Below are 72,089 nucleotides of genomic sequence, written 5' to 3'. Positions count from 1 at the left end.
GTAGTGATTAATTTTTATCTTTAGAACTCTCATAATTAAATATCTGCAGAGACCCGTATTTTTATTTCAATAAATTTGATGTTGTATAATTGCTTACGTAAAAAGAAATATGATGTGAATATGTGAATTGGGTTCAATGTGCTCGAATTTGGGAGTTTGGGGGTGTTAATGTGTTATGCCTATGTGTACATATATATAAGGGAGTGTATGAGTGTGGAGGATAAAATTTTCCCCAAAACACACCCACACAACTCACGCCTCTCTCTCTCTCTCTCTCTCTCTCGTCCGACTCTCTCTCTCTTGCTCTTTCACTCTCTCAAGCTCAATACTCCTCAAATCCATAGGGATCTATTCCTCATTCACCTAATAACCACGATCTTGAGTTTGTATCGGTGGACTGGAATTCGGAGGAGGTGTTCTCGGTGGATTTCAGATCTAGGATAGCTAGGGCTTGCTCGAAGTTCTTGAGTTCGGCTTTGATCTTTGAGGTAGGGATTTCTCACTTCTATTATGTGTTAATGTGATGATTTGGTGTTTGAATCATGCCTTAAATAGTTGATTTTGTTACTAGACTTGTTCACGCGAAATCTGAAATCGTGCGCTGAAAACCCAAGTCCTACCGGTAGGAGTTTTGGCCCTACCGGTAGAAAAGCTGTCCAGAAATGTCATTTTCGTGAAATTTTGGTCTCCTACCGGTAGGAGAATGTGTCCTACCGGTAGGAAATGAAAAATCAGCATTTTTGGAAAACTTCAAAAGGGCAGAACTTTTTCATTCGAACACCGTTTTGGGCAAATTTTATATCGAAATTCATGTATTGGAAATCTACTTTCCAATGGTGGCGGTCTCATCTCCTAATTCTTAACCGATAAGGTTTGGTAGCCAAAATAAGATAGATATGTTCATATACGTTGGGTAATCCTTCTTCCTTAGAATCGTGGAGTGAAACACGGATGTTCTTAGGTTCACCTAAGCACTTAATTGAGTGATTCGACGAGACTAGTGGTATACTAGGCTTTGTAGTGGTCGTTGGGTTCCATATGAGTCATTTGACACCGAAACGAGGGTTTAGAGAACAAAAGGAATACAGGTGGGCTAAGGTTGTATGTGTTAACATACGATATGAGAAACGAACATGTAGAACACTCCTTTAAGTTAAACAATGCTAGGCGCGGGTACATGATACATTTTTCTTATGTTTGATATGTGTTACATCTCTTGCGTAACTTGTATGGTTGCATGAGTTGTAAGGTAAAAGTCTATGATTTGTTGTGAAAGAATATCCCTTGAAATGTGAGTACTTGTATGGTGATGAGAAACTAATAACGTAATGATGGCGAGTTGATTGAGATGAGATTATCCGTACTACTTCTATGTGAATAACTAGTCGTTGTGAATTCATTATATGTGATTGAGATCAATGGTTGAGTTGTGAAGTGTATTGGAGGAATTGTGGTACGGTGACCTATATGTTGTGATGTGATTCAGTTCTTATAGTGAGGGAGGTACTTGTAAGGAGTAACGGGACTCCACAAACGGCTCGGGAAGAGTACTCGTTTATGACGTGTGACGTGGATTTTGTAATGGTGATTGATATAAGTAAATGTAAGGGTTTGTTTGATGAATATACAATAGAAGTGATTGATCGTCGAACACTACCATAGAGACATATATCGATAGGTTGTTTTCTTTAAACGTGTGTTGTTATGACTAAGGTGAAGTCGGGGAGCGGATGGAGTATTCGGAATAGGACATTGTGGTTAGTCTAGAACCTTGGTGTTGTATTATCATGAACGACGGTGAGATATCTATAATTTTCCATTCCGTTTTAAACTTGAGACATAGCATACTTATTTTGTTCATTCTGCCCGTCCTCCCATTTGCATATAATGATTGTGTAGATTTCTCTACTGGGCTAGTGTAGCTCAACCTATCATTTTTCAGGTGTGATCCCGGAGCAGTAGCATGGAGTGAAGTGTATGCATTCTAGTGCATATTTTCGGAAGAAGTGGTAAATGAGACTCATGGATATTTTGGCAAAACATATTTTGGGAATGTAATAGAATCTTAATTCTATTTCTTTTAATGATGTAATCTGTTCAAACTCTTAGAGTTGGATATGTAATTTAATGACTAGGACATGGTGGACTCTTTTGGGATAATATGTAAAAATAAAATAAAAATGTGAGGAGTTTTATTTATGAAAAGCTATATTTATTTATGTTGAAAATCGATGACGTGACAATATCTGCTATGTATTTGGGATCTAGTAGAATAGATACTTGATTATGAGAGTTCTAGAGACACTACAAGAAAAAGTATATTTGTTGACAAAAAAAATGGTGACAAAACTTAATTTTTACTATAGGTGACGAAACAACAAGATTTTCGTCACCAAAAGGTGCGTCACCCTATAGGTTGTCTTCGAAGGACCGAAAGTCACTTTTGGTGACGAAAATCTTGTTATTTCGTCAGCAAATATACTTTTTTCTTGTAATGTAACAAAAATAAGATCTTTGCACTAGTTCAAATGAATTGAAAATTGAAGCACCTAATTTTTTAAACTATTTATATATTAAAAAATTAAGTGCTCCAACCGGTGCAAAGATCTTATTTTTTTGATCGATTTATCGTAAAGGGTCATGATTAATTTTTATCTCTAAAACTCTCATAATCAAGTATCTACTCTATTGGATCCCAAATACAGCGCAAATACTTAATTATGAGAGTTCTAGAGACAAAAGTTAATCACGACTCTTTAAAAATGGAGTGCTTAATTTTTAATATATAAACAGTCTAAAAAATTAAACAGACAAAAAATAGATAATGTTGGTATAGTTGTGAAAGAAAAAGTTGATAGCTAAACTAAAAATATTCAATATTCATGAGATATTTTACCTATTTATTGGTGTACATGCTCTCTTAAATAAGGAGTTGTTAAAACATAAAAAGAGAAAGAAGAAACTTGAAGTAAATAAGAAATAATAAAGAAAATGGATTAAAGGTGTAATTCTTCGAAAGGTGCCGGATGTGCTGTCATTTCTGTCCCATGTGCCAGAGGAAAAGTTGGGAAATTGATTGCAAAACAGTACTTTAATCCAGTGCCATGTTGCACCTGTTAGCATTTCTTATTTACCCCAACTTTATCCCAACATACTGAAACCCCGATAATACTCACTGATATATATCGTCAGCAAAAACACAGAAAGTTGTTTTGGGCCCTTCTTGAGCTGACAATAGTGATCGGAATCGTACATTTTCTTGAGCTCGTCGAGTATGTCACCCATGCAAAAAAATAGCCCTGTTTCGTTCATGTATCTATCGATGTTCGATCAAACTAATTTTTTACATAAATGACATACTCAATGAGCTTTGAACAATTTCGATCATTGTTGTAGGCTTGGGAGGGATGGCACAAAACTGGACCAAACTAGACAAGAAAAATATGGATTGGAAACGCTCCCTACGTGGGGTTGTTTGGTTGAAAAATTATTTGGTGGTTTTGGGGTACCGCTACGTGATATCCCAACACATTTACCAATCATACATTTTTATATGACTCAATATTAAATGTAAGAATTCATGAAAATGTGCGATGTATAAGGACGCTGCAGCACTATGTGTCGATGACCCAAGACCTCTAAACAATCACTTTGTTTGGTAGGGATAGCTAGCTCAGCCCAACTCAGCTCTTAGGGCCTGTTTGGAACTTGAGGCTGACATAACACAATTTTTTTTAAACAGCAAAATAAAATTTTCATTTTTTGGATTGTACAAGCTCAACTCAGCTCTTAGGGCCTGTTTGGGACTTGAGGCCAAAGCTGACATAACACAATTTCTTTTTACAGAAAAATAATTTTTTCATTTTTGGATTGTATATATGTACAAAGAATAAAAATGATATGATAGCATGACAACAAGGAACAAGCATCCCACTTGAAATAACACAATCTCAAATTCTCTTCCCTGTTCAATTAAAACCTTTTCTAACAGAAGCAAGTTGGCTATGTGAGAAAAACTGAACTTCTCTGTAAATTAAAAGTGCTAACATTTCCTCATTTTCCCAAGAAGAAAATCTCTCACACCCAACGGCTGACTGTACATAATGGCCAATATAGTGGAGTATTGGCCATAAGAGAACCAAGATGGCGGGTTCGTTTTCAGCAGCGCGGCCACCGTCTTCTTCGCAAACTCTTCGGAAGGAGTTGATTTTGGGCCTTGCGAAAAGTAGGCTCGTGATCTGATTGCTTCTTCGAATTTCTTGTATAATGTCCATTCGGGCATTCCACTGTAGCTGTTTATAGCAGAGTTTCCTATGTTCGACTTTATGTCTCCGGGGGCGACATTGACACTACTACAATAAACCATAAAGATCACAGCTATTAGCCGTTTTCCTATGTTCGACTTTATGACTCCGGGGGCGACATTGATCATAACATCGATTCCAAATGGTTTAACTTCCAATCTGCATAGGGTTATGGATGAAATAAGATTTAGAACATAAATGGAAATTCCTACACGGAAGTATGACACAGAAAACTTAAATGCCAAAATCCCACAAGAAAGGTTATAGGAAAAAACATAATGCAATCGAGGTTTTTTTTAAACCAATTAACTAGGCAATTTTTTGTTTTTTGTTTTTTGGGGTAATTGCCAAGTCAAGTATGCAAATGACACAATAGCGCATAGAGAGTACTCCTAAAAATCCTCAAAATTTACTATTTATTATTTTTATTTATTATTATTATTATTGTTGTTATTTATTATTATTATTATTATTATTTTTTTATTTTGCAAGGGGGGTGGGGTGTTTGTTTTATGGGGGAAAGGGCAATATAGGAAAAAAAAATGAGGGGCACAAGATAATTTATATCTTGGTTTTGTCATTTCCTCTCCCTGTCCACAACTATAAGTTACACGTAAAAATAAACAAAAATGCTAATTTTCTTTAATATTTTACATTTTGTTTATTTCTTGTACCAGCTCAAAATTAACTAACACTAACAAGAAAAATATGAATATACATATATACTCATTTTCAATTTAAATAATAAAAATTGATGTGAGTTCGCGTACAACTTTCAAACGTATAGGGCTGGTTCTAAAAGAGTGACCCCTCTATTAAAAATTTCTAGACTCGCCACTCGTTGATGTGCGTGTAAGTTGGTCCGGACATGCCTGACCGTCAAACCAAAACAAAGAAATGTTTTCTACCTTTTATATACCTGCAAACAATGAACTCAGAATAATATAGAGTACAGACGTTAAGGAATCAGTGAGTGCATGTAGAGCAGCCTTTGATGCAGCATAAGAACCCTTCCCATGGTCCAGGGGCCAAAGCAGAAGAACCTCCCACATTCACAATCTTACCCTTCTTCCTAGAGGCCATGTGGGGGACCACAGCTTGTATCAATCTCATGCTACCTATATGCCAAATCATACATGGATTAATTTCAAGTACAAGAAGTAGTAGTTGGAGGATATGGATGAGGCTGATAAGGAATCAACCAACTAACCACAAATAGAAAATCAAAAGAAGCAAACAAAACCTTAAAATAGGGCTGATCGGATGTCATTTGACATGACTTTGGAACGCATTTTTTTTAGAACATAGCTACTACACTGAATCTGAATTCATTTAACTCATTCATTCCAAGACAAATGCATTTCATAATTATATCAATCGGCCAGTGTCCGTGTTGTGCCTCAATGATCAAAATCCCAAACGCGCACAAACACAAAGACAGATTTTTATGTGGTTTTCCAAAAATGTTACGTAAGCTCCCGGTTCCGCTAAGGGAGATAAGTATATTTTTTCAAATAAGTATTTATTTTTTGAATCGAACGTGATGTATTGTGAAAGAATGACTTGTTTCGTAAAGCAAAAAATAAATACTTAAAAAATAAGAACCTTAGCGGAACGGGTTATAGCTAGCCAAAAAAAAATGCTAAACTTGGTTTTTTTTTAGTAGGGGCTGTGGCAGCTCTTGCGTAAGAGCGTGCGTAATACGGTGTTCAAATTATTTACCCTTGTTGAGACCTTTCCTGGATAAGCTCGTTAATCAGTCCGTATCAAGCGAGTTTTATCATATCCCGGGTAGAAGAGCGAGGGATCACGTGATGATCGTTCAAGAAGTCGTGCATCATAGATTCAAATGCTATAAGGCCTTGCTTGGATGGAGTAAAAATTGGAGGGCAAAAATAAGAAGGGGTATATGGGGAGGGCCCCATCCCTTTCCCCCCGTTTGGCATCCCCTTGTTTCCCCCTGATTATTTTCCACCCCCTCATCGTTTTCCCCTGTTTTAGGGTTTCACTGGTGTTAAATTTGGGCTCCTCTGGAGGTCCCCAAAAATAATCCGGCTGTAGAGGGTTGATTTGTGGATGAATATACCCCTCCTTATCCCCTTTTCCCATCCCTAGGCCTCGTCCTTTACCATTTCAGTTGCCGCTCATTTCTTTCTGGTCTGTGGAAGATATAGGGTTTTGGTGGCGATTTTGTCAATTTCTAGTGTTGCGAACTCAGGTATGGCTTCCATTCGCGATGTTTAGGGTTTCTCACGCCCTCATCTTCATCACTCGATGTAGGGTTTTTCAGATTTGTTTTTCTGTGTGATTGTACGCGATTTGGTTTGCATGGCTGAAAAATCAAACGATCTCTGTGTGTGTGTGTGTGTGTGTTTCTATGTTTGATTAGTGGTTTGATCATGGGTTTCGTTGTGGGTTTCTGTACAGAGAAGGCTTCCCATTGTATAAAGCCTCAGTCTTTTGATCTGTGAGAAAGAAAAAAAAAACTATCTAAATCTGATCCGAATGACATTGATTTATCTAAGCCTTGCCCCCAGATTATCTCATCTGTTTAGGTTGTGGGGATTTGTGGGTTTCTCCTCTGTCAAACATAATCTGAATCATTTTTTCCTTAAAAAACAACAGAACGTTAGTCACACGAATTTTCAGCAATACATATGATTCAAAGTTCATTTATCTTATAAAAAAAATATAAGGTCAAGATAGAGAGGGCTTATGTACGAAATAAGCAAACGAGAGATTGGAGCAGAAAATTTCGTGGGTAGTGCATCCAAAAAAACACACGTAATATTCTAAAGTAGCAAAAAAACCAAAAAAGAAGAAACAAACTATATTAAAATTGTTAAAGAAATTGGCATTTTATCTTTTTTCTCGTAATCCCGATTCTTTTATAAAGAAGCAAAGGTATCGATGGATTTAAGGATGGAGAATATGTTTTTATAACTGAAATTGTGTTAGGCAAGGGTTTTCATTAATTGATTACCGAATTGTTATCATATGTTTTTATTGTTTGTCAATGTAACCTGAGTATGTAGTGTGTGTGAAAAGTGTTGGTTTTGGTTAAATTTGTACATGGAGGTTATGGTTTTGTATTGTGCCAAGTTTTGGCCTGTGTTGGGTTTATTTTGAACTGCCTTTTGTAATTGGTTTGTGGCTTCAAAGTGCAGGGTTTGGTTTTGTTGTATATGCAGGTTAGGGTCACTGTTTTTGGTTAGCGTAGTAGTACAGGTTTTGCTTATGTTTATACATGCACGTTATGGTATTTTTTTGGGGGCAAGTTGTGACCTCTGATGGTTGGGTTTAGAACAACATTTTCTAGTTTGTTTGTTGCTTGAAATGTGTAGGTTTTGGCCACTGGTTAAACATGCAGGTTATGATTCAGTTTTGTGCATAGATTATGGGCTGAGTTAGTGGGAAAAAAGTTTAGGATTTGGTTGTGTTTGTCAATGGTAAATAGGCTCGTCAATGGTAATGAAGTAGATTGCCACGAGCAATTGAGGGTAAATAGGTATACATTTTTTAGGTTGTGCTGTCTACTTCGAGGTGTTGGGTTAGGAGACTCGCGCAATGTTTGTCTTGAGGAGAGGGTAGCCATTTTTTTTGTTTATTCTCGGTCACCATACAAAACAGAGGCGTACGAAATTGCATTTTTGGAGATCGACTGAAACTGTGAGCAGACATTTCAATGTTGTACTCCAAGGTGTGTTGCGCCTTTTCGACATGCTCTTAGTAAGGCCCGAGCCCCTACCTCCTAACTACCACGACAGTAGATGGACTTGGTTTCAGGTAAATTTTTTTCCAATTGTTTGTACATCTTACACTTGATTTTCTCTACTCGACCATGTCGATGTAGTATTAATTTTGTTGTATAAATTTTGTCGTATTGATTTTGTCGTAGAATTGTCTTGGGGCATTGGACGGAACGTACGTGCCAGTTAATCCCCCGGCAGTTGACAGACCACGCTATAGGTCAAGGAAGGGTGAGATTGCCACAAACGTTTTAGGTGTATGTAGTCGAGACCTAAAGTTTGTCTTCGTCTTGTCTGGTTGGGAAGGGTCGGCCACTGACTCTAGGATCCTGGCGAATGCCATTTCAAGACCCGATGGTTTAAGAGTCCCCCGTGGCATGTGTCAATTCCTTAGTTCCCCTTCATTTCACTCTATTCCTAGTATGAACCCTTCCTTTAATGTCATAACTTCCATTTCGTACAGGACATTACTATCTTGTCGATGCAGGATACCAAAATTCCGAGGGTTTTCTAGCACCGTACCGCGGGCAACGATATCACATTAATATATGGAGGCAAGGTCACATGCCAACGACGAAAGAGGAGTACTTCAACATGAAGCACTCCACTGCTAGGAATGTGATTGAGAGAAGCTTTGGTGTGTTGAAGATGCGGTTTGCAATATTGAGGTCTCACTCATATTACCCTATTAGGACTCAAACACGTATCGTCACAGCATGTTGTCTTCTCCATAACCTCATCAAAAGAGAGATGCCCAACGATCCCATTGAGAACGAGTACACGGCATGGGAACGTGATCACATACACGATGTCGAGGGAGATGATCACATCACTACCATAGAGACTTCCAATCAATGGACCGGGGAGAGGGATGCGTTGGCTACAGCCATGTACAACCATTGGCTAGGAAATGGTGGGGGACAAGAGGTTTTTCCACCATGAGGAAGTTAATTTAGTGTATTTGTAATAAGTATTTGAAGAATTTTGATGATGTAAACATTCTAATTGCGGTTTCAATAACTTTGATGATGTAACCATTCTATTTGAAGAACATTGCAGTAAATTCATTGTAATTCAATTTCAGTTTGTAGTTTATAATAGACTTGTTAAATAATCCTTTATTGTTCATCTTAAAATCCATTTTCAGCAATGGATACCCAACAAGATGATGTGCCTACAACAAAAGTTGCAAAGACACGTAGGGTGTGGAGGAAATCCGAAGAGGATGCCCTCATAAAATGCATGGTTACGGAAATGTGTGACAAATGGAAGGCAGATAATGGGTTTAAACCCGGGTTCTTCACCCTCCTTGAGAAAGAGATGGAGAAGGTGATGCCGGAAAGCAAACTTAAGGCCTCCCCCCACATTGACTCCAAAGTCAAGTATTGGAGACAAACATATGCCAAATTAACCGACATTCTAAAACTTAGTGGCTTTGGGTGGGACCATGTCAACAAAAGGATTGACGTGGATAATGAGGTGTGGAAAATTTACGAACAGGTAACTTCCGATGCTTTAAATTGATATGTTAAGGCATTGGATCATGTACTAAACTTGTAATGTTCGTGTAGGCATACCCTAAGAAGGCAAAAGAGATTTGTGGGAAGCGTTTCCCTTACTTTGAAGATTGAGAATTCCTCTTCGGAAAGGATAGGGCAAACGGGGAAGGAGCGGAGGTTCCTTCAGAAATGGCACGACGGACACAAAATCAAGATGATGTCCTAAATGAATAAAGTGAGAAGAATGAGGATTGCTATTATCCATTCTTCGGTGAAGAATTTCATGGTAACCCCACAAGTGGTCTCACGGGGATGTCGAATGAAATTCCTTTGGGATCGACACCTCCACTCTCCACACCTCTGGCCTCCACATCTCCGGCCTCCACACCTCCGGTCTCCATGACTCCACACTCCGCATGTCGTGCGTCACTCCCGACGTCCAGTCCCCGGACCTCCACTCCTCTGGCAAACTCTGGAACTCAAAGGGGGAAGAAAAGGACACGGATGGGTGATGTGGGATCCCTTGCTGCAAGTAAGGAGGTATGGCTCGAAAAGAGTGATAGCCATATGGAGAAAATGACCGATGCGATGGGGTATTCGAACAAATTATCTGCTCGCCGCACGCAAGTGCCTCTTGAGCTTGAAAAGCTTGACCTTACCGATACCCAACGATTTAGGTTAGGTGCCATCATTTGTGCAACTGAAGACAGGTTGGACCTATTCTATGGCATCAAAGATCATCAAAAACAAGCGTGGGTTGAGGCCGTCCTGGATGGTCTCATCTTTGGACCCGTTTAGCTGTGAGGGGGAAGAAGTAGAAGTATTAGAATGAAGTTTTTTGTAGTGGCCTGATCTTTAAGTCTTATACTTATGGCCCATTTTTTGAAGTGGCCAATCTATAATTCCTATACATGTGGTTGCTTGTAATTTTAGGAGCCTTTTGGTCTACAAACAATGGTAGATAGCTCTTATAATGTAATGTACGTATGTTGTCCAAACATTGGTAAATAGCCTTTTGTACTACTAAAACAATGTCTGTACGTATTTTGATGTTGGTGTTAAACTTGTAATGCAGGTTTTATTGCTTAATCATGTTGCATTGTACTTATTGGCTTGGGTATCAACTCATTGGATGGTTAACATTGCAGTAAATGCTGCAGGTTCTTGGTGGCTATGATGAAACTTTTCTGAGCCAAATAGTTCAGTTTTGTGCCTGCATATTGGTTCATTTTTGTGCATGCATGTGTTGACTGTAATTTGTAGGCTCTGTTTGTGTGTTAAAGCTGCAGGTTTTGACCATTGTTGGTGGGTTAAAGCTACAAGTTTTGGCCACTGTTATTGGGTTAAAGCTGCAGGTTTTTGCCACTAATGTGTGTGTGTGTATATGTGTGTGTGTGGCCGTGATGAAAACTACAGGGGTTGGTTCAGTTTTGTGCCTATTTGTGTGGTTTAAAACTGCAGGTTATTGGCCTATGTTTATGTGTCAAAACTGCAGGTTTATGGCCTCTGTTAATCTGTTCAAATTGGAGGGGTTTGGTCCTGTTTTTTGCCTTTGGTTGTGAGTTTAAACTGTAGGTTTTGGTGAATGTGTTTGGGTGGAAAATTTTCTGAGCCAAAACCTCCTCCATAACCTCACCAAAGTGCAACCACAAACTGGAGCCAAAACCTGCAGTTTTAACTCACAATCAGAGGCCAAAACCTGTATATGGGTTTTTTTTGTGGCTGTGATGAAAATTTAACAAGACACAATGGGGACTTAGGCGGGGCAACATGAGAGGGTCAATTGGCAACTCATATTGCAGCCTAGTTCCCTGAAAAAGTTGTCAAATGTACTCTGAGCCAAATGCCTTAAATATGTTGATGTGTTAAAACTGCAACATTTTGGTTTTGTTTGTGGATGCTGTTGCAGGTGTTTGGTTCTGTTGGTGGGTTAGAACTGCTGATTTTGGCTTAAATCTGTGTTAGTGCTATAATCTGTGTTGGTGCTATAGCTGGTGCAGATTTTGGCCTCTGTTTCTGTCTAGATTTTGGTTCAGTTTCTGTGCAGATTTTGGTAAACTATGCAAGTTTTGGTTCAGTTTTGTGGTTCACTTTGTGCTTTAACACTACAGTGCTTGGTTCAGGTTTCTGCCTGCATTTGGGTTATGTTTCTGGTTTTTAAAAGTGCAAGTTTTTTGCCTATGTTTATGTGTAAACAGCAACATTTTGTGAATAACAAATGCAGGTTCCGATTCTGTGTATACAAGCAAGAATGAAATGCTGGTGTTGCAAGTGTTGGTTTTGCTTGTGCTTATGTGATGCAGGTTTTGCTTATGTTTCTGATGGTTCTGTTTTACTACAGTTTGTAGTTTGCTGGCTATGATGAAACCTCTCTGAGCCAAATGGATAGATGAGGTCAAACTGTGTCAATGGATACATGAGATAAGCCTGCTGCATTTTGGTTTAGTTTTGTGCCTCTGGTTGATTTGGTTACAAACTGTGTTGGTATTTCTATGTTCCCATTGAAAACTGCAGGTTATGCACTCCAATTGTGGGTTAAAGCTGCAGATTTTGGTCACTTTTGGTGTGTTAAAACTGCTGGTTTTGGCCACTGTTGGTTCAGTTTTGTGGAAAAATAATTGCATAAACAGGTTCAGCTTTTTCTGGTTGTTCAGTTTTGTGGCCTACGGTTATGATTTGTTTTCTGCCATGGTTTGGTTCAGTTTTCTGGCAGTAATTTGGTTCAGTTTTGTGCCCAAATAGGTGCATGATTTGGTTCAGCATTTCTGGTTATGATTTGGTGCAGTTGTGTGATTGAGTATGTGGAACTGCAGGTTTGGTTATGTTTTGTGGCTGCAGTTTTGGGCTGTTTTTTGCCATGGTTTTGGCCTCTGCTTCGTGTGGGTTAAAACTGCTGGTTTTGGTCAGGTTTTGGTTTTGTTTTATTTTGGAAGTGTGTCAACACTGGTGCAATTTTTGGCTGCCATTTGATTGAGTAAAACCTGCACTTTTCTGCCTGCATTTATGGGTTTGGTCAAGAGGTTTTGGTTTACACTTTCTGGCTCTGTTTATGAGTAAAACCTGCAGGTTTGTGGGCTCTGTGGATGTGTCAAAACTGTTGGGGTTTGTTTATGTTTTGCTGCTTGCATTTCTGAGTTATAACTGGGGGTTTTTTGTTTAGATCTTTGGGTGGCTATGATGAAAGTTTTCTGAGCCACCATCTGAACCAAAACCTGCATGTATATACTGAACCAAAATGAAGCCACAATCTGAACCAAAACCTGCAGTTTTAACCCACAAACAGAGGCCAAAACCTGTATGTGTGTGTGTGTGTGGCTGTGATGACAATTTAACAAGACACGTACGGGACTTAGCCGGGGCAACATGAGAGGGTCATTCGGCAACTCATGTTGCAGCCTAGTACCTTGAAAAATTTGTCTACTACTCTGAGCCAAATGCCTTAATTATGGTTTTGAACTCTTTATTAGCGATTGAGAGGCATGTGATGGCTTATTCATGTGATATTGGTAGGTAATCCTCCCGATCTTTTACGAATAAATCCTCATATGTCTCTCGATTCTTAACAGATAGTTAGAATATTTTATGAATAAGCCCTCATATGTTGGTGGCTATGATGAAACCTTTCTGAGCCAAATGGATATATGAGATAAAACTGTATCAATGTTTCTGGCCTATATTTATGTGTTAAAACTAAAGTATTTTGGTTCAGTTTTGTGCCTACATTGTGGTTCAATTTTGTGGGATAACCATAAGGTTTTGGTTCTAATTTTCTGAGTGAGTGTGTGTGTGTGTGGTGGTACAGGTTTTGGCTACCATTTTCTTGTGTTTGTGGATGAATTTGCAAGTGTTTGGTTCTGTTTTTAGATGCAGAGATTGGTTCAGTAGGATGCCCTCTATTTGTGGTATAAAACTGCAGGTTTTAAGCCAAATGTGTCAATTGGCGATGATGAAATTTAAGCCAAATGCGGTTTTTTTTTCCAACTATTTATTAGTGATTAAGAGGCATTTTGGTTCATGCGTTTGTGGTGACTTATAATGTTATTTTCGAATAGAATATTCAATGACAGGTGAAGAAAAAGACTATTATTGGGTGGTTTTCGTTGGGCGTAAGCCGGGCATCTATATAACTTGGGGAGAAGCTCAACTCCAAGTTAATGGATACTCAGGAAGCATGGCGAAAAGATACAAGACATTCGATGGAGCCGAAGAAGCATTGCTCAAGTTTCACGAGAAGAGATACAAGCTCACAAAGTTGGAAGCCAAAAGTTTCACATCTGCAAGTGCGGTGGGACTTCAACATGAAATCAATGGATGCTGGTCGTTTGTTCTATATTTTTTTTAAGGTTTCGTAGGTTGTATTTTGTTGGCACTTGTTCTTCATTCCGAATGAAGTTGGACGTTCCAATATTATGTAAAATTCACATGTTATGAACGGAGACAAGTTGTAATTTATTTTAAATGAAGACGTTTTAACATTATATTCGAACATCATGAACAGAGATAACAAATGACATAACATCCATGAATAATGCTATTTATTTTTCCGCGATCTTGACCTACTCCTCGGGCTCTTCGGGAGGAGGAATGAAGCAAACACGCCAATCTTCAAACAGTGGAAATTGAACATCTCTTGCCTCCCTAGCTTGTTTGTTAACCTAAGTCAAAATGAAAAAATTAAGAACAAAAAATATCTTGACATTTCACAAAAATTTATAACACTTTATTAAGTCTTACTTGGACGAATGCATCCCAAACGTCGTCTTCAGCCACCACCATGTTTTGACTTGCATCCCATTCAAACCCCGGACGATCAAGTAGGTTGACAATGATGAAGCAAGTACAGCGCCACTTCTTTATCTTCGCTTCAATATGCCATTCCTCAATTCTAGCATCGGGAAAATTATTGTTCATGAAACGTTTCAAATAGCTCATGTAACTTGGACGAAAGTGTCCACTGCTGGTGGTCCACAATCGGGACACCGCCATTGATTTCAGTTCCGAAATCAACAGCATCTCCTCAGCCTGGACCCAATTGTGACGAGGAGGCGGACGACCAGCCATACAACTAAAAAGAAATATGAAACAAGTTTTTGTAATTGAAATTATTGAATGAGTTTGAACCAAGTTTGCTTGCTATTTATAACCAAAAATTCAACAACTATTCAACTACATATCCACCATTCAATAATATATCCACCATTCACCATTCAACCAACTTTCACTTTCCATTCAATCTAAAATCATACATTCCATTCAAATCTATCCTAATTTATCTTTTCATTAAAACAAACAAAAATAATTTCCAAAAAAAAAAAAATCATACATAAATACGAACAATTTATATTAAAAATGTTTTTTAATATAAATTTTATAGAATATACGTTTTTTAATAAATTCATTTTCTAATAATTTCAATTGTGCAAAATTGCTTAAATATATTGATATTTAAATTTATATACTGGTTTTAATACATAATCAAATATAACTCTGCACATGGGCAAAATAGTAATTTGACATTTTTTCCCATCATCCACCCCTTCTTATCCCCCCATTCTATAAACCATCCAAACGAAGTTAAATTTTATCCCCCTTTTTAATACCCCATCCAAACCACGTATTATTTTATCCCCCCTTCATATACATCAACTCAATGTGGGCCAACCCATTAAAATTAATACCCCATATTATCTTATCCCACCTTCATATTTTTTACCCCCAATTTTTTTCCCGCTGTAGACACTCCAATTTGGGCTTCCAGATTAGTTTACTTACGGTATTTGATTCCCCAATGATGAAATGGATCAAGAATACCCTGGGAATGATAGCGTGTTTGAGCTTTGAGTGTTTGCAAAATCCTTGAACCTAACCTAGCCTAAGCCACTTCAAAAATCAAAAACCCTACTGGTCCTCGCCAGGGCGCAACCATCCCGCGCCCGGGCGCACCGTCGCGCGCCAGACTCACTTCATCGCGCGACAGAGCGCCAGGGCGCACCATCGCGTGCCAGACTGACTCCGTCGCCCGACGATCCAACCTACTATCAACCTTTCTGAAGGAGGACAGTTGGCCACCAATGCAACTTCAGCCAGGCCTCGTGGACTGGCTGAACTCCTATGTTTGCACCAACCAGATTCACCTCCATCATTCTCTATATATATCCCTCTTTGTTTCTCTTTCAAAGGGTTAAGATTTTCAAAAGAGTACACCTTGGGTCACCATCCTCCATTTTCACACTTCAACCATTCAAGAACAAAGCTTGTTCTTCCTCCTCCAATCATTCAACCACGCAAATAACCTCACTCGAAACTCAAGCACTCTTTCAAACTCAATTTAGGTATAGCTTACCTACTGTTTTCTGTTCTCATCCCTGAGGGGGGCTGGCAGGGCCAAGGCTGGTAATTAATACCAGTCCTGGTCCTAAAGCTGGCGAGGTTTCAAAACCCGTTGTGGTAGGAACCAGCGCGCGATGGAGCCACTCACGCGCGCGACTGTCCCAGTTTGCGCGTGACGGTCCTCGTGGGGATTGGTGTCTTGCTGTTTTTATATTTATTATGTTATAGATCACTGTTAAGCATGATAAAATCAGTTTACTGCTTTCCTTAGTAGAAACTGCTAGTTTGTAGTTAATTTTCATTTCTGCTATTTTGGTGTACCCCTGGGATCATTCTGGATCTGTCCCAGAGCCCAGAAATGTGTAAACCAAACACTGATCTGGTTGCACCAGGGCGCGGCCATCTCGCGCTAGGGCGCACCATTGCGCGCCGGACTGGCTCCATCGCGCGACACTGCGCCAGGGCGCACCATCGCGTGCCAGAGTGACTCCATCGTGCGACAGTATGCCTCAGACCAGTGAGTGGCCTTGCACGGGTAGCTTAGTTTTAGGTCATTATTTTGCCCCCACACTGTTTATGGGGTGTTTTATTAATTTGTAGGGCTTTACAACCTTTAAACTGTATATTATGCTGCCTATAAACTGCGTGGTTTGTCCTGGGTGTGCACTGGTCCTTCCAGAGCCCAGAGGGTTTGAGAATAAGAGCTGTGGGTTTGAGCTCACCGGCGCGCGCGTGTCTTGGAGTTGTGCGCGCAGGAGTAAAACAACATGCAGTGACTTGTTCAGTGCATGCTGGTTTCTTCCTGCGCATATCACTCCAAAACAGGGGCCTCCCAGTTTGTTTAAACTCCCACAACAGTCTGTTCTCATCCTATACTAACTACTCATCCATGCATGCTATCTATCACATCCTGCAAACATGTTACAGTATTAATCCCCGATTAACTGTTCCCCGCCCTAATTGGCTAAAAATTGATTAATCAAACAGAATCGCAAACAAATATTTTTGCAAATGCCTAAGTAGAGATCGATCTTCGGATCGGGCGAGAGGGGTGCCATAAAACCCTTCCCCTCTCGTAACCTGGCTCCCGAACCCAGATATGGTTATGACGGACTGGTTCCTTAACTTTTTCAAATCAATCAGCGTGGCAAGTGCTTCGAAATACGGTTCTTTGGGTGTCAGACCTTCAAACCCGAGTGGCGACTCTGTAGTTTGCGAGCGCTTGCTTCCCAGCTCGCGCTCCCTCGATCTGGGCCCTTGCATTTTGGAATCCGAAAATTCCAAGGGCACGCTGCCCACAGTGGCGACTCTGCTGGGGATCGAATCAATATTGGTGTATAAAAAATTGTTCAATAAAAAATTCCAAGGGCACGCTACCCGCTGAACTGTTCAATAAAAAATTGTTCAAATCAAGCCATTTTCGGTCATTTTTTTGCTGATTTCTCGCGGGTACTCTTAAAATCACGTTCTGAACACATTGAGCGGCTCGATCGGATCATCGAAATTTGATCAGAAAAGGGGAGGTGCGGACCAAAGCAAAATCTAGACGTCCTGACTTGAACCAAATCTGGATCTGTCCGCACCTCCTCTTTTCTGATCAAATTTTGATGATTGGAGCCGCTCAATGTGTGTTCAGAACGTGATTTTAAGGATACTAGCGAGATCGGGAAGGGTTTGATCCGAACAATTTTTTATTGAACTGTTCAGTAAAAAATAGTTCGAATGAAGCCCTACCTAGTCATTTTTTTTTCTCATTTCTCGCTACGACCTTTCAAAATCACGTTCTAAACACATTGAGCGGCTCAGATCATTAAAATTCGATCGGGACGCTATTTAACAGAGAATTTAATGAAATTCGTTAGTCAATCGGACAGAAATGGGCGTTTTGATTGACGAAAGATAACGTTCGGAGTAAAATTGATTTTTTTAAAAGGAGTCTAATTGAAATTTAGAGTAAAAGTTGGGGGGTATTTCAAAATTTTCCCTTCTACTAATTCATAAGTTGTAGATAGTATATGAACGAGTAAAAGGAAAAATACCAAGTACCTTATACTTATTTATCTTTGGTCAAGCACCATTTCCTTTGTATCAACTTCGTTAACCTTTAATGGAGTTCGATTAGTTCTTTTATCACTCTTGCTATTTCTCTTTTCTACACGGTTAGGAAATTTCCTAAGTACAATGCATTGTGGCAAACTACAAACCTCTTGTGTTGTCATTGTTAACACAAATATCATTGTGAAGCAACATCATCGGAAATAACCTAATCTATAGACAAAATATTCGTCCAAAAATGAAACTAACTACTCTCACAGTAACGAGATCGACGTATCTCTCACGGATCAAACGACTATTTTTGAAAAGTTTTTGATTTTTTGTCTCTAATTTTAGAGGAAAAGAGTGAATATTCAAGTTTTAAAGTGAGTTTTTGAAAAATAGAGGTAGAAAATAAAGTATTAAGTTGGAGTAAGCGTGAATAGAGAACTCCTTCATAATCACTTTTTGAATAAATTACATTAATTTGATACTCTCAAGTGGAATATTGGGTTGGAGTTGCTTGAAATCAAAATCTTGACTATGACCATGATATATTTGTTTTTACTTTTCACCTTATCAAGAAATATTTCACATTTCTCTGTTAACCCATCACATCCTCAAATAAAGTTTGAACTATATATACACCTGAGGGTTGGATGAATGCCTAGGTTTTAGAAGTACTTCTCAAGAGATTTGAAGTTCGATTTTTTATAGAATGAGTACCCTAAAGTAAGTTAGGGATCATGATTGATGTGACCGTGCTAGCAACTCTAGAGGTTTGGGTTAAGCAGTCAGGTCTATATAATGGCTTGGCTATAGAGATTGTTCCTCCGTCATAAGAAAAAATAAAGTTTGAATCATGATGTATTAGGCTCTGTTCTGCTAACTAAAATAAATATTTATTTTAAAAAAAAAATTCAAGTAAAATGTGATGTATTATAAGAGAATAACGTATCCCATAAAGGCAAACGAAAAATAAATACTTAAAAAAATAACTTTAGCGGAACGGGACCTCAGGGGTGTATTCACATCATTTAACTGAATAAAAATTCAATAATTTTCTAACCACACACATAATTACACAAATTCTTTCACATCAAACATGGGGCTCACACACCACATAATTACACAAACTCTTTCACATCAAACATGGGGCTCACACACCCTATAATTGTGTGTGTAAGTGTGAGGTAGTAGCATGTAAAAAAATTAATTTTAATTACTCATTAAATTTGGGTTTCCAAATGGAACACGTGTGTAACAGGAAGAAACAGACAACTGCGGCAAAAAACGTTAAAGGCAGGTTTTGGTTTATAATGCTACTCATGCATGACCACCGCACGTTTATTGAGGCCCATTTCGGCTTTTACAAAAATACAAAAAAATAGTCATAAATTTTAAAATAATTTTTTATCAGATCCTGTAAAAAATCATCTTCAGCAGATATTAGTTACTTTCACCCCTATAAATTTAGAAGAACATACGTACCAATATTCTTTTAATCTAATTTTTTATAAAGTCCCACAAAATATTATTTTAAAATTTAGACTTTTGTTTGGCTTAAGGGGAGATTTTGGTTTTGTGGACAGTGGACAAGCTGCCACCTCTTTGAGCTGCAGAAACGCTTGCAGCCCATGAGCTGATCGATGAGGAAAATTCGGCTAGCCGATACAAGATCGGGAAGCGGGGGAGCCGGTGGAATGCGCGGTGTGCTTATCGAAATTGGAGGACTGGAAAAAAATTAGGAACTTGAAATGTAATCACACTTTCCACAAGGTTTGTGTGGACATGTGGCTACAGCAAGATTCAGCGGTCACATGTCCGATATGCCGAACTGCAGTGTTGCCGGAGGAGATCATGGAGAAACTTTGTCCACGGCGGAACGACAATCAAGTGTATGACAATAAAGTTTGAACCATATGTATTAGGCCTCGTTCTGCTAATTAAAATTAGTAAGAGTATGTATTTTTCAAATAAGTATTTATTTTTTGAATTTTTTTTCAAGTATTTATTTTTTGAATTAAATATAATGTATTGTGATAGAATGACATGTCCCGTAAAGCTGTAAAATGAAAAATAAGTACTTAAACAATAACCTTAGTGGAACGGAGCCTTAAGGGTGTATTCACGTCGTTTAACTTAAGAAAAAAGTTTAATTTGAATTACTCATTAATTTTGTGTTTCCAAATGGAACACGTGTGTAACAGAAAAAAAAAAACAGACAACTGCGGCCAAAAACGTTAAATGCAGGTTTTGGTTTACAATAATGCTACGCACGGCAACCGCTCGCCTATTGGGCAGGGACGGAGCCAGAAATTTCACCACGCAGGGGTGACCGTATATGCGAGAAAAAAAATATAAATACACATGCATAATCATGTAAATACATTAAAACTCAAAATAACATAAATACATAAATTGGTTTAACTAATGGGATCGATCTTGATGTATGTGTCTTGTTTTTCTTTATTGTTCATATTTTTTTTTTCATTTATCACAACTGGACGAATTTGGTACATGGAGCTTTTATGTCACTTATTTTACCCGTCAAAAAGAAAGAATTAGGAGAAGTCTAAAACAACAATCGGGAAAAAACATACCTACAACTTAAATTTCACCAAAATTACTTAGGGTTTCCAAAATCTCTTCTCCTCTGTCTCTATTTTCTAGAAATTGCCTTTGAAATCTTAACAATTGGGAATGTTTGTGCAGAGAGAGAGAGAGAGAGAGAGAGAGAGAGAGAGAGAGAGAGAGAGAGAGAGAGAGAGAGGATTTGGTGTGGTATTGAGATTTTATGGCAAAAATAAATAAAATTGTAAAATACTAAACCTATCTAATAAAAAGGTGGAAGTTTATTACTTGAATATTCACAATATTAATCCTATAGTTTTATTTTTTGTTATATTTAATTAGCCTTTAGCCTTTAGTAATTAATGTTGGTATTCTTGTAGTTCAAAGGTTACAATAATATTTTTTTTTTTCAAAATTCTACACAGGGCGAGCATATATACTTGCATAGGATTTTATTTATTTTTTACATATAATAGTAATGTTTATTTTTCTTCTTGCAGGGGCGACCGCCCCTACTAGCCCCTCCCTGGCCCATCACTGCTATTGGGTATAGAAAAATATTCATAAATTTTAAAATAATATTTTATGAAGCCTTGTAAAAAATCAGTTTCAGCGGATATTAGTTTCGCAATTTTGCCTTTATGAATTCAAAAGAACATACCTACCGATATTTGTTAGAACTGATTTTTTATAGGATTCTATAAAATATTAATTTAAAATTTAGGCTTTTTGTTTGGCTTAAGGGAAGATTTTGGTTTTGTTGATGCCACCTCTCTGAACCGCAGAAGCGCTCGCAGCCCATGGATTACAGGAAAGACAAATCCTGATTACTCCTATTAAATTAACCAAATCACATTTCTATTTTTCATAAACACTCATTCAACCCTCTCAATCCACCCTCCTTCCACACCCCAAAAAAAAAAATGGCAAGCCTATCCCAATTCAAACAATTCTGTTACTTCCTATACGTCATGACTATAATCTTTGTCACCGGCTATGAAGCACAGATACGGATACGGCGATACGTCAACATCTAAAAAAATAGGATACGGATACTTCAGGGATACGGCTGTATAAATTATACATTTTTATAATTATTAGTCTCCTAAGCATAAAAGTGAAGTCATAAGAAATAAAAGAGTAGTTGAATAGCTAATACCAAGCATGAAGTACATGTCAATCTCAAAAGAGTAGGAACTTATCATCCAAAAGATTGTAGAATTTTGTAAAAAAGAAAAAAAAAATACAGGTTAGTAGGCAATAGACTAATCGGTATGCATATAATATACTTCATATATATACACATATATCTATGTACCAGTGTATGTATTAGATATAATTTATTATATAATGTAAACAATAGAAATCCATACCAGTAAAACAGAGAGAACCTTGTGATCAAAGGTTCAAGCGATCTAGGGTAAGAAAATATCGACCGGTTCATGGAATGATCACTCAATGTGCATAATTTCCTAAGTTTTATATTTTTAGTGATGCTATTATTATAATTTTTCCCTTTTAATTTGTACTTGATTCTTTAAAAAAATTCATTTTAACCCCTGCCGTATCCTAAACGTATCCTGCCATATCTCCACGTATCCCTCGCGTATCCGAAACGTATCCGAAATAAAAAATATTTAATTTAAATGCAGGATACTTATTTGCCGTATTCGATACGTATCGGGGCGTATCGGGCGCATATCCGTATCCCTTGCGTATCCGATACTCGATCATGACTAGTTTCGGCGTATCCGTGCTTCATAGGTCACCGGCCTTCTCGCAGAGTTTAGTAAATGGGGTCTGTTCTACCTTCGAAATTCTCTCTGCATCCATCAGACGCCATTTCGCCACCGCTCGCTTTCTCAAGCTGATCGATGAGGAAAATTTGGCTAGCCGATACAAGATCGGGAAGCGGGGGGAGCCGGTGGAATGCGCGGTGTGCTTATCGAAATTGGAGGGAGGGGAAAAAATTAGGAACTTGAAGTGTAATCACACGTTCCACAAGGTCTGTGTGGACACATGGCTGCAACAGGATTCGGCGGTCACGTGTCCAGTATGCCGGAGTACGGTGCTGCCGGAGGAGATCATGGTGAAACTCCATCCACGGCGGAACGACAATCGGGTGTATGATAGGAGTGACTGTGAGGAGATCGTTTCCTTGTTATTATCTGCAATAGATGAGGGTATATCTAATCAAATTTAACTCGAGATCTCAATACATTATTTTTGCAACACTGAATTGAAACCCACTTTCCCAAGATATATAAATTTAGAAAAGATATCAGGCGATTTGTAAAAATTTAAGGATCCCGATCACCAAAATGGGCATCAAAAAGAGCTCAAAAATGAATAGGACCAGACCGTCAGGGGACTGGAGAGGATCCAAAGTCCTCCTCTTTGGAAACTTCATCTCCAATTTATGCTCACAATAAAAAAGCACAAAAATGGACAAAACAGTTGAACATGAAATTTTAAGTAGTTGTTAGTAGTAGTTCGGATGGACATTTATATAATTGAGATCATGAATCTAATGGTTTATATCCAAACACTACTACAATGCAAAATCTATTCTCCTCACATTAACCAAACATTTATGCAAATTTACATGGGAGAAAACTCTCCGATCGGGATCCGGAGAGAGGAAAGATCCTGAGGGGTAGTCGCCCTCCCATCACACCGCCTCTAAAGAGAAGAGAGGTGTGGCGGCTAAGGTTTCTATTTTAGAGGAGGGTGTTTGTTACGTCAATACATCTAAAATTTGTTGACTTATTACCTTTTCTTATCCCTACAAAAATAAGTTTGGTTTCGTTTTCGTCCTTATAAAATTTTTGATTTCAATTTTATTCTTGTATTTTGTAACCGATTTCAAAGTTACCCTTTCCGTTAAAATTTGGACGGAAAATGCCAAAATAAATAACGGCGCATAATCACCCTCCTCTCCAGCCCACGCCCTCACCGGCTCCGCCACCACACTCGCCATCATCTACAACTCCGCCACCGTCTGCGGCATCCTCGCCCAACAACAAACCCAACAAATCCAATCCTGGCAGCCCAACAAAAACGCCCAACAACCCATCATTCTCTCTCGAAACACCACCTACTTTGACTACATCGCCGGCGGCCGGAACACCCCCCTCTGCGGCATCATTTGTTTGCGCAACTTGTAGATTGAATGGTTCGGTCATTTGTTGGGGGTGCAAGTGGAGAGCTTTCCAGTAATTTAATAGAGGGGTCTCGTTTGAAATTTTGAATCGATCGTGGCAGGATTGAATTTCACTTGTGGATTGACTACGAGTAATTTTTCGGTCATTTGTTGGGGGGAACTAGTGATTCAACTTCAGGGTTTAGTCTTCCACTGCCCAAAGTACTCCCAGGGCCATGTGTCGAGTCCAATTGCAGTGATTGTGGCGTGGCATATACCCCGAGTCTCAAAACCTCTGCGGTTCCTGCAATATATGTAACCCTTCGGGTGTAAGAGCATGTATACCAACAAAAGGTATTTTATCAACACAATAATCTATTTTTACCTATTCAAATTTCTCTCAACTCCACACCAATGATCTTTATTATACCTCTTTATTCTTATTAAATATTCTAAAAAAAAGAGATACAGATAGAGTGGTAGAGAGAGAATGAGGGAGTGATAAGGAGGAGAGAGAAGAAGAATAATATTTTAATAGTTTGCTTATGAATAATGGCTTTCTAATTTTACCGAGAATTTTCTAGAAAAGAAAAGTACCTCAGTGTTTAAAGAGGCTGGTGCAAGTTGTTTTTGTGGTTTTGAGTAGGTAAAATGACTATAAAGGTGGGTTTGCCTACTTTTGTGTACATGCCCTAACAATTCCAATTGGGGGGTTATTCGGTGGGTTTGGGGAAAATGAATTTGGAGATTTAGGGTTTTTACCGGGGGGCTATGAAGAGAGTGCGAAGGAAGTGTAAAAGGGTCACATCACCTCACCGTCAACGGAAAGGATAAAATTGAAATTGGTTACAAAATACAAGGGTAAAATTGAAACCAAAAATTTTGTAAGGACAAAAACGAAACTGAGCTTATTTTGTAGGGACCAAAAAAATAAATAAACCTTAATTAGATGATTTCCAAACTAAAAGTTTACGCTGAAAAAACAAAGAACAAGCAAAAAAACGAAAAGAGAATTGTTGGGTTTGAGTTTGCCAACCTAGTTAGGATGCTTGGTCACCGTTGTGTTGTCTTTCACTTAGTCCCTTTAATCTTTGCACTTTGACATTCAAAGATTAATAATAAAAAATCCGATAAAAAAAAAATAAGAAGAAGAAAATTAATTAAACCAAATTGGTATGATCTGACCAAAACTTCTACAACACTCCCAAGTGATATGGGAGTATGATGCTCCTATTAAATCTAGACCCTTAGATTGAAAAGTAGGGTTATTACAGCCTTTAGATCAAAATCACTCACAAAAGTAAGATGAATTTGCTAAAAACGAGATAGTTTTAAGAATTTTTGACTAGAAAAATGTAATATTACTTATCACAGAAACAAATTTTATATACCATTCCTTAAGGCAACATTTACTATGTTGCATGGCTACACTTTCTTAAGAAACATTTATTATACTTATTGACAACATTTACCACGTTACTGCCATTACTTACCATAAAATAAGAAAAAAACGACTTGAGAGCATGATACTCCCAAACCATTCGAATCATCATAGCCTGATCTGACATTATATCCAAATGCTTGGTTGTCCATATGATTGTCATGATGAGCTGTTGATCATGTTTCACATGGAAATGCAGTAGCATTTGTGGTGGGGGAGTGGCCTAAACTTATCTCTACCGATATTGTAGTATCTTTTTGTTAAGAGTTCAGACAACTTGAAAGAAATTGTATTTCATATGCTTCCAAAACTTTAAAATCCATTAGATATTTGTACCTTAAAAGAATACTATAGTATGTTGCAATTTGTGTTTTGTACAGCTTCCTCCTCCACCAAACTAACAATAACCTCAGGGCTCGGGTTATGTTTGGTTGGATAGAATGAAATAGAATAGTCATTCCCGTTATTCGAATATTTGGTTTGTCATTAGATGAAAGAACGTTCCTTCCAAATTTGAATCACTATTAACACCTAGATGAATGAATAATTATTTCGTCCGAAAAGTTACTAAGAAATACCGTTCATTTTAAATTACTAATGTCTAACTCCAAAATGATGCCACCCTAAAATTACTATTGCACACCTTTCTTACTGTTCCGACACCAAAATCCACTGTCGTCACACCAATATGTTTTTTTGAAATGAAAGAATATATATTCAGAACGAAATTGGAATATTCCAAATGATTATTCGCTATTTTAATCTTATCCATTCTAATTCCATTGCAATCTCAATTTTCCATTCTTGTGTCCATTCCATTTCAAATAACCAAACACACCTTACAGGGGTGGTTTATTCCAGGTTTTATGTTATCATCAACAAACCCGGAAATGTTTATTGATGATTCAGTTCCCAGAAATAAGCTCATCATTCGGAAGAAAGAAAGAAAAGGTCCCTCTAAGGAAACAACGCTCGTACGTAGCTAAACAGATTCGAATTCCGATCCTGATCTTTTAGTGAGATACAAGAGTCATGACTAATCCCTATTGGTTGATTTGCCTCAAAGATTAATAAATTTTCTTCTGCCGAGAAAGAAAATTTCAAAGCAAGGAAAGGAACATAGTATTATTTAAGCTTACAAAATTTCAATTTCCATCTTTTTAAGATATTACATACAAGACTAAAGCAAAAAAGGAAAAATAAGGGGGAAAAAATACCATATACAACTCTTGAGAGGAAATATTTATTACAAGATTTGGAAATGTTTTCAAGCAGAGAAGAAGCCATTAATGGCTGCAACACCAATTTGGCTTCTGGGCTCCATAGCCTTCTTGACCAGCTCCATCTTCTCTTCCCCAAGGTTTCTGTTGATCCAAGATGACCATTCTACCCCACGAGCAAGAACAGAAACAGAGGAGAACAAGTCAATCTCTTCATTCTCTCCGCCGATTTTTCTTGAGTTCTTGACCCTCCTCTCGTACTCCTCTGCAACCAACATAGCAATATCTGCCATCCCTCTCTCCCTCCCTCCCTCCCTCTCTCTCTCTCTCTCTCTCTCTCTCAATTATTGGTGTTTTTACAAATGACTCTGTTTTCTCTCACTAAAACTTTGTTTGATGGGCAAGACTTTCCCGTGAGGGGTATTTATAGAGAATGACCCGACACCGCGGATTGGTCGCAGCACTTTCCCGTGAGGGGTATTAATGTTTTTAAATAGTTAAATTATAGTAGTATTATACCTAACAAATTTATGATTGTGTTATAAAATTACTCTAAATCTTTTTGTGAGGATATTTGTTCGATCAATTTCTTGAAGTGCTAAATTTTCACATGTTGTTTTGTGCAAACTCATCCCTTTCTACAAATTATATATGAAGTCACGTATATAGACACTAATTTGATATTTTACTGACAAAAAATATATACTAATTAAGGAAGTGATTAAATTCTTTCCACCTGAGGTAGAAAATTCCAAGTTTCTATCACCGCAATTTGCGGGTTCCATTGTAATTTTGTTACATTAATCTGAACCATTCATTTTGTAGGACTCGCAAAGTAATACATCCATGCAAAAATTTAGCTTCATCAGATATCTTTAGATATATCAAAAATTAATTTGGATTTGTAAAATGGACAGTATGATTCTTTAAAGTTAAGTTGTCCATAGCCTTTTATTTTATAAATCAAAATTCAATTTTTGATACACCTATCGATCTTCAATCAAGCTATTTTTTTACGTCGATATACTACACTGCGGATCCTACAAGATTAACTATTCAAATTTTTACGACGAACGCACGATAGGGCCCACAATAGGTGGTGGAAATTGTGGGTTTTCCACCCAAGGTTGAAAGAATTTAATCTCATTGAGAAATTATAAACATGTGGGTAAAGTTTACTAGTTTGGGTGCCTCCACTATCGCAAATTTCTGGATTCGTTCCTCCTCAAACACGTTATCAAATTATTGAAGGAAAAGTGCACAGAAATACGTATTTTTTTTGTCTTTTAGTATATTTATCGTTAGTCCAATAGGCTGACAATAGCAAAACCGATAATTGAATAATTATACGTGGTGTGTGTAACTTGATCCGGACAATTTACGTAATGCGAAGAATTATAGACCACGTCCTGAATGGGTTGTCAACTGTATTGGATAAGGTTGCCACGTGATATGCGGCATATGCCTTTGTCGGTTTTGAGAGACTTTATTAGTACTTGTTTTGGTTGTGTCGGTTTGGTGGCTTTGGGAAATTGGACATGGTATCTGAATTCCCGTTTTCTATGGTCTCTAGGGGATGAGAGTTTTTTCAGTGTCGGGTGGATACCATTTGGTGTTTGTTCGGCACATCTGAATCGCCCGATGCGATTTTAGATAGTTTAGATTTGGAGAGAGAAAAAATAGAGAGAAAGAGGAGGGGTGAGAAGAGAGAGAAAGTTTCAATTTAAACCGTCCAAAAGTGCATCGGACGGTTTGAGAGTGTCGAACGAACACTACTTTGGATATACCCAATCTTTCTTCCCCATCTTAGGAGATGAATGTACATTATTATCTAAATCTACAGTTAAATGGAAGCTTTCCACGCACCCCAAACTAACAATTTAAAAAAGCAAGGTAAATTATACTTTACTTCCCCATCTTTCTTCTTCGGAGTTTAGATCTCCCCATCTTCCCCCTTCTTTTTTTTACCACTTTGTAATGGATCTGGAGCTCCGGCGGCGTCCAACTGCTTTCTGGAGGCAACAGTGGTGGAGTTCCACCAGTACCAGTAGCGGCGGCGATGGAGACGGGTTTGGCGTTTTTTGCTTAAAGTAGATTTGGTTCTATTAAAACCTAGTTTTGAGTAAACTCGTGGGTTTTCCAATATTGTTACTGTTTTTTCACGACTTTTGTATCTTCTGTTTTTTAGGTGTGTTTTCTTGTATTTTTGGACCGGATAGTGACCTTTGTAATTATTTTTATTATGGAAAAAAAGTTGTGCTTCCTAAAAAAAATTAATAGTAAACGAAAAAATTAAGGTCTTTCTACTGCACATAGTACAAGTGCTTCATGAAACTTTGTGAATTCTTTTTTTTTATTATTCGATAGATGTCTAACTTACTTCTAAAGGAACGATGGTGTGGTACTACTAAGCAGCATACGAGTAAGGAAGGTCCAAAGTGCATCAACCACCACAACATGCATTTGTGCTCCTGGTGAGAATTGAGGATTGAATTCTCACGTTCTACGTGGAAGGGGCGAGGAAGCGCCATTAGTCTCGACATACTACAAGCCCATTGGCGAAAGTTTTTGAAATTAGAAAATAACAATTTCGACGTTATCAAAATGTTTAAATTATGTACCTCACCGTCATTTTCAGCATTTTCGTCATGTGTCACGCGTTTGTTTCACTATGTCAAGCATCAAAGATTGTGGGAACCACGCGTGTAACTCCGAGGCTCGGGCCAAAAAATGATTTTTATTTTTTCAAAGGACCACTCATTTTGCTAAACTACCAAACTATCCCCACCCATTCTCTTTCATCAACCTCTTCTGCTTTCTTCGAGCCCACCAAATTGCGTGGGATCCATTATAACCAAACCGAGTTTTGCATCACAATCAATTGGAATCGATTGAATGAATTCTGTTTTTTCATTGAGCTCTATCTAAGACTACCTCTTCACATTGATTAAGTAAGCCCAAGTGCTTCCGTATCACAATATCCAAAGTCAGTTTAGGCTTTTCTCTTCCCCTAACTCAACTATCTACTATTATCATATCACTCTTCTTGACTAGTGTGTGGGATCCTTTACGGAGTCTGAAATTAAAAATCGTTGCCATTCAATTTGTGTAAACATTATTTTAGTGACTCTTGCAAAAAATCCGTTCATTCAGATATCGTTATAGCTTATCAATCTATTCAATTTTTGTCCCCGTGAATTCGGGGACAAAAATCAATCAAACCTTTACTAATATCCGAATGAACTAATTTGTGACAGAGACTCAAAAATATATTTTGTACAAATTGAATAGCTCAATTATATTTGTAAATTCCCTGGGCAGATCCCACACAATTCGGTGTTTATTTGGGGTGGGTGGGGGAAGGATTTTGTCTAATCCGTCCAGACCAGTTTCGTCCAGTTTTTGCATTAAGGTTGTTCAAAAGTGTTTTGGACAGTTCAGATTTGTTTGGGTAAAATTTTGGAAAAATGACTGCTCAGGACGTGTTTTGATAATTAATACCCGTTAAAAACATGCTCAGGCCATTTGTTAATATTGAAAATGTCATTGACATGTATTAATTATCAAAATACGTCATTAGCCGTCATTTTCCCTAAATTTTTATTACAAAATATTTGTAAACACCCCGAACAAATCTTCTGTGGACGAAACTGGTGCGAATGGACTGGACTGGATCCGACCCCGTTTATTTGATGACCCTACAGCCATTGGTAATGGAACAAAGCGTGGGCCGCCGACGAATTGAAAGCAGAGGACGAGATAACATCATAACACCCACACTCCATTACCACCGTGACACCGTCCACAGGACGAGATACCACAACAGTTCCTCCCTCCGATTATTCCATAATTACATCTCGGGTCTATGTGTTTTGAAAATATCAATTGGGGTTTCCTTGTAACTTTTTCAGAATTTTAAGGGACTGGTAGTTGCTTTTGTGCCTAAATGGGGCTTATTCGAACAGTTCAAATAGTTCACATATTCTAACCCATGCATAGAAAATTCGTGAAAATAAGTTGATCGAAATGGTGGCTCAATTCATTTTGAAATCAGTAGAGAGAATACTATTTTGGAGGCAAATATGACAAAAGTGGATATGATATTGATTACCAAATTGATTTAACTTTATACTTATCATTAATACACATATAGCCAAAAGACGTTAGATCATTACAATAAACTCACAATATATTAAAATGTTGACAATACTATTTGCTTTGGATCCAAAGAAGTTGAACCATCAGAGCAGGAAAATGTACAAATAAAAGATTCCTAGTAATCTCTATTTGGTACTTAAAAATATCCCTTCATACTCCATTAGTTCATTCTATAATTCATTGGGGAACATGTTCTGACAAGGTTGCCATCGAGTGATTATTCAGTGATCCTAGAACACTAGCACATGGTGCTCCAGAGCCCTTCTCCATGACTCTTTCACACATTCCAAGATGAAGCCAATACTAATATGTGGCTAAAATTAGATGTTCGTATATTTGTTGAATATTCTAAAAAATCAAGACAATGAAATGAACCAAACTGTTAAACAAACTCAACTCGTGTTTTTTTTTTTCTTTTCTCTCTCTCTTTGCAATAGTTCATTTTAGTTGGCTCGTTATTCATGTAATCATTTTTGAAGTTCGTTAACACTCGTAACTTGACTCAATAAGCTTGAACTATTCCACAAAGATTAAATTCAAACTACTACTATCGACTCAAATATAAATACGCTAACATTAACTATAAATAAGCTAACATTAACCTTAGTACAGTGTGCATTTAATGTCTATATAGTTCAAAACAAAAAATCTGATGGAGGAATTTGCATTAAGCACAAGTTTCAGGGGATGTCAAGTGTAATTTACCTTACTTTTTTAAATTGTTACTTTAGGGGGCGTGGAAAGCTTCCACTTAGCTATAGATTTAGATAATGTACATTATAATCCCCAAAGACCATAGGATTAGGAAATGGGAATTCAGATACCATGTCCAATTTCACCAAACCGACCAAATTCACAACCAAAACAAGTACTAAAATAAAGTCGACCTCAAAACAAAGGCATAATATCATGTGGCCGGCAACCTTATCTTGAACTTTTCTTTCTGTTTAACCTTAGTACTTATCCTTCAACGCCGGTGGTAGCCCAAGCTTTCCATGAAACCTAATCCATTTTTCAATTTATACCTGAAATATCAAACCTTGCTACCGACACAGCAAAACTGTGCACAGATCGCATTGTGGGGCCCATTAAGGGTCCCACACAAACGATCCGAGCCGTTCATTATATTTAAAACATTTTTTCGAGGGCTCCCGCCGAATATCAGCTAATTCGATACCTGAAAAATCAGCTCAATCCGATACCTATAAGTACTTTACCTAATCGTCTAACTTTTCTTTCAGGTTTTTGGATCATAATTGAAAAGTTAGACGATTAGATCCAGTACGTATAGGTATCGGATTGAGCTGACTTTAAGCGAGGGCCCTTGAAAAAATGTTTTAAACATAATGAACGGCTTGGATCATTTGCGTGGGACCCGTTATGGACCCCACAACGCAATCTATGCACAGTTTTGCTGTGTCCACAAACTTTTCCGGAATGTAAATGCATTGGGTCCAGAGAGTTTGTTACTTGATCAGGAAATCCGGGCCTGATAGGCTATGGTGGAGCTTTCAGGGAGGAGAGAGGGCATTGGGTCCTTGGATTTTTTGAAAGGCTTGAAAATTGTACAAGCTTGGAAGTCAAATTATGGAGTTTATTCGGAGGGCTTGAAATGATTCAACAAGAAGGAATGGAAGCTATGGAAGTGGAGTTAGATTCAACCGCCACTATTAATCTGATCTTTGGAAAATCGCCTGAGAATTCTCTCCACATAGTCATTATCCAAGAATGTAAAGCAATTTATGAAAACAACGGAATGCGCCTTGAGGCACAAGCTCAAAGAGAGGAACAAAGTAGCAGATAGACTTGCTAACATGAGAGTTGCTCAAAGTGATTTGGGGGCATACTCATCCCACTTATGGTAGTATTTCCTTTAGCTTGACCCAATCCAAGACCAAAGGGACAAAAAAGTGCTAGCCCATTACAAAGGCCCAATTATTTACAAGGCCCAAATAAACATAAAAGGGCAAGCCCAAACAATTTTTATCTTTGCTCGAAAAAAATGAAGGGAAAATGATGGCTCATGGCATGTTTTGATAATTAATACTCATTAAGAATATGCTGAGAACATTTGTTTATGTTAAAAATATCTTTGGCATGTATTAATTATCAAAACACTTCATTGGCCGTCATTTTCCAAAAAACGAATAACAAAAATTCCTTCTCTGTTTCTGGGTATCACTGGTACCCGTTTAGCGCATCCGAATTGTCTATTGCATTTTTGGACGGTTCGGATTTAGAGTGAGAAAAAGAAGAAAGAAAGTGTTGGGACGATGAGAGAGACAGAGTTTCAATTCAAACCGTTCAAAAATGTATTGGACGACTCAAATATACCGACCGGGTACCACATCCGATATGCCACCCGGCACCGAAAAATTTCCCTCTTTCTGACTCTCTCTCTCTCCAACAGCACCGCTGGTCGTCGTCGGCGATTTCGGAAGCCATGTTTTTCCACATAGTTTTGGAGCGAAACATGCAGCTCCACCCCCGCCACTTCGGCCGCGACCTCCGAGAAAAGCTCATCGCCAAGCTCATGAAAGACGTTGAAGGCACTTGCAGGTTTGCTTTCCCAACAAACGGCGACGAGTCTTGATTAGGGTTTTTCTCCTGCGTTTCCCCAGATGATCGACTAAATACACTAAAGGTAACCGATTTCGCAATTGTTTCTTTTTTCAGTGGCCGACACGGGTTCGTGGTGGCGATTACTGGTATCGAGAGCGTCGGGAAAGGGCTAATTCGAGACGGCACCGGGTTCGTTACCTTCCCTGTGAAGTACCAGTGCGTTGTCTTCCGACCATTCAAAGGAGAGATCTTAGAAGCTGTTGTTACCATGGTTAATAAGGTATGCTTCATGTTTTATTGCTTTATATTGACTTAGTACAACATATTGTACATTCTTTCTTTGGCAATACATGGAGGCCCCCTTGGTCCTTGGATTGGTGGGTGTAATAATGTAGAATGAGTAATAACATCAGACCTAATACGGGATTATCAATACCACATCCCAATAGGGGTGCAACCGAACTGAGCCAAGCTGAGCCGAGTTTTATAGTGTTCGAGCCAGAAAACTTGAGCTCAAGCTTGGCTCGTTTTCAGGTTAACTGAACAAGCCTCTTAAACAAGCCTCTTTAAACAAGCCTCTTTAAACAAGCGGAGCTTTTGCGTGCCGAGCCGAGCTTGAGTGTTGTGCTCCGTTCGTTTACTAAAAGAGCTAAAACTCAAGCTTGGCTTGATTACTAAACGAGCCAAGCCGAGCCTTAACGAGCTGAGTGACAAGCTGCTCGCAAGCAGCTCGATTCGTTTGCAGCTCTAATCCTGAATATTGGAAATCTCTTGTTTGGCGTCCAATGAATATAGGATCCCTCCACCACTGGGGGATTCGAACATCTAATACGGTCCAACAACATTTTAATTCAGTCCCGTATCTAATCCCACCAATCAAACATGAGCATGGTGTTTCTATGATATAGGATTACAGAGATAGAATTGTTGCTTCTTGTGGCATTAGGGTGAGTATAATACATTGTTGGAGTTTGCATTGTTGGTTTCCATGTACACACCCATGTATGATAATGTGAAGTATGATTTTGTCTTTTGGTTTTCGCAGATGGGATTTTTCGCTGAAGCAGGGCCAGTTCAAATTTTTGTGTCAAATCATGTGGGTTTGTCATTGGCTTAAATATTTTGTCTGCTCCAATGTGTGTTTGCAGTTTTGTTTTAACTTTATAGGTTGAATTTTATCCCTATTGCTTGTGAATATTCAGTAGGTGGAAAGAAGTGTTTTTTTTCTTTTTGGCAACTGAGAGTTTTGTTGCAAGCAAACGAAATGGAGTACAAGGAAGGAGCTAAGAAGCACGGATACGGATTCGATACGATACGAATATACGGATACGTGATTTTTCCAAAAAGAAAGATACAATACATTGGAGGATACATTGAATATAAAAGTAAATAAAAAATTTCTTATATATATAATTTTTAATTCCTAAAATACAAGTTCACCGTTCACATGCCGAGAGAGCGCGAACGTGCACACGCGAGAAAGAGAGGGGGGGGGGGGGGGGGGGGGGGGGGGGGGGAGGGGTTATATCGTCAGTATGTTTGTGGTATCGATTGGTGGGGGAAAAAGAAAAATATAGTCTTAATTGCAATTTTAACCCATATATTTTAAGTAATAACATATTTACCCTCGTGCGTATCCAAAACGTATCCGAGCGTATCCAACACGTATCTGCGCATTTCCGAAACGTATCAAGATACCAAAAAAATAATTCTAAATGCAGGATACTTTAAAAAAAACATATCGGATATGTATCCAGAGCTTATCCGAGAGTATCGTATCCGATACTGATACGATACGTGATACGGAGGCCAAAATAGAGTATCTGTGCTGCATAGGGAAGGAGAACCTTCCAAAACGCAGTAATCCTCCATGAAGGAGGAAAACTTAGAAAGAGGAATGGTAAAAGAACTGTAGAGAAGCATTTTTTCCCCCCTACCAACACAATGGTGCATGATAAAGAACCATACAGTATAGGCTACATTATAAAGCATGAGGAATTATCATTTTGCTTCAGTTATCTTTAAGAATCTTTACCGCTGCCTTCAGGAAATTTTTCTGAAGCCATAAAAAAGTCCAATGGTTACATTTGTATCTTTGTGAGCATGTATTTAACTTATCTGTTTATGCATACCTTTATGTCATCGTCTATTGTTTTCAGTTGATACCCGATGATATGGAGTTCCAATCTGGAGATATGCCTAACTACACAACTTCAGATAGATCAGTACGTATAGGTTTTTGTACTTGGATTCAGGGGAGAATGAATTTCTGAATTTATTGACTATGCTGGGGAAATTGTTCACTACAGTCCTTATGCAGGTCAAGATTGAAAAGGAAAGTGAAGTACGGCTAAAGATTATTGGCACTCGGGTGGATGCTACAGAGATTGTATGTACTCATTTTTCTCTCTCTTTCTATAATATTCTACATTCTGTGACTCTTCGTTGTGGCACCAAATTGAAACATACATTTTGATCAGCAAATTGGTTCAGTAAATTTTCTTGCATTTTGTGACTTGAAGTTCAAGGTAGATAGTGGATTTTTGTTTACAAACACCACCCCCCCCCACAAAAAAAAAAAAAAAAAAAAAAGAAAAAGAAAAGAAAAAACCTTACAGATGCAAGTGTTTTTGGAGGGGGAAAAAAGCACATGAAAAACATCTTATGGATGCTCACATATTACTGATATTGTAATATTGAATTAGTATGGCTGTTTATTCTTTTCTATGTGGAATTTACCTCAAAGTAGTTAGACGTTGTAATTGATTGTAGAAAATACAAGTGTTCTATAAACCAAATCCAGATGGGCCAGAATCTTTCAATAGTACCAAGCCATAAAGGTGGTTCTGGTCAGGGTTTTTAAGAGGTGGAAAAAAAGAAATCCTGTTCAAGAGTGAGTAGCATATGGCATAGCTCTAGATTTGGAACCATTATGAGGACTTCAGAGGTTTCGCGAATGTGTTTTGAACCTTTAGCGCATCTACTAATGGTTGTGTCTATACTTATATCTCAATCTGCATTGTTTTTTCAGTCTGGTGTTATGTATGCAGGGATGTTGATTATCTCTTCTTCTATTTCTTTTTGGGATAGTTGTTCGTCATTTGATGTGTATAGTTTTTTTTTTTCTTTCTTTTTTTCCTTTTCAGTTCTGCATTGGTACAATAAAGGACGACTTCTTGGGTGTGATCAGTGATCCAAGCGCTGCTGCTTAATAGCTCAATTTGCTTTTAAGAAATCAGACTGTTTCAAAGTGTGAACTATTTTGTGTTTCCTTAAAATTCCTCCTTCCCAAGAAAACACGTGTGCTCCATTTTCATGTGCGAGTATGACTCTCAAGGATTGTTCTGCCATTGTTGGGCAGATTTACATGGTAATGGGAGGAGGAAGAATTCAGATAGTGCTATTATTTGTATGTAACATGAAGCATGTGCAGAATCGAGAGTGTGTCACTAGATTTGTCTGTGGCAGTGGGTTATTTATGCTTGGTATGAAAAATTAGTAAGTTCTAGAGAAAGGTGAAAGATGTCCTTGGTTCTTTCTAACTTGGACAATTTTGTTGGAGTTCCAATTCAATATCACCAATTTTCACTACTTGCGTGGTCATTTGCTCTCTGTTTCCTTTAATATTTTCTTGAGTTATTACAATTATTCTTTATGCATTTAACTATTGTACTAATTTGGGGCAAAAACTCTGATGGTTTAGAGCTTAATTGTATATGATCAGGACCCCTTTTTGGCCACTAAACTTATTACGATGTTTAGTTTGAGTTGATGGAGGGTTCGATCAGGACACCTTTTTGGCCACTAAACTTATCAACATGTACGCTGGATTGGACTCCATTGATCATGTACACAAGGCGTTTGAAAGAATTTATAACAGAACTGTATATGTTTGGAATGCGCTGTTTAGGGCTCTTACCCTGGCAGGTTGGAGCAAAGAGGTGTTCAGCCGCTACCGCGAGATGAATTGCATTCCTTGGTTTACATACACCTATGTGTTGAAGGCATGCATTGGTTCAGAGACATTGGGCTGGTTGTTGTTGAGAGGGAAGGAGATTCAGGCCCATATGTTGCAACACGGGTACGAGGCCCACGTCCACGGTACGACTACTTTGGTGGATGTGTACGCAAGGTTTGGGTGTGTGTGGTATGCGAGTTGCGTGTTCAATGAGATGCCAGTGAAAAATGTGGTTTCGTGGAGCGCTATGATCGCGTGTTATGCGAAAACCGGTAAGGCCTTTGAAGCATTGGAGCTTTTTCGTCAGATGATGATGCTCGAGACCCTGGCCTCAGTTCCGAATTCTGTGACAATGGTCAGTGTGCTCCAAGTTTGCGCAGCACTAGCTGCTTTGGAGCAAGGTAAGTTGATACATGGGTACATACTTAGATTAAGGCTTGATTCAATTTTGCCAGTTATGAATACCCATGTATGCAAGATGTGGTAATCTGGAATGGGGCAAAAGCATTTTCGATCAGATGGATAAGAGAGATGTTGTTTCTTGGAATTCCTTGATTTCAAGTTATGGGATTCATGGATTCGAAACAAAAGCAATCAAGGCTTTTAACGACATGGCCCAGGAATCCCTCCTAGTGCCATATAATTCATTAGTGTTCTTGGAGCTTGTAGCCGTGCGGGGCTTGTTGAGGAGGGGAAGTTTTTGTTTCAGTCCATGGTTAAAGAACATAGAATTTATCCCAGTGTGGAGCACTATGCCTGTATGGTTGATATTCTTGGCCGTGCCAATCGATTAGATGAAGCAGCTAAGGTGACAGAAGATATGCGAATTGAGCCAGGGAAGGACGCTTGGGGTTCTCTCCTTGGAGCACGCCAGGTACATTGCAATGTTCAGCTAGCAGAGAGAGCAAGCAAAAGGCTTTTTGAGCTTGAACCCACAAATGTAGGGAATTATGTACTTCTAGCTGATATTTATGCAAAAGCTAAGATGTGGGATGAGGTAAAAAGGGTGAAGAAGTTGCTTGATGACCAGGGACTGCAGAAAGTCTCAGGTTGCCGTTGGATTGAAATTAGAAGGAAGGTATATTCATTCACATCCGTCGAGGAACTCAGTCCACAAATTGAACTGGTCCACGCTTTTTTGCTAGAAATATCGATGGAGATGAAGGAGAAGGGTTTTGTGCCAGCGACTAAAGTTGTGCTCTATGATCTTGGTGAACAAGAGAAGGAACAGATCATATTGGGTCATATTACAGTTGGCTTCAGACTGATTAACACCAGCAAAGGAGAGACCTTTAGGATCACCACCAACTTGAGGCTATGTGAAGACTGTCATTCTGTCACAAAGTTCCTTTCTAAGTTTGCAAATAGAGAGATTCTAGTCCGAGATGTAAACCGGTTTCACCGTTTTTGAGACGGGGTTTGTTCGTGCAGAGATTATTGGTGATCTTATTCAAAATTAAGTGATGCTTTTTTTGGGGCCCCTCACCTGTGATAAAGTTTTTTTCACTCTGGAATTCCTTGATAGAGCTTATAGAGATTTCCAATAAGTACAGTTTCAGCTTCCAATACCAAGCTATAAGCATGTCTACATTGTTATCACTTTGGAAAGATGAGGTTAACATGTACCAGAACAGTTCATGATGTGCTTGTTTTAGTTCCGAGTCTCAACTGCATTTTTTATATGCCTGTGTCAAATAGATATCAATCTTAAATGGTCCCTATTTCAGGTTTGAGTGTTTTTTCTCTTCTTCCTCCTCCCTCTCCCTCTCCCTCCTCCCTCATTGTTTTTTTCACCTAGGGGGAGGGGAGCGGCGTGTCCTCTCTCTCTCTCCTTTTTTTTTTCCCTCCTTTCCCTAGCAGATTGGCTATTTTCTTCTCTCCGTTTTTCTCCATTGTCGTTCCCTTCTATGGCTTCGTCTCCTCTCTGTCTCGCCGTTCTCCCACCAGGTTACCACTCTTGGGTATAATCGGTTTTGGCTTAACAGCAAGGTGGAGTTCTAGCGGTAGGAGGTGGCGTGGTTGGCGAGGTCTCCCGCTGGTTAACACTCTTGGGTGTAACCAGTTTAAGCTCAATGGCATCGTGGAGTCTTTGCGGCTGTTGTTGGCGTGGTTGTGACGGTGGGTTGCGCCTCCGGCCATTTGCAAGATTTGGGTTGATGACCAGTGGCGGTGACGGTGACGGTGACGGTGGTGTCTGGTGGTGGTGGCTGCTGTGACGCGGCGGACGGCGGCTCTTGGGCGGTGGTGGCTGATGTTTAGGCTTAGGTTTTGGATTTCTTAAGCTTGAGCTTGACTCAATAGGTGTATGGGCTTGACCCAATTGGTGTTGGCCTTAGTTGGCTTCTTGTCAATCTTGGTTTAGGTGTTTTGGGCTCGGCCCACTAAGTGTTTTGGGCTTTGTCCCATATGGTGTTTTTTCATCCAACCTTTCCCTCTCCCTACTTGATGTACCATTTGTCAAGTTTTCTTGAAAAAATGTCACTTTTGCTGATTAAAAATAATAAAAAAAGGTCACTATTTCCATTCAACCCTTTCCTTGCGGGTTGCATTTTCGTTTTGTATGCACTTATGAAGGATATATATATATATATATGTTGTACGATATGTTTCATCACTAATCAATACTCTATACAAAATGTTTGTGCTGCCCAGGCCTCTAAATCCCCAATCCTAATTTTCAAAATGCAACGTGGAACGTGTTCCTTAAAAACGTGCCCCTACTTCCCCTCCCTTTTCTCTTAACATTTTCCCGCGTCCTCTTTTTATTATTAACGGGTTACTATCTCTCACTTAAGTTTGAATCCAAGATATCATAAGAACCCACATGACTACCACTTCACTAATTGAAAAAAATGTCCCACGTTTCCTCTCGCAGTAGGAAATTCTGTTCTTCTGTCTTTCGGGAGTTTCGTATGCTCGATGAACATTACGAAGCATGGATCCTTCCATTGTGCTTAATTGAGAGAATTTTGAGAAGATGGTTTGTTTATGTGGAAAAGGGGATGAAGTCAATTCCGTGAACCTCTTGCCTAATCCTTCAATAGACATGATTATTCAATTCGTGCTGAGTATTTGTCCAAATTATCTATTTGAAGGATTCGAGAGTGAATCGAAAGAGCATTTTTATGTTTTGTGGAAAGTTATTTGAATACATGTTTTTTCGTCCTTCTCAAAAATGGTTAAATTGACTTCTTGCGTTTTCTCAACAGATCCGTGTAACTTTATCCAGTCCTTTTTGATGATGCATGAGGAACAGAAACACATCAATGTGAACTTATTATTATATTGTCCTGTGCATCAAACGGGCTCAAACGCTAGTGGCACCAAAACAAAAGTGTTTTGAATGATGGCAATAGGTTAATTCCACAAAAGTGTGATGGAATGAGCTAAGGCACCTGTTGAAGATTGGGAAATAATGCATTGTCCCCACAACCCCAACCACCCCCGCCCCCCCCGCTCTCTCTCCAAAACGCCCCACAGGGGCGACATAACTGGTTACTTCAGTTTGACCAGATCTAACTTCTCCAAAACTTAGTATTGTGAGCACTATGTTGGTTTTTTGACTGTTCCTCGAAACAAAAAACGCAGAAGAAGCAAGACTATCCAACCTCTGCAACCAAGGCTATGATCTCTTAGTGAAAATATTCTGTTGGTCTCGAAACCTTGGTAAGGTGTTTGCACAACAGTGCACTTACTTGGGGACAAAAAAACACAACTTTAAATTTACGAAAATACACGGATACGTCTAGAAGAATCCTACTACAACCGAATCCGATCTTGCCTGTATGTGTCTTCCCAATGGTGTAGTCTTTAAATGGTCAATTATCGTCCAGACTATCTCCTTACACTGTTTTAGAATGCTTGGATGAAAAGCAGTTGGGATAAAACACTAGATTTTGTTCGCAGAAGTCCACCTGAAATCCGCTGGTGCCAGGACGTTCTCCGAAAAGTGCAGGGTGAGATCAGTACACACTATTTTGTTTGTGTTGAAAAATCTGCGTTTCTCATTTTCAGGGACTTGTTTCAAGTGATTTCTGGAGACTTGGGAGGGAAAAACTGACTGACTTGAACATCAATTGGCATATCCTCGCAACGATCAACCGTTTTATGAGCTAGAAAACTACTTTGGTCAATGAAATAGCCCGCAATTGGAGATGCTCTAAGTAGCAAGGACCTAGACATCTACAACACGAGTGCCACGAATTGGGATATGTGAATGCTCCCTCATATGGGTTTAAGCTATAACTTGACTTGTAACTTCACCGAGGGCATATTGGCGAAAAATTTCGTAGTCTAGAACCAATGCATGACTACTATTTCCAAACGTCACTCAAACCCCTCTACTTCTTGTCACCAAACTATAATGCCACCAATTTCACCTACTGGGGCATCAAACATTTTACTGGGGACGACGCGCGTATAGATGAAAATAATGAGGCAATGCCATCAGAAACCTACATGACTTCCACATCTCATTCAGCCCGATGGAACACAATTAATCCAAGGGACCAATGTCACCGTCCACTAGGGTGCAATCAAAGCCGGACAAAGCCCCATATGGGCGGCTGTAAGTTTTGCAAATGCCCTTTCTTTTCTTTTCCCTCTGAAGGCACAAACCAACAAAAAAACTCCATACATCCAGCATCCAAACACAACTTCAACGCAACAAAAGACAGTTTCCAAAAAACATCAGCACAGAAGGCATTCCTATGGAAAATTGTCCTCTCTTTTTCCCGCCATCTAAACAGATTATCCATATTACAGTTTTCTCAGGCAGACAAAGGCAAAAGGTGCGATTCACAGATTTATTCACATAACTGGACATCATCAAATGTATATGGGAATTTCTTAACTCAGCTGCTGAATAAGATATAACAATTTTCCTCTGGACTAGATTGCATTCGATTCAAAAGGCCACAAAAAAGACTGACCTAAGATTAATTAGAGCTCCAGTCCACCTCCACATGCTGCATTCACTCAGTCACTGTGATTCTTCATTAGGTTCATAGAAGGCCAAGTGTTTTCAGCTGTTGAACATGCTCAGGTGGGAGAGGTGGGGGAGACCAATCAGATCCAGTCATCTCTCCATCAACATCCTCAACAACATATTCCTAATTAAGCAATAAAAATAATTTCTGAAAGATCGCCATCGATTATTATAAAATTGAATACAAATGGAAATTATACGAGAATTTTAGTCAAATAATCCTAGTCAGAATGCATCGAAATATTAACAACTATGTAACACAAGTAGTCAGTCTTCCATCTGTAAAATTCAAACTTGGAAGTATTGCTTCTATGGAAAAAAATAACAGCATCAGTGTAGAGAAAAGAAGAAGAGCTTTTAGTTAACAATATGGAGCCCCTAGATATCCTATTATCATATACTGAGTTCAAATCCAGCAGACACATAAAAATGTATTCCTTGAAGCATGGCAACAACTAAATCTTATTTGTCAAAAGCATGTAAAGCAGTCTTCAGAACTTGAGCATTTGTGAGCAGGATTTCAAAGAGACATATTTTGTGAAGAAAAAATTGGTGAATAAGAGAAATTAGACAGAAAATAGAAAATGATGAGAAATTTGTTTAAAATAATGTGAAATAAATAAAATGAAAAATAGAATAAAGATGTGAATGGAGTATAGAGGAAATTTGAGAAAACCGAAATTAAGAAGGAAAAAGATGCAAAAGGAGAAGTTGAAGATAAATTTAATAAGAAATTGAGAAACAAGAAATTGCAACTATGTAGAAGAATTATGAAAATTTCCCAATCTTCAACTCTCGCATAGACTTATTTGTCTAGAGAATTATGTTATTGATACAGGTTGGACAAGAATGAAGCAAATTTTTTAGCCACACATAAGTAAATAAAGTTTCTGGAAGCAAGAAAAAATGGATAATGAAGATCAACCATGAGCTTGTAGAAAAAGAAAACAAGCTGGAGAGCATGTTAAGAAGACGGTGACCAAGCCAAGCACAAGCATGAGAATAGACAAGATGATTGTTGCATTCAAGTTCAAGATGGAGGAGCATTCAACTAACACAACTATTGTTTCAAGAAGGGGAAAGTGCCAAAGTAAGTTCACATTATCCAGATCTCGAATGATGAGAAAGATTTGTTAATGCATAGGTGAGTTCTCAGTGACTAGGTTAGTACCTAGTTTTTAGAGTTTCTATGTGCTAACGATTGTATCGAGAGTAATACTATTCTTAGTTTAAGTAGATGTGACGATGCATCAGGTACAAGCATCCGGGGGGGGGGGGGTGGGTGGTGGTGGGTGGGGGGCACTACAAGGGCAAAGGAAGAAGAAAGTGGGTGAAGAGCTAGTCAAGAAATTCAGCAATAGAAAATACATTTGACTAATACAAAATTTCCAGCAGTGATAGCACCCAGAAATTCCATCATCAGTTCAGGTCTGCTTTTTGTGCTATGATCATTGATGACAATCTAAGTGTTGCAGGCTTTCATGACAGATAAAAAGAGGGAACAAGATAGCCAACTCACTTTTGTTAGCATCCTTTTAGCGAGTATGTGATAATGTCGCTGCCAAATCCTTTGTCCAACCATTGTTGCCACCAGTACACTGTAGAATATGCCAATTACAGTAAACAACCCGAGCACGATCAGAGCCATAACAAACAGCAATGGCAGCCCAGCTTCACCAGCACCTCCGAAGCAACCACATTCACCAGCTGCACTTGCGCAACTTTCAAAGCATGTGGTACAGTCAGTCCACATACAAAGAGTCCCCGGCAAATGGCAGTCTGCACACATTCTGCAAAGATGACATAACCAAAACTAGCACCAGTCATTCGTCAACATCTAAATCATCAGAATTTATGAAGCTAACGAAGTGGGTTTAAAACGACATGTCTCACTCTTGGTGCCCGAATCCAAGGCATGTGCACTAAATCTAAGATGCCAATCGATAAAACACACATATTTCGAGAGCAGATTGTGAACTGTTTCAAGCATCTACGTTTCGAATTATCCCATAATTTGTCTAACATAACATAGATGTTTTAGATATGTAATTAAAGAGCTGAAGGAAATCCTTACAACCTATGTTACATGAATCCATTATTTTGGGAAAAGCACCTGTGTTGACACAACACCGCACGACATGGGCGTGGGCGTAGGATATGGCCAAGCACGGCATTTCAAAAGGCCATTTCAAAGCCGAACATGATGTTTCCACCTGCACTATGTTAGCTCGTGTAGTGCACACCTATCGTTACTATGATTTTGTTATTTTTTGGGCTAAGTCAAGTAAAACTGTAAAAGGAAGTCTAAAATGGGTTAATGGGTTGACAACTTACTTAAGAGTTTGGACTTTGGAGCGTTTATTGGCTTATGCAAATTTTCCCCCCAACAAAACTTTATACACAAATGGGCTATTGGAGAACTTCTTAACTTGGGTTTATATGAAATAGTACATTACTAAATAATTATTCAATGTATCTTTGCACCTGTATGTATATCCATATCTCCATATCCTCCAATTATAGGTTTGACCTGTCATACCATTACATATACACCCTATACCCACACCCGAGTCCATGCGACATAGCTTACAACCAGAACCAGCATTCAAGGTGCCAAATGCCAATCCACCTGGCTAGTGCACCTTTAGGGATCATTCCTTCAAATCTTTTTTTCATTCTTCATTTTTATTCTTCTTTTAACCTTCCCAATTTTTTAGCTACCTGATAATAATTGAATTCATAGTTGTTATTTACCTTTCTGCTGCAAAGCATCCGTACAGTTAAAACCTTTACATTCCCTCCTCTTTTACTTACATAAAGATTGCACCCCCTCTGGCGCCTTCAGCGAATGCTTTATATCATACATATTCACTTACTGCAGATTGTGGGCCAGGGCCTTATACCGGAGTACATTGAAGCACAATCAGATTCAAGCATGTGTGCACAAATCACATATATTCCTATCCTGGCTCACCAAGGATAGCACATAAGCTACTATGAGGCATCATGCTCTGTCAAAATTTAACAGACTTAACAAGCAAATCTATAAGGTCTTAATAGTGTGCATCTTTAAGACATGGTCAAAAAGCAGTAGATGGCAGCGCCACATCAACCTCACATAAAAACATCAATCCACCTCACATCCAGTGCAAACAGAATTTACAGGGCCATTTTTCACACTGAGTGTGTCTTTTCCTTTCACGTGGGCAGCAGTCTCCCGTCATACACAATTCCAACACAAGATGTTGAAAATTTTGAAAGCCTCTCACACTTTTCTTCTCTGCACTTTCTGTTATTGAGATCTAGCAGATAAAACTTAAAAGCTAAGAGTAACCAAAGTGGACTGCACGACATAAGTTCCTATGAACCTTCAAAGCAAGGAAAAGCTATAGCTTATTCCCCTACTGTGAATTAGCAGGTTTCAAATAATTTCCTGCTGGACAAAGTCAAAGATTAAGAATTTGAGGGCTCATATCCTAATTGTGAAACAACCAAAAATACACACCGGTGGTAACCCCTCGTATTTAAATTGAGATTGATTTCATCTGTCAGACACAAAACAGTGAAAGCACCAGTAATATTGATGACAATTACTTAACTTAAATGATTTCATGCACCACCCTTGACTTTCTAGAAGGAAATTTTTTTCAGAATGTTGGAGCTTTGGTGAGAGAACTGTGACATGCTCTCATTGTGGAGCTATAATGTTGTTTGGGGTAAAAGTGATAGAGTCCAAGAAATGGACTGAGTGTAGTCTTTGCTGTCAAGGACTCAAGGTGAACAAGTGATGTTCTCAATGCTGCAGGATGCCCTTGCATTTTTGCAACAACAATTTACTATTACAAGAATCAAGGAAAATACAAGGACATAAAATCATTGGGAGGAAAAATCATTTTCTATGATAGGGGTCCTTATGTCTTTCATATTACCGGAACTTTCATGAAATTGGTTTGCTACTACCGAAGCCCAAGAAACGGCCTTCATAATAAGGTGGATATCATGAGGACACAACAAGAATCCATATGTCAACGCTAGAAAGCTTCTAGGCAATGCTAAATTCAATCACCAATCCAAAAAACAAAATCTATCAATCCCTGCGTGAAAGTTTTCTGCAAGATCTGCGTACACAAATTTTCAAGCGGCAGCATTGATTGTAGGTGATGGGCCTAAAAGTGGTGAAAGTTAGGACATCATTGTTTGACAGTTAGATGGAGAATTATAAGGAAGCATGTCCTTTCCACGTGCCACTTCAATATGCCTTACTCTTTTCTATGGGATGGATTGATGGTGCAGGTCTATAAGATCTACTTCAGGCTCAACCATCTCTCAAGAAGAGGGTGTCAAATGAGAGAATCCTATGCTTTTCGATTTCAGTTTCGAATTGAAGAAGGGGCACCTCTTCAGGGTAGGAGTTTGTTCAAACAATTTGGTGATTGCTATGCAGCCATTGAGCAAGATCAACTTAATACTACCATATACCAGCAAAATATGTGATGTACTGAGTCATGGAGAGGTCTAGGGGTGATTAAATACTTAAACAAGTGCGTAAACAAAATCCCCAATCGTGCAACTATTGTAATTGAGGACAATGTCATAAGGCCTAACAGTGATGGAAATGTCATTGTTCCAAAGAGGCTGACGAGGTTGAACAATATTTTGATTGTATTCTTGTAGATGTGTCTATGCAATTGAAGCTTCCTGTAAAAAAAATTAGTTTGAATTGCAAAAATAACATCCCTCACTTGAACTGCAACAATACCATCTACTAGGTGAACAATCTGTTGCAGTTAAAGACTCTAAGAATTACCTAGCATTCCTTCACAAAGTGGTTTAAAACACAAAGAGCACCAGAGGACAATTTGTTAACCTATCACAAGTTTCCTAGGTCATGGGTCTTAGAAGACCAAAGCAATAACCAAATTCGAATTGTGTGGATTGGAAGGCTGGCTTTTGCACATCTGAAATCTGGCAAACACTACCGTACATGTATGCTGCTTACAAAGGTCCAAGGAGCAAAGTGCCATGAAGAAATCAGAACTATCAAAGGCACTACATACCAACAATCAAAGATACATGTATTGCACTTGGGTTGCTTGATGATGAAAAAAAATAGGACACAGCTTTGACTGAAGCCTCAACTTAGGGCATCAGGTTAGAAATGACAGATTATATTTCCCTCAATTTCATGTTATTGGAAGTTATGAAATCACTTGAATTAGGAGACAATAATTAGATGGACCTCACTGTGGGAGATGAAAAATGTTGGGATTTGTCAAAACTGAACGTATATTCATCTGGAATGGAAGGCTTCCTAATTAGTACACTAGATCTAAGGGTAGGGTATGCGAAAGATATGAAATCCTAAGAATGTATTCACGATCTAATAAGAAATTCTTAAAACTCAAGAAGGCAGCAAAACAAAAATTGAACAATCTACAAAATCAGTAAGAGATGGCCCCAACTAGTCAAAGGCCATCAGTATATTGCATACTCAACAAAAATATGGATAGTAATACCTCTTGATGATCCTAACCCTTGTAACACTTGGATGCTTAGATGACGAGTTAATATTAGTAAAGACCTTAAATCAGCAAACAAATCGCAAAAAATGGAAAGTATAACAAAAAGACAGCATGTGGAGGAAGATGCTTATATCCCTCAAGTGTGAAGAGAGAGAATGTCAATAGTAGCAGCACACGTTCTTAATACTATTGTGCATGACCACATGGTGATATACTACAAAATAAGACAAACAAACCTAACAAGGAAGACAAACAGTTCATAAAAACATGCAACACTTGCATACCCGGGATGACAGCAACAAAGACACAATTCTCTACATGGCTGAGCCAGATCGTTCCGCACTCTTCGATCATAGCAAGTTATGAAGCAACCAGATAACCCCAATAGAGCAAAAAACAACAGTGCCCCTGTAATCACCAATAGCAATAATGCGCATCAGATATATGGCCAGCATTGCGTAGGTAGGAAGTCAGCTGTCAACCATGCAAACAATATTTGCTATTTTTCTTCAAATTTGGGTGTAATAATTGCACTAGTCTGTTCCAACTTTCCGTCTGTCGTTCATGCATCCGTGCTGACATGATAATTGGAACATGGTGGAGAATCTGTGTGCCGATACGACTGTAGATTATTCATTGGTTTCTGCAACTTTTTGATATTCAATGCCTGATACTTCTGTTAAATCCAGGATCAATATGTGCCCAACGGAAACTCCTAGACAGAGGGATCGGGGTTGATCAATCGAGGCAAGGAGAGCATGTCATTGAACATCATGTCTCAACTTCATTTGACTCGGCGATAAGATCATTTTTCTTTTGCTCCACAATTTTGGTTATGAAACATTGCTTTATAGTATTAATAAACCAAGTTAACCTCTGATGCAAAATAATTCAGCCACACACAAGGTAACACTAAACCTTGTGAGGAACAAGTTCAGAAACCAAAGAAAATCACTAAAAGGAAATAAGCAGAATTACTCATTTAAAACAAGAAACTATTCGGTCATGCCCTGCAATACAAGGTAAGACTGTAAGAGCAATGATAAGAACAGCTAGCATTAACTGTGTAGCATTGACAAATTACAAAAACTACTAACACAAACAGATGACAAACTTCATCGCGCGATATCTAGAACTTTTAATAGAAGCTACAACTTTGACACTAGTAAACGCATGCCCACCGCATGTTTCATTGTGGTTATTCTGATGCAACTTGAACGAATTTGTTAGCCATCCAGTACCGCGGCATCACGGAGTCTACAGCATGAGAAACTTTACTTTCTGTTTAACTTTACTTATCCTTCAATGCAGGTGATAGCCTAAGCTTTCCATGAAACCTAATCCATTTTTATACCTGAAATATCTAATAATTCAAGTCTGTTCCAACCTTGAGTCACAAATGATAAAACTACTTTTTCAAAGCTTCTGTAGAATGTCAATGCATTGGGTGACTTTTCAGTCCAGAGAGTTGAGAAATGAGGCATCAAGGAATTCGTGTTTGTGCAAAAGTAGATGCCTTACAGATCCGACACTTCATTTAGCAGTTCACCTTTCAAGCTAACAAATGTCCAATCATATTGTGGAGGTATAGTCAATCAGCTACATTTTTTAAATGAAAGCAAAATACAAAATAAACTTTGTGTTCTGATTACAGTTACCATCTTCTCTTACAAAAAATGTAAATAATGAGTTCAGAGGTTTACCACATATATAGTAGAAACTAAGAGCGCTATCAAAACCCCATGCAAGACGAAGCCAAAACTTCCGGTAGCCATCAATTAGATACATCAGATATGCCAAAGAAGCAATCACCTGATGCGAGGAATGTGAAGACATAAATATCAGATATCATTCTTGTATTCCAATGGACAAGAAGAGAAAAAAATGAGAAAGAACATCCAACTAAAAGGACCAACGACCTACAAGCTGAACGGAGACAAATATGAAACAAATGTCTCTAGTCACAAAGAATCGAAATTTCAAGGTTCGCCATTTCCTATCAGCAAGAACATGGACTCTTAGATGATAAGGAGCCTTGCAGGTTGTGCAATGAGCAAATGCAAAACCCTCCTGCAGAAAATGGAACCATTAGGCTAAAGTTACAACACCCTTGTCTGACTATATATGATCAGACAAAAGAAACATATTGCACCTATACCGAACATATCATGATTGCTTGAATAAGTCATTCAGAGACTGACAATGGATAACAATATTGCTAGCATATTAAAATTAAAAAAGTAAAAAAACAACACGAACAGCAGAATAGAACACCAAGAGAATTGTATCACAACATATCTTCAGACCAATCAAAATCAACTAAATACTAAGAATGCCCATAATCAAAATCAGAATGCCCCCTCCCCCATGTTTCAAAAAACGAAAGAAAGAAAAAAGAAAAACAAAGAATGCCATCTCCCAATTCATAATTTGAAATTGCTTCAAAAAGCGAAATGCAAGCATGGTAGACTGTTGTAAAGAAAAAAGCTGCACGGTTTTCACACCATCTTCACAAGACCAAGTCAGCACTTTGATTGCAACACCAAAAAGATGGATTGCCTAATTTACTTCAAAAAGGCATTAGCAAATTGATGATTTTCCAGATGGTGACAATGTAGGGATAGATATTACAACTTCCACCACGGAATCTCCATGCATACGCTTAAAAAGATTTAACATGCATATTCTTGTAAGGTTTTGTCTTCTACAATATTATCGTCAATAGTAGTGAAATGATGTATCTTATTTAGTTATGCACAAAAAAATACTGGTGAACCTGTTGTTTGTGGCACATGTAAATGTACTACGACAGAGCAAGTGCTGCCACAAATTGACAAGTATCACAATGAAATCATATGATGTTTAAGACAGGACACGAACTTATATCAGAATGTTGTAGGGAATATAGTAAGTACAGAGTAAATGATATATGACCATGGCTAGGGCTCTGAGTCTACACTACTTGCGTGTATCTTTATTTATTTGCCCGAAGAAAGGCTTAAACCAGTTTCAAGCAACAATTTTTTGCGTCTGACAACTTACATGCACTAGAGAATACAACCAAACGAAGAACAATGCAACAGGATATAGCCATTATGTAGCAGAAAAAAGCAAGAGAGATGACAATTATACCCTCACAGCTCGCCAATGATCCAGACATTGCCTGTGAACATACTTTGACGTTCCTTTACACTTGCAAGGAGCAATAAAATCCCTACCTGAAGCAAAAAAGTGAAACCCATTACATCAGCCTAAAAGTGGTTTAACCATTTTTCTGGAACTGCAAAATTTAAGCAACTAGTCATAATAATAACCAAAATTGCAAAGATGAAGCAAACCCAACATTGTTTAGTACTACTTAACTACACATACATAGCAATTTTTAGAGTTAAAACCGATTTCGACTCTCATTCAATTTCTTTCACTAAGTATTGAAAGAACTTGAGAATTATTTTACTCTGCAAAACCAATGCTAAGCCCAACATTGTGATAACCTACATTACATCCCAACTTCAGCAAGTTTTTTTTTTTTAACAACCGGGTGTCTAGGCTAGCTTGCGCGCACCTCGACTAATCCCATGGCTCTAAAGTTAACAACCAGACAAACGCCCCAAGGTTTGGAAATTGGTAATTTTGGTCTTTCGTAAGATTCCACCTCGCGACCTCTTGGGGCAAGCCTTTCGTTGCTGTCTCATGCCACTTGGCCAAACCCCTTACCAAAGTATAACGACATTACGTCCACGAACCAGCTAATTTTCAGACGATCAATTACTACTTGAAAATGAACTATCCATTTCTAAAACGGAAACTTAAAAAAAAAAACTGAATTTCAAGAAAAGATGTCAATTTGCAAAACCTTAAAAGAGATTGACTGAGTACGAACGAGTTTTACCATCAGTTTCAAGGCAAATTCGGCACTGAATTTGTTCGCCCGGACCGGCTTCGAGGTCGATCTCGTTGGGGTCGGTGATCGGAGGAGGGATGAGAGGGGCATGGTCGGCGCGATCGCCCATTGACTTCTAGAGAGAGAAATTGAGAGACAGAATTATAAGATAATTATTCAGTGAGGCTTTCTCAAATGAATTCGATAGAAATGAAGTTCATTTCATTTCACATGAACCCTAATATTGAATTCTCTTTCCTATATTAAAATCCCCCAACAACCTCCATATGTGTGTGTATAAAAGTTCCTCTCTCTCTCTCTCTCTCTCTCTCTCTCTCTCTCTCTCTCCTCCCTTGAAGGAGACCCCGATGAGAACGAAGCGATAAGTCTTTGCAGTGGGAAGACCCCGGAAGAGAATAGTGGGATTGGGAAGAGCAAGGCAAACACCGTTCTTCATTTGACAACTGTATTTAGTAATTTCTTCGACGTGTATTTTTTGACCATTAAAGGACAAGTTTTGGAGTATTGTTTTTGAAAAGTGGAGTGGCAAAATAAATTATGTATCGATAATGATCTAATCAAAATTAAAAGATTGTTAAAATTTTCGTTCCAAAATAAGTACTTATTTTTTGAATATATTGAAAAACGAGAAATAAGTATTTAAAAAATAAGAATCCAAGCCGTTTAACGGAATGGGGCTTAAGTAATGTTTGATCAAAAAATTACTCATATTGGCATAACCAAGTCTTAGCTAATAATCAAATTTTGACTTCTGAATAATTAAAACTAATAACTTTTTTCTCAATAACCAAATTTAATAGACCACCAATATCTCCAATTAAATACATCCATCATTACACAAAACATTATCTTTCTTTCCTTCTCTCCCCCTCTTTTTATTTTTCAACCTGTTTCCAAAGTGCCTTTAAAAAAAATATGTTCCCAACGAATTATTTTTAAAAATATTCCAAAAACTCTTCTTTTTTTCATTTTTTTAAAAATTGTTTTGTTTAAAAAAAACAGTTGTTCTTCAAAAATGGAAATTGCTCTCTATTTCTTATAAACAGTATTTATTAGTTTGAAAACTATTTAAAAAAAATTTATTTTCTATGTTAGCCATTTTTGTTTTGAAATAACTATTTTCCAAAACAAATTAAAATTTTGTTTATTTTGTTCCAAAAGGTGATGTGACAAGTTTTAATTGTCTAATCTTAATTATGTCATGTAGACTTTTATATTGTTAACTTTAGTAATCCCTTAAAGAAAAACCAAAAGGTAATACTGCAACTTTTGGTTATTCAATTTTGATTAAGCCCTTGTGGATACTCAGTTAACTGATAATATTATACTCCATGGTAAAATTGAAAATTCTTGTCACGACACAAATCCAACACCAATTTTTAGGGTTTGGTTTGATCATTATTTGACACAAACACAAATATGACATGACCTACCAATATAAAAAAACTAATGGGTTGACCATCACCAATCTATGATGGATCTTGAGCTCCGGTTTCTGAAGAAGGCGGCGGTGGTAGGCTCTTGGCAGTGGCGTGGTGACGACGGTGGCAACATAGATGGCGATGATGACGGAACTGATACTTTGGCGATCCAAAACCCAGTCCTAAGTGAACTACTTTGGTTTTTTACTATTGTTGCTGTTCTTGCGGCTTTTTGGTTAATTTTTGATATTTTAGTTGTGTTTCTTGTTGATTTTTTGTGTATGTTGTATTTAGGTAATGTCACTTTTGGATTGTGTAATCGTTTTTCTTCTAATTTCTAAAATCTGCATCTGGCGTTTCCTCAACAATACAGCCAATACTAACCCTTTATTTATTTCATGATCATTTGTTTAATTTTCTTTCAAAAAATCATTGTCAATTGCTTTCTTCCAGTTTTAACTTTTTCGTTTAATTAGTGATCCATAAATAACAAAGAGATAAAATGGGTTTAACGCGATGGTGAATTATTGATCCAATTTATTATCTCCCATTAATTATTATCAAATTTCTGTCTTTAACGTTTTCTCATTGTTTCCGAGAAAAGTGAATTTCTTTATCAAAAAGGTAAAGACTAACCAAATAAGTTATAATCTCTTAGTTTACTTTTTTTCCCTTACTAAAGTTTTTAGTGGTCTTGTTTTCATACTTACACCCATTTTGGCATAAATCGTCAGTCTGTTTTGAATTATATTTGTCTTTAGCGAACTTTTTGAAAAATTTGATCATAATTTTTTTAATTTTTTAGATCATTCTTGTGAAAAAAATACTAGCCAAGGGGCTCTTATTTAGGCCAAAATGGATGATCTTGTATTTTCTTGAAAATATTTTCATCCCTAGTGTTGAGTTTAGTTTTCACTTCTCATGATCAATATTTTTCTACTTTTTCTATTGACCAAGAGGGCGTTTCTACTAAATTATATCAATTAAAATGGACTAAAGCCCAAATTTGATCTGACACTTATTTGGGTTAGTGGAACGGGGCTGTCTGAGTGTCTGTTTGCACGTTTCGTGGGTTGAAGCAATTATAGGGTATTTTATGGTTGAAGTAATGTGCGGAAGTATTTTGTACCAGGCAAAATATCTTGATGCATACATCATTATGCAGAATCGTGGGTTCGGTGATCCTTAATTTTTCCTTCTTATTGGGAAGTGCTACAATACACATTTTTTATTTAGGTGTGTATTATATGCACCCTTATTAAAATATACCAAAATGTTATGAATCCCAAAATATTACGAATCTATTGCTAAAAAGTTACGAATCATATTGTTGAAAAGTTACGAATTTTTAGTATAAAAGTTACGATACGAAATAAAATGTTATGAATGACCGGTCTTACAAGTAATTTTTTATGAGGTGGCACAATATGAACTACACAATAGGTGCATATGGTACACACCTTAAAGGGGTGTGTATTGAAGACTTTCCCTGTTTTGTAAATGAAAATGTCAACAATCTACCCTTTCCTCTTCTTTATCAAAGTTGAGTTGTCTACTGGACTCAAAAAGTCTTCCAATTTCGAAGAACAGGACCGTCGGAAGGAAGTGATAGAGCTAATTGCCAGTCAATACCCCCGGGCAGAAGTACGGGTGTTTCCGGCAGTGAATAAATTGCAAGAAAAAATTTGTAGCAAATTAAACTGTTAGGTGTTTTCGGTAGTGAATAAGTTGTTGAGAAATGTCAAATTGTTTAGGGGGTAAAATGCCAAAACTTGTTGATTTGTGTGAAAAACATGCTTAAAATGCCTATGTTTTTTCCGCAAATTGCTACCGGAAATATAGCCGAATTCAGTTTTTTTTTTTTAAAAAAAAAAACTAGAAGCAAGTGTGCACCTAGTAGTAAAATAGTACTCCTACAGATTTTTCTTTTCGCTCCAATGGAAGTCAAGTTCTTCATGTGGAGATACGTATTCAGAACATTGCACCAGCGAACAAGCGCGCTGTGGCTCAGAAACATACTCCATATCCCAGTAAACAGGGGTTATGCCTCGTTTGTGGCTTAAGCCCAGAAACAACCTCGCGTATGCTGTTTTAACTGCGATAAATTGAAGCAAGAAGAGTATGGTAGCTTTCACCTTTCCGGTTGAGATCTGAGGAGTTAGAGAGGATTCAGATTATGGGTTACAAAGGAATGATTGGGTTTCCAATAATGTAATTTTCGATGAAGTGCGGATCTGTGCAGAAGCAGAGGAGGAATAATATCACATTATCACGAGCTTGCCCAAACTTCAGTGGCTAAGAGGGAGGGCGGGAGAGTGCGGACAGCTACGGTTGAGCAGAGACGGACAATACCCGATGCTGGATGTCTTAAAGTTAATGGTAGACAAGGAGGTGTTGGTTTTGTTGTTCGTGATGACACACGGGGTGTATCCAAAGCATGGGAGCTTTTCCTGTTTCAAGACCACAGTCGTCAGAAATGACATGGTTGAGGCTATTGGCTTCCGATTAGCGGCGACGAAATCGATCATTGAGAATGTGGACAGGAAATATAATCATGGAAGGGGATGCACAAGGAGTAGTTAGAATGCTTCAAGGGGTTAGTTACCCAAGCCAAAGCCAATGTCGGAGTCCTCGTCGGAGATACAATCGCTTTAGTTGGTAGTTTACGTTTATGTTCATTTGATTATGCTCCTTCCTCGTAATTGTACTAGGTTGGCTCATAAAACAGCCAAATTTGCCACAACTACGGACCTCCCTCTGACCTGGTATGGTGATTTTTCAAATTGGGTTCGGCATGAGGCTTCATTGGACATTTCTTTGATTAAGTGATTAAATAAAGATTTATGATCGATCGACAAAAAAAAAAAAAGATGCCGAGCTTCTCATTAGAGAAATAAAAGGTTCAAAGAGGAACTACACATGAACTAAATGCTCTAGGATAGATTTATGCTCTGTCGATCAGTAGTCAATCCTCCCGGCCACCAAATGGGAGGTCTTGACTTCAACCCCGTACCCAACCAAAACATACGACTCGATGGCCCTTCTTGTTCCTAGTTAACGAAACATGAGGCCGCAAACAATTAAAGGCTTGAAGCAGTTTAAGACACAAGCAACTACTAGCATTGAAAGACAATTGACATGCATAATCGACGGGGACCGACCTGTGTATCACAACATACATGCACTAATAACCTCCAGTTTGTTTGAAAAATAACCTTATTGTCAAAATTACAACGGCCATTCCTTGGAAAGAAGTCTTCTCCATTTTCCCCCAATAGTTGGTCTAAAATCTGGTTCCACTCAAGTTAAAACAATAGATGACACTTGTTCAAGAAACAAAATGAAGAACAATAAGGTGAAGTCCAAAAGTTGCCACACATGACAGACCTCAAATGCGGCTGCACGTGAGGGGAGATGTTAAGAAAATAGAGTCCCACATTGCTTGGGAGTGGAATGAGTGATCACTTAATAACATTTGAGACCTCTTCACTCATTGCCAATTGATTTTGAAATGGACATTAAGTTTCCACATGGTATCAGAACGGGGCCCGTTCCACCCCATATTTTAATAAAAATTACAATCTACACCCCACGATAACAGACCAACAAAAAGGCTGCACGATGACTGGACCCAAAAGTGGCCACACGTGACAGACCTCAAACGCAGTTGCACGTGAGGGGGGATGTTAAGAAAATAGAGTCTCACATTGCTTGGAAGTGAAATGGGTGATCACTTAATAACATTTGGGACATCTTCATTCATTGCCAATTAATTTTGAGATGGATATAAAGTTTTCACATGGCATCAGAGCGGGGCCCGTTCTACCCCATATTTTATAAAATTCACAATCCACACCTCACGATGACAGACCAGCAAAAAAGTTGCACGATGAGAGGACCCAAAAGTGGCTGCACGATGAGAGGACCCAAAAGTGGCCACACGTGATAGACTTCAAACGCGGCTGCACGTGAGGGGGGATGTTAAGAAAATAGAGTCCCATATTGATTGAGAGTGGAATGAGTGATCACTTAATAACATTTGGGACCTCTCCACTCATTGCCAATTGGTTTTGAGATGGACATAAAGTTTCTACATGGTATCAGAGCGGGGTTCGTTCCACCCCCACATTTTAATAAAAATTACAATTCACACCCCGCGATGATAGACCAGCGAAAATGCTGCACGATGATAGGACCCAAAAAGTGGCTACACGTGACAGACCTCAAACGTGGCTGCACGTGAGGGGGGATGTTAAGGAAATGAATCCCACATTGCTTGGGAGTGGAATGGGTGATCACTTAATAACATCTGGGATCTCTCCACTCATTGCCAATTGATTTTGAAATGGATATAAAGTTTCTATAGTTACTTGATTGGATAAAAATTATTTTTTGATTGATCCCATTACTGTTTGCAAGTTTTTTTTTTATATCAATTTTAATGGTTGATGTAGAATGGTATGATTATTGCAAGGGAACATGTTTACATTATGCTATGAAGATTTTTCGAATGTTTCTCATTCAATTTCCAAACGAAGTAAGGTGAAGATTTTTACCAAACAATAAGATGTTGCTTCTCCTCAAACCCAGTTCATACATTTCTCTCTCATGCAGTTCAAGGTTGGAGCCGAAGAGGATGGAAACTTCCTAACATTTCAGCCTCTTCAGGCCACAAAAACTTCTACACTGATCAAGCAATAAAGGGTTTGAACAAAACCCTTAAAACCCTCTCTCTGTGTCTCTCTCTCTCTCTCTTTGTTTGCATTACAAATATGTATGCACCTAATGGGCATTTGCTTGATTTGATTTTTGTTGTTTCCTCTACTTGCGTTGCTTGGTAATCAACGAAATGCCCATCAGAGTGACATTGAGATGTATCCATTTAGTAATTTAACAGAGTGTATGGCTGTGAGGGAATAGATAACAAGAGGACAAATGAAGAGATTGTAAAACTGGAGGTCTTTTCGCCAGCGAAAGCTCGAGGATGAGGTGATTAGTAGGGCTGTTACGAACCCGACCGGACCGAAAAAGACCGAAAAACCCGACCGATCAGTTCGGTCTTCGGTCGGTCCAAGGGAGTTTTTTTTCGGTTCAGGGTGGACCGAACCGAACGGAACCTAGGTCGGTTCGGTCTCGGTTTTCTGGAAATCTATTCCGACCGAACCGAACTGAATGCGGACCGAACCGACCGAGGACCGAACCGACCGAACCATATATATTATATATATTTATATAAATTGTTTTAATCTTCTGGCTCTTATTGTTTTGAATGGTTAACTTTTGGCTCTTACTTTTTTTTTTTGGAATTTCATTGCTTGATATATTTACGTTTTTGCAAAATTTTCCAATCGATTACTCTCTCTGTTCTAAATTACTTTAACTCCTCCAAGTTATATACACTAGTGTAGAAAATATTTCCAATCGATTGAAAAAAAAAGAAGATGGTGGAAGAGTTCTTGTAAAAGTTGTAATTGTTTAAGCATACTTGTTGTATGTTTTTTTTTTTTTCAATTGGTGTTTGAAAAAAAAAAATAGGTACAAATTACGATGGCCCAAATGTGAAAAAATGGCCCAAACATGGGTGATTGACTTAAGGTTGAAAATTGCCCAAATATGGGTGAGAAACATGTGAAAATGACCCAAATATTGGTAAAAAAATGGTCCAAACATAGCCTGTAGTCTATTGTTAGTTTTTAAAAAAGGCCCAAATGGCCCAACAAAGGCCCATTTCGGGCAGACCGAATGCCCTAAAATCCCCGACCGAACCGAATTCACCCCGAACCGAACCGAACCAAAATTAATACCAGTCGGGATCGGTCTCCAGATTATATACCCCGAACCCGATCGGGGTGCGGCAAATCCACCCCAAACCGAACCGAACCGAACCGACCGAATAACACCCCTAGTGATTAGGGAAATGTTGTGGAAAGGGAGATGTTTTTTGTACCGCAGGCGGGATTGAGCTTTCTTTGGTGGATTCTCTGCTATGACGGGATATATCGGGAGTTCCACTACTTAGTAGAATAGATGGGTTTACGACTGGGATAGAATTTGGAACCGAATCGGAGGTGGGACTGATGAGAGGTTGTCGTTGGCGGATCTACTGGACAATGGGGGGTTTATGAGGTTTTCATCTTCAGGGGCTTCTGAGATCGTTAGCAGAACAAAAATGATACTCACACAACAATCCAAACACAACAATTTACATAATTGATTGTGAGGGGTGGAATAACATTTATCTCCTTTTATTAGGTTATTTTCGCATGCGAAACGCGCGTTACTTATCTTCCACCTAAGGAGTTAACTTCCGCGTAAACGATTGGATGAAATAGATTGCAATCAGGAGGTTGAGGGGACAAAAATCGGTGTTTACATAGAGTTGAGTTTAGTTTACCCTCCACTTAAGAGGATGGATATTACCCTCCTTTTGATTGGTTGAAAGTGTGTGGATCCCACTACAAAGTGATGTCATATTTACCAAAAAGTATATTGTACAGATGAGACCTACACAATTTTAACCAATCAGAGAGATGATAATGTTCACTTTCTTTTAAAGAGGGGGCGAACAAAACGAGAGAAAGATGGTAAACAAAATTGCACTTATTTACATAGTTTAGAGAAGAGAATAAAAGCGAAAAATTATCATAAATAAATAAATAAATAAATAGAGATGATTAAAGTAGTATTAGGCTCCGTTCCGGAAACCAAAATAAGTCCTTATTTTTAAGAAGGCAATTTCAAGCTCAAAAATTATGGTCTTATTGAAATCTAAAAATATGCAATATGGATCTTGTTTGGAAGATCTTGATGAGATTTTTTATACAATGCAAAAAAATTTGAAAAATTATTTTTTATTTACTTTATTTTTGAGTTTGAAAATGTGAAATAAGCTGCTTATTTTTTAATAAGGTTTCTGGAACGGAGCCTTAATTTAGTCGTTGAGATCCAAGTGGTTCACCTTTTCTCAGGACTAGAACTAGTGTTGAAGGATAATGTCATCAATGACAATTTTTTTCACGCTGTTTGTTGAAGGATAATGTCATCAAGCAGTACTTATTACAGAGGCAAGAATGAGGTCAAGAAAAGGGTTAACAACACCCCAAAACTCATGTATATACCGAGGAAATGCCGTTGTGGGAAGAGGGCTGATATTAAGATTGTCGAAGTAAACCCGGATACGTTGGGAGAATTATATTACTCATGTTATAAGCCAGTTAGAGAGAGATGTGGGTTCTTTAAGTGGTGTCTACCTGTGGGGTGGCCAAGCATTGGAAACATCGGCGGGTGGGTGTCTAACGAACCTACCCGTGCAAGTGCCACCATTAACAGTGATGATGTTGTAGCACATGAGAGAGAGGTAATGATGGTTCACCAACAATTGGAGCATGTGTCTAACGAACGTACCCGTGTAACCACAAGTAATAGTGATGAAGCTCTAGCAAATGAGAGAGAGGTTATGATGCTTCGCCAACAATTGGACCATTGCCACTTGCTTACAAAGGGGTTGATCACGTGCCTCCTCCTCGCAATGGTGGTCATCATCTTCAAATGGCGTAGTAGTTTGTCGTACTATTTGAATGACTTTGACAAGTATATTTTATCGCACTGTAATTGAACTTCCTCTCTTTTGATCACGTTATAAAATGTTGTATTAGGGGATTTATAATATACTTAATGAAATTATGTTTTTTTCTTTTGACTATAATGCTATGGCTCTGGATTCCTATACTTGAATGCATCTTGTTATTTACTGATATGGAACATATGTTTATCTGCAGCATGTGTTTATGTAATAATGGAGACATGTCTTCGACTCAAACTGGTGCATCTAAGGGCAAAACCCCCTCAAGTGTAGCTAGAAAAGCAAATTGGGACAAAGATGCTAGAGAGTGCTTCATCCTCGTATGTGTGGAAGAGTTGGGTGATGCGAACTACAAATCAGGAACCCAACTTACAAAGGTTGGGTGGACCAACGTTGTCACAAAATTTAATGAGCGAATGGGTAAGGATTGGAAAAGGGAACAACTAAAGAATCAGTAGAGTGTGTTGAAAAAAGAGTGGCAGCTGTGACAGAACTTGGTGTTAGGTGAAAGTGGATTGGATAGGGATCCTGACACTGATGCAATTGCATCAGATGAGTGGTGGGAGTTGAAGCTAATGGTACTACGACATCCTTCATAACTTTTCAATTTTATACGGTTTATATTTGTTTGTGAATATTTACAACTTACAAATCTAGTTCATGTTTTAAACTACAAGTCTTTTATATATTTGGCAGCGACATCCTGATTGCCATAAGTTTAGTGTAACGCCCCAATTTTTTGGGAACATTAATTAAAACTATTTTATTCAAACATAAACATTTAATAAATAAAGGTAGAATAATAAGTCATTACATCCCAAATTATTCTCAAATCAAGAGTTCATTTATTCAAGGATAGGGAGGGGTACTATGGGAAATTTCTACTCTTCAGGGTGGCCGTCTTCCTCAGCGATATTCTGTTCAGCTCCATACTGCTCCAGATTATAGTACGTCTCCTGTTCACCTTCTAAGTCTGGCATAAAATGCCAGAGGCCACAAAAGTAACACCGTGGGCTGGTAAGCTCAGTAGCTAACTCCTACTCCTATGTCCCATACTTTATCAAAAATAATATCTACTTTACAAGGCATCAAACAGAATAAAAACAAATATTAACAATATCGTACGAGTAAAAGTGTCAAGTGTCAAATTCGTATAGCGTATCGTATCTCGTGTCAAAATGTCAATTTCTCTTATTTTCAACTCTTATTCTTTAGCACTGGTTCCGTTTACTCCCTTTTTCAGAATGACGGTCAACCACGCATTTACAAACTCTGGTTCCGCCGTTTCGGTCTCCTAGATTTACTCACACATTCTCAAACACTGATTCCGCCGTTCCGGTCTCCCAGGTTTACTCACACACACCTAAACTCTGATTCCGCCGTTCCGGTCTCCCAGGTTTACACATGTCAAAATTTCTCTTTTGCTCTTTTTCGTTTTCGAATATCATTTTCTCGTTTCTCGTGTTTCGTACACATGCATAATTTTCTCGCGAACACATTATTCTTTCAAAGCTTGCTAAAATCATGTAGAACTAAATCCTACTTTCATGCTTTTCTAATAATAAAATAAAGTAAAATAAAAACATATTCCATATCCTTCCTTTCTAAACTAGGACAAAAATCAATACACTGGGTAAATGAAGTACACTGGGTTTGCTTCTTTTCCACGTCAAAACAAAAGTCAGTAGGCTAAGTAATTGGAAAACCTTTCCCACGCCAACCAAAAAGTGACTGTGTGCTTGCTTCTTTTCTAAATTAATAATACCAAAGTCAGTACACTAGCAAGTGTAGACTTTTCATTCATGCCAATTAAGTCCTCTCTTTTTCTTAAGGTCCAGTAATTACTCCATTGTTTCTTCAAGCAACATTACAAGCAATTACTCCAATTTTCTTTATGCAGTGTACAACGGAAATTATAACTACAATGACGTTAACATTTTAATTTTTTTTTCCAACAAACTAACTATGCGGGAAATTTTAAAATTCTCTAGATCAATATTTTTTTTTAAAATCATCAAACACGTAGCACTACTATATTTAGGTGAGAAAGTAGGAGGTTTCTACCTTACTTCTTGGCGATAGCGGGTTGACTACGTTAGCGTCGGGTTACAATCGGTACGTCTCCTTTAGGCCTTGGTTTGACTCCACACCCAACTCTTCAGTTTTAGGAAAATGAAAAGTACAAAAAAAATGGAGTAGACTAAACTGGAAAGTGGTTTGAATATTTGACTAGCTTTTTCTCCCTCTCTCTCTTCCACTATTTCGGTCTCTTTCTTTATTTCTATTCTTCTCAGATTTTTTTCCAAAAGAGGAAAGGAAGTTGGTGGGTTGGAATTTGGAAGTATATATAGGCAGAGACTTTTCTCTCTCTCATCCCTCTCCACGGCACACATCCTCCTTCTCAGCCTTAAATTCCTAGCCTGGGCAAAGCTAAAATAGGGTGACCTGATGGTGGATGAGCCTGACAAAGCTATTCATAATTTATTAAATAGGGTGGTATGTTTGTGCATGTGGGGGAAAATCTGGTGGGATCTTATCTCACTTTCCCTCTCTCTCTCTCTCTCTCGGCCATATCTTCTCTCTCTCTCTCTCTTATAAGCTATTATAGGATGACATAGGTAAATGATGGGTGTTCTGGACAGAATCCCAGCCTCTCCCTCTCTCCCCTTCTCGGAAATAAGCTCTCTCTCTATCTTGTCTTGGCATCTGTAAGCTACACACTCATAGGCTATATTGTAGGATAGAGAGAAATGATGAGTAGTGTAAGTGTTTGTTCCCTTCTCTTTCTCTTTCTCTTATATATGGGTATATGTCACTGGTCAGATCAATATAAATGTGGTAAGACATGCAAGAGATAAAATCCCTCCTCCCCTCTTCTTGCACCTCTTTCTCTCTTTCTGCCGAAAACTCTCTCTCTCTCTCCCTAGGTCATCATTGCTCTCCATGTGGTGGTGTAAGAGATAATATAGGGTGCTTGTGATGAGGTTGAGTGTAAAGCAATCCAAACTCCTGTCCTCTCCTCTTGACAATTCCCCCCTCCCTAATTAAGGTAGCTAGAAATAGGATGAGGTAGTGTAGATATGATTTAGTTCTTTGGGATAAAATCCCATTCGGCTCTCTCTCTCTCCATGAATGGGTGTGAATATATATTAAGGCCTAAAATTTTAAATTTATTAAAACAAGATTTATTTAATCAAATAAATACTCAATTAATCAAATAAAAGGACAATCAAGTAAAATAATTTTTATTAAACTTAAAATTTTATTGATAAGAAATTAGGGTCATTACAACCTACCCCCCTTAACAAATTTCGTCCTCGAAATTAAGTAATACTACGATGTAAAAAGATGCGGGTAGTTTTCTCGGATAGCGTCTTCTCGTTCCCAGGTAGATTCCTCAATTCCTTGATGTCTCCATAAAACTCGCACCAACTTGATCGTTTTGCCTCGAATATTTTTTTCACTATGATCTTGAATCTCTACTGCTTGCTCCTCGAAAGTAGTATCATCGTTTAGAGTGACATCCTCCCAGTTGATAACATGAGTGGGAAGGGCAATGTACTTGCGAAGCATCGACACGTGAAACACATTGTGAACTCGATCGAGCTGTGGTGGCAATGCTAAGCGGTAAGCCACATTCCCAATTTTTGCCAAACTATCGAATGGCCCAATATATCGTGGAGATAATTTCCCCTTTTTCCCAAACCGAATAATTCCCCGACGTGGTCTGATTTTTAGGAACACATGATCGCCCACTTTGAAAGATAAGGGTCTGCTTCTTTTGTCCGAGTAACTCTTCTGACAACTCTGGGCGGTAAGCAGCTTCTGTCGAATCACCTTAATCTTTTCAGTCGTATTTATGACGAGATCTGGTCCAATCAATCCGGCTTCCCCAGCATCAGTCCAACAAACCGGTGAGCGACAGGGTCTTCCGTACAGAGCTTCAAAGGGTGCCATCTCGATACTTGACTGATAGCTGTTGTTGTAAGCAAATTCGATCAGAGACAACTGTTGTTCCCAGTTTCCGGAGAAATCAAGTGCACAAGCCCTCAGCATGTCTTCCAGAATCTGAACTGTCCTTTCCGTCTGTCCATCCATCCATTTGTGGGTGAAAAACAATACTGAGCCGAATGTCCATTCCCAAAGCTTTTTGCAGTCCTTTCCAGAATTTAGATATGAATCTTGGATCACGGTCAGATACAATAGATACAGGTACTCCATGTAAGCGTACAATTCCTTGGATGTAGAGCAAACTTAAAGCTTCCATGTTCTCCGTCATCTTTACTGGTAAGAAATGCGCCGATTTAGTGAGACGGCCAACTATTACCCAAATAGCAGTGCTAGACTTAGGCGTCTTGGGTAAGCCGGTCACAAAATCCATGGAAATATGCTCCCACTTCCATGTCGGTATCGGTAAAGGTTGAAGATCCCCTCCGGGCTTCCGGTGTTCAGCTTTGACTTGTTGACAGACCAGACAAGTTGACACAAAACTAGCTACATCTTTCTTCATTCCCTCCCACCAGTACGTCCTTGGCAGATCATGGTACATCTTAGTACCCCCAGGATGAACAGCGAAGTTCGAGTGATGAAATTCTCGTAGTACGGATTCTTGGAGGGTGCCGATGTTTGGTACAAAGATCGAACCTTTGAATCTGAGGCTGTTGTCGGCGTGAATCGTCCATCCAGTAAGTACTTTTTCGACCATAATCTGTGACCGTATAAATTCACAGTCCTGTTCAAATCCTTGAGCAAGTAAAATTTCTCGGTGAAGTGCAGGTATAGTAGTAAGAGCGCACAAGTGTGCTTGTCCATTAACTGATGACGTTTGCAGGTTGAACTTGTTGAGTGTCTGTACCATCTCCCATTCTTTCATGGCTACTTTAGCTTTCTGCTCTCGACTCTTACGACTTAGAGCATCGGCTACAACGTTAGCTTTGCCTGGGTGGTAGGACATAGTGAATTTGTAATCCTCAAGATATTCCATCCACCTCCTCTGTCTCATATTCAGCTTCTTCTGTGTGAACAGATACTTGAGACTCTTGTGATCTGTGAAAACTTCAAATTGCTCGCCGTACAGATAATAACGCCACGACTTGAGAGCGAAGACTACTGCTGCCAACTCTAAGTCGTGCGTAGGGTAATTCTTTTCATGCGGTCTCAATTGACGTGATCCATAGGCAACAACCTTCCCATTTTGCATCAAAACGCATCCCAACCCATCTTAGAAGCGTCACCTACATCGCGCTCTGGAATGATTAGTATGGGTGCACTGGTTAGTCTTTCCTTCAACTCCTGAAACGTCTTCTCACAGGTTTCACTCCATTCAAACTTGACTCCCTTTTGTGTCAATCTTGTCATTGGTTTGGCAAGAATCAAGAAGTCCTGAATAAATCGTCGGTAATAGCCAGCCAATCCCAAAAAGCTTCTGATTTCGAACACTGTCGTAGGCCACTTCCAATCCAGTACGGCTTCCACCTTGCTATCATCCACTGCAATTCCCTCTTTAGACACCACGTGACCTAGGAATTTAACCACCTCTAACCAGAACTCGCACTTACGAGCCTTTGCATAGAGTTGGTTGTCTCTAAGCACTTGCAGTACGATCCTGAGGTGTTCTTCGTGCTCCTCCTTCGTGGTTGAGTATCAGTATGTCATCAATGAACACTACCACAAATCTATCTAGGTAGGGTTGAAAAATTTTGTTCATGAGACACATGAATACTGCTGGTGCATTGGTGAGTCCAAATGGCATTACTACAAATTCACAGTGTCCGTATCTGGTTCTGAATGTAGTCTTGGTGATATCCTCATCCCGAATTCTCAATTGGTGGTACCCCGATCGAAGGTCGATCTTTGAGAAACAAGTAGCTCCTCTCAATTGATCGAACAAGTCATCGATTCTAGGTAGAGGGTAGCGATTCTTGATTGTAACCCGATTCAACTGTCTATAGTCGATACAAAGGCGTAGTGTCCCTTCCTTCTTCTTCACAAATAAGGCTGGTGCTCCCCATGGCGATGGGTTTGGCCGGATATAACCTTTCTCTTGCAGATCTTGCAGTTGAGTCTTGAGTTCCTTCAGTTCAGCTGGTGCCATTCTATATGGGGCTATGGAGATTGGTGCAGTTCCAGGATGGAGTTCAATGGTGAAGTCTATCTCCCGCTGTGGTGGTAACCCAGGTAGTTCTTCAGGAAATACGTCCACATACTCGCAGACAATGTGGGGTAGTTCCAGCTCCATTCGATCAGTTTCTCCCAATTTGAGGCTAGCTAGCCATCCAAAAAGTTGGTACTGCCACCTTGTTTGTCTTGTCGTTGAATTTGGAGTCTGTTGATTCCCCTTAAATTTGAAGCAGGTTCCGTCAGGAGTGAAAGCCATCACCATTTTCTGATGACAGTCTATAACAGCTCGGTGGAATGACAGCCAATCCATTCCCAAAAGTATATCGAAATCAGCCATATCGATCACTCGTAAGTCACAGATTAGACGTAGATCAGCTACCTCTATCTCACATCCTTTACAAATTAGATTACCAGCTAACTTCCCACCCAAAGGTGATGTTACCATCAAGTTTGATTTTAAGCGTTCTGTTTCTAATCCTAGTGCAGATACGCAGGTAGCAGATACAAACAAATGTGATGCTCCAGAATCAAATAAGGCTTGTACACAGGTACTGAATAATAGTAGCGTACCTTGGATCACAGAGGGATCCTGCTCTTCCTGCTCAGTCTGTAGAGCAAAGACACGCCCTCCAGTATTCTGTTGACTTCCCATCGGCTGCTTCCCTTTCCAATTGTGTTGCTGAGGTTGGATCTGTTTGTTGTTCTGTTGTTGAGGTCCACCTTGATTCTGATTATTAAAACCAGTCTGTCGAAATTGTTGGGTGGTTGACTTCCCTCCACTCGAGGCCTCTCCCGCTGTGGTTTTGGGCAGTCATGGCTATAATGCCCCATTGCTTGGCAATTGTAGCATTGAACCGTAGAAATATTGCGGATAAATCCCTGCGGTGGCCTTGGTGGTTGGTTTTGCACTGCCCTGGTGTTGTTCCATGTTTGACCTCCTGGCTGCAGGTTAAATGACTTCCTTGGATAAGGTCCCTGATTGTTATTGGTGTTATAGGTTTGATTGCTTCGAATTGGTCCTCCAGTATTTGCTCCTGTCTTCTTCCACTTGGCCTTAAAATCCATGTCTTCTTTTTCGAGCCTCAAGGCACATTTCACCACTTGTGAGTAAGTGGGAAACTCATGGCCGACTACTGCCTTGCGAGAGGAACTCAGTCCCCATTCAAACTTCCTTGCCTTGTCATTCTCAGTCGGAATAGTAGTTAGAGCACATCGTGACAGTTCTTCGAACTTGGCAGCATACTACGTCACCGTCATTGAACTTTATTGCAGACTATGAAATTCCTGCGCTTTTGCCTGCTTCATCGGTGCAGGGAAGTACTTATCTAGGAAGATGCGTTCAAACTCAGCAAACGTCATTGTTGCAACATCGTGAGTTGTCTCCATTAGCTCCCACCAATAACGGGCCTCGCCCTTTAGCTGATAGGTGGCTAGAGCTACTCGGTCCCCATCTTGAGCGATATCCAGGGTGCTGAATATCACTTTAACTTTCTTAAGCCAGGCTTCGGCCAAGGTTGGCTCAGGTTCTCCGTGGAAAGCCGGCGGTCGTCGTTTACGAAACTCATTCAGAGCTTGAGCCCGAGTCATCGGTCTAGGTACGTGAACGTGAGGCAGTGGACGATTGGCGTTGTTGATAGCCGTGGTGAAGGCTTGTAAGAGTTGAGCGAAATCCACATTTCCGTTGGCTGGGTTAGGATGGCCATTGGATGACTCTCCATTGCGGTCATTATTTTCGTTACCTACCCCATTGCGTGTGAGCACCATCTACAATTTTACAGATTTTTGGGGATTCAGCATGGTATCTTATATATCTATGTACATATATACATATTAATCCTTTATACCAATATAATACTTGAGACAGAAATGTAAACCGAACTGAAACGTTTATTAATAAAAGCAAGGTACAAGATGCTGATTAAGGAAAATAAACAACTACATCCTATTACATGGATCTATTGTCCTCGATTCACTACGGAGAGTTAACAGAGGATAATTTCGTTCCTTATTCTAACATTTCACTTCTACCTACTTCCTACTTCCTACGGAGTCCAAAGTGAATCTTGAGTGCCTCCATGCGAGTTTTTTCAGCTTGCTCTAGTTCGTACTCTTCTTGACGACGAAGTTGTTCTTGTATTTCAGCTTCAGTCTGAAGGGGGAGTTCCTCCAGGGTCTTGATTGGAAAGTAGGAAAGATCAGCTAGTGGCATGTCAAACAAGTACCCCACATCTATGTGCTTGCAGGGTGGTGCAGGTGGTGTCTCCTCGATCACTGGGACGTCGTAGAGGTCAGAGTCAATGTCTCGGTCGTACACTGGTGGTGGTAGAGGCAGAGAGTTGGCTGGGACTGGTATAGACTGGTAGAAACTCAAGGCAGCGGCGGAGCTAGGTGTAGCCATATCTACAAGGAAAAATTATATATTAGACTTAAGAATATAGGGAATCGTGCTGAAATAAGGCAAAAACACTAGTATCGTAGCAACAATTTTTTTATTATTATTAATAAACTCCACATAAATCAACAACATAACATACCAGTCGCAATACTATCACACATATTCCTAGGTCCTACAAATTCTTCTTAGCACAAGTTTTATTTAAATAAGCCTAACTACTGCTAGGTCTTCATTTCCTCTTCTCCTCATAATGGAATCAGTTCTGAGTAACAACTTTTCATGGTGCTAAATTTTTCTATGGTCACGTAGGTGATCCCATAGCTCCTCCACATCGGTCTCAGGTTCCGGTTCTTCTTCCGGTATTGCTTCAATTTCGACTTGCACTTGCTCGCCCATCCCATGGTCATTCAGCCAAGCATTTGCTTGTACCTCAGGCTCCTCCTCATTCTCCCATTCTTCCGGGTCTTCTTCCTCTGGTTCCTCAGGTTCTTCTTCCTCAGGTTCCTCTTCTGCAGGCTCCTCCTCTTCATGTACCAACACATCCATTGGTGGCCAAACTCCAAAGGTTCGATAGTATTCGTCCAGCAAGGGAAATTGTTGGGCAAAGTAGGGGTCGTTTATCAAATGGTCGAGTACGGTATGGTGGATGTCCTTAAAGTTTTGGATCTCGGCTATCAATGCTGGGTCCATCTACAATGAAAGATACCTCAATTAGTAACGTTTTAAAATTGAGTTTTATTAACTCTAAAGGGAAACTTTGGAATTCTAGGTTCTATATTCGATCCTTGATTTAAGTCATCATCCAATTGTTCGGGAATTTCCAGCTCGGTGGTAATGCCAATTTCCACACCTTGCTTTAATCCGAAGATTGTTGTGTCAAAATTCCACCCAATTTGGGACGATAAACTTAAACTCAATTCACGTTTAGACATTGGTCAAACTATCTTATGGTCTACCCATTCTACCCATGGCCGAGGTATTTAACCTAAAGCTCTGATACCAAGTTGTAACGCCCCAATTTTTTGGGAACATTAATTAAAACTATTTTATTCAAACATAAACATTTAATAAATAAAGGTAGAATAATAAGTCATTACATCCCAAATTATTCTCAAATCAAGAGTTCATTTATTCAAGGATAGGGATGGGTACTATGGGAAATTTCTACTCTTCAGGGTGGCCGTCTTCCTCAGCGATATTCTGTTCAGCTCCATACTGCTCCAGATTATAGTACGTCTCCTGTTCAACTTCTAAGTCTGGCATAAAATGCCAGAGGCCACAAAAGTAACACTGTGAGCTGTTAAGCTCAGTAGCTAACTCCTACTCCTATGTCCCATACTTTATCAAAAATAATATCTACTTTACAAAGCATCAAACAGAATAAAAACAAATATTAACAAAATCGTACGAGTAAAAGTGTCAAGTGTCAAATTCGTATAGCGTATCGTATCTCGTGTCAAAATGTCAATTTCTCTTATTTTCAACTCTTATCCTTTAGCACTGGTTCCGTTTACTCCCTCTTTCAGAATGACGGTCAACCATGCATTTACAAACTCTAGTTCCGCCGTTCCGGTCTCCCAGGTTTACTCACACATTCTCAAACACTGGTTCCGCCGTTCCGGTCTCCTAGGTTTACTCACACACACCTAAACTTTGGTTCCGCCGTTCCGGTCTCCCAGGTTTACACATGTCAAAATTTCTCTTTTGCTCTTTTTCGTTTTCGAATATCATTTTCTCGTTTCTCGTGTTTCGTACACGTGCATCATTTTCTCGCGAACACATTATTCTTTCAAAGCTTGCTAAAATCATGTAGAACTAAATCCTACTTTCATGCTTTTCTAATAATAAAATAAAGTAAAATAAAAACGTATTCCATATCCTTCCTTTCTAAACTAGGACAAAAATCAATACACTGGGAAAATGAAGTACACTGGGTTTGCTTCTTTTCCACGTCAAAACAAAAATCAGTAGGCTAAGTAATTGGAAAACCTTTCCCACGCCAACCAAAAAGTGACTGTGTGCTTGCTTCTTTTCTAAATTAATAATACCAAAGTCAGTACACTAGCAAGTGTAGACTTTTCATTCATGCCAATTAAGTCCTCTCTTTTTCTTAAGGTCCAGTAATTACTCCATTGTTTCTTCAAGCAACATTACAAGCAATTACTCCAGTTTTCTTTATACAGTGTACAACGAAAATTATAACTACAATGACGTTAACATTTTAATTTTTTTTTCCAACAAACTAACTATGCGGGAAATTTTAAAATTCTCTAGATCAATATATATTTTTTAAAATCATCAAACACGTAGCACTACTATATTTAGGTGAGAAGGTAGGAGGTTTCTACCTTACTTCTTGGCGGTAGCGGGTTGACTACGTTAGCGTCGGGTTACAATCGGTACGTCTCCTTTAGGCCTTGGTTTGACTCAACACCCAACTCTTCAGTCTTAGGAAAATGAAAAGTACAAAAAAAATGGAGTAGACTAAACTGGAAAGTGGTTTGAATATTTAACTAGCTTTTTCTCCCTCTCTCTCTTCCACTATTTCGGTCTCTCTCTCTATTTCTATTCTTCTCAGATTTTTTTCCAAAAGGGGAAAGGAAGTTGGTGGGTTTGGTGGGTTGGAATTTGGAAGTATATATAGGCAGAGACTTTTCTCTCTCTCATCCCTCTCCACGGCACACATCCTCCGTCTCAGCCTTAAATTCCTAGCCTGGGCAAAGCTAAAATAGGGTGACATGATGGTGGATGAGCCTGACAAAGCTATTCATAATTTATTAAATAGGGTGGTATGTTTGTGCATGTGGGGGAAAATCTGGTGGGATCTTATCTCACTTTCCCTCTCTCTCTCTCTCTTTCGGCCATATCTTCTCTCTCTCTCTCTCTCTTATAAGCTATTATAGGATGACATAGGTAGATGATGGGTGTTCTGGACAGAATCCCAGCCTTTCCCTCTCTCCCCTTCTAGGCAATAAGCTCTTTCTCTCTATCTTGTCTTGTCATCTATAAGCTACACACTCATAGGCTATATTGTAGGATAGAGAGAAATGATGAGTAGTGTAAGTGTTTGTTCCCTTCTCTTTCTCTTTCTCTTATGTATGGGTATATGTCACTGGTCAGATCAATATAAATGTGGTAAGACATGCAAGAGATAAAATCCCTCCTCCCCTTTTCTTGCACCTCTTTC

The 72,089-nt window shown here is 38.8% G+C and overlaps 4 protein-coding genes and 2 pseudogenes across 7 annotated transcripts; 3 read left to right on the top strand and 3 right to left on the bottom strand.

Annotated features, from left to right (window-relative positions):
• The first annotated feature begins 9,202 nt into the window (after positions 1-9,202).
• LOC131303128 (uncharacterized) lies at positions 9,203-9,684 on the top strand. Its single transcript, XM_058329920.1, has 2 exons — positions 9,203-9,553; positions 9,625-9,684. Exons 1-2 carry the CDS (start codon positions 9,203-9,205, stop codon positions 9,682-9,684), a joined length of 411 nt encoding a protein of 136 aa, XP_058185903.1.
• Positions 9,685-26,171: 16,487 nt separating this feature from the next.
• LOC131302426 (uncharacterized) lies at positions 26,172-26,734 on the bottom strand. Its single transcript, XM_058329079.1, has one exon. The coding sequence runs from the start codon at positions 26,584-26,586 to the stop codon at positions 26,341-26,343; it is 246 nt and encodes an 81-aa protein (XP_058185062.1). The 5' UTR covers positions 26,587-26,734; the 3' UTR covers positions 26,172-26,340.
• A 6,075-nt stretch (positions 26,735-32,809) lies between these two features.
• Positions 32,810-37,077, top strand: LOC131302425 (DNA-directed RNA polymerase II subunit RPB7). Of its 4 annotated transcripts, none has more exons than XM_058329078.1 (6): positions 32,810-33,010; positions 33,128-33,293; positions 34,059-34,109; positions 35,173-35,238; positions 35,323-35,402; positions 36,941-37,077. In XM_058329078.1, exons 1-5 carry the CDS (start codon positions 32,895-32,897, stop codon positions 35,365-35,367), a joined length of 444 nt encoding a protein of 147 aa, XP_058185061.1. In that variant the 5' UTR covers positions 32,810-32,894; the 3' UTR covers positions 35,368-35,402; positions 36,941-37,077. The 4 variants fall into 4 exon arrangements, with proteins under 4 accessions (XP_058185061.1, XP_058185058.1, XP_058185060.1 ...); XM_058329075.1 differs by lacking the exon at positions 36,941-37,077 and adding an exon at positions 36,160-36,604 and having other exon boundaries at positions 35,334-35,402; XM_058329077.1 differs by lacking the exon at positions 36,941-37,077 and adding an exon at positions 36,160-36,221.
• Positions 36,339-38,415, top strand: LOC131303126 (pentatricopeptide repeat-containing protein CRR2, chloroplastic-like; annotated as a pseudogene).
• Positions 38,416-41,647: 3,232 nt separating this feature from the next.
• On the bottom strand, positions 41,648-51,811 carry LOC131302424 (uncharacterized). The gene is made up of 7 exons (XM_058329074.1): positions 51,373-51,811; positions 50,613-50,698; positions 49,404-49,550; positions 49,184-49,292; positions 47,765-47,888; positions 43,478-43,748; positions 41,648-42,082 (listed from the first exon to the last, which is right to left on the bottom strand). The coding sequence occupies exons 1-7, from the start codon at positions 51,491-51,493 to the stop codon at positions 41,975-41,977; spliced, it is 966 nt and encodes a 321-aa protein (XP_058185057.1). The 5' UTR covers positions 51,494-51,811; the 3' UTR covers positions 41,648-41,974.
• Positions 51,812-65,586: 13,775 nt separating this feature from the next.
• Positions 65,587-68,271, bottom strand: LOC131303125 (uncharacterized; annotated as a pseudogene).
• Between the last annotated feature and the right edge of the window lie 3,818 nt (positions 68,272-72,089).

This window comes from Rhododendron vialii, chromosome 10a (genome assembly GCF_030253575.1).
Source record: "Rhododendron vialii isolate Sample 1 chromosome 10a, ASM3025357v1".
In the NCBI taxonomy this organism is placed as follows: domain Eukaryota; kingdom Viridiplantae; phylum Streptophyta; class Magnoliopsida; order Ericales; family Ericaceae; genus Rhododendron; species Rhododendron vialii.
Note: the sequence above shows the minus strand (reverse complement) of the source record. Positions and strands in the feature narration are given on the sequence as shown.

What these genes read in the sequence shown, in the direction of transcription:
- LOC131303128 (XM_058329920.1), top strand. Translation starts at nt 9,203, where the DNA reads ATGGATACCCAACAAGATGATGTGCCTACAACAAAAGTTGCAAAGACA. An exon ending in TGTGGAAAATTTACGAACAG is followed by an intron (nt 9,554 to 9,624) that starts GTAACTTCCGAT and finishes ATGTTCGTGTAG; the next exon opens with GCATACCCTAAGAAGGCAAA.
- LOC131302424 (XM_058329074.1), bottom strand. Translation starts at nt 51,493, where the DNA reads ATGGGCGATCGCGCCGACCATGCCCCTCTCATCCCTCCTCCGATCACC. An exon ending in ATCATTGGCGAGCTGTGAGG is followed by an intron (nt 49,551 to 50,612) that starts GTATAATTGTCA and finishes CATTTTCTGCAG; the next exon opens with GAGGGTTTTGCATTTGCTCA. An exon ending in TAGTTTCTACTATATATGTG is followed by an intron (nt 47,889 to 49,183) that starts GTAAACCTCTGA and finishes TGGTGATTACAG; the next exon opens with GGGCACTGTTGTTTTTTGCT.
- LOC131302426 (XM_058329079.1), bottom strand. Translation starts at nt 26,586, where the DNA reads ATGGCAGATATTGCTATGTTGGTTGCAGAGGAGTACGAGAGGAGGGTC.
- LOC131302425 (XM_058329075.1), top strand. Translation starts at nt 32,895, where the DNA reads ATGTTTTTCCACATAGTTTTGGAGCGAAACATGCAGCTCCACCCCCGC. An exon ending in TTGTTACCATGGTTAATAAG is followed by an intron (nt 33,294 to 34,058) that starts GTATGCTTCATG and finishes TGGTTTTCGCAG; the next exon opens with ATGGGATTTTTCGCTGAAGC. An exon ending in GGGTGGATGCTACAGAGATT is followed by an intron (nt 35,403 to 36,159) that starts GTATGTACTCAT and finishes TTTCCTTTTCAG; the next exon opens with TTCTGCATTGGTACAATAAA.